A 72,089-nucleotide genomic window follows, 5' to 3' on the forward strand; every position below is an offset into this window, starting at 1 on the left:
GCGAAACATTAGAACTGTTAGTCCGTTTCGGTTTTGATAGTTGTCAAAATATGGCTGTCACCATGGTGAAGTCATTGGGAATCTTTTTGCTTTACTTATTGGGTTCCAACAATTTGATTAAGCTTATATAAAGCTGAAAGGTGTACATTAGTCTTTAGGTACGAAACATTAGAATTGTTAGCCTTTTCCGGTTTGACAGTTGTCAAAATAGGGTTGATATTATGGTCAACTCATTGAGATTTTTTTTTGTTTATTTATTAGATTTTATTATTTTGATTGAGCTTATACAATGGCTTATATTAAGCTAAAAGATGTACGTTAGTCTTTGGGTACGAAACATTAGAAGTGTTAGTCCTTTTCGCTTTTGACAGTTGTCAAAATAGGGTTGTCACCATGGTTAACTCATTGAGATTCTTTTAGCTTTACTTATTGGGTTCCAACAATTTGATTAAGCTTATATAAAGCTGAAAGGTGTATATTGAGGACGAAACATAAGAACTTTTAGCCCTTTTCGGTTTGACAGTTGTCAAAATAGGGTTACCACTGTGGTCTATTCATTCAATTTCTTTTACTTCTAGGGTTTTATCAATTTGGTTAAGTTTATGTAAAGCTGAGAGGTGTACGATCATCATTAAGGGCAAAACATTAATACAGTTGGTCCTTCGACCCGGATCAGCTCAATGTTTAGAGCATTTAAGTCCCTCCAAATATTATAATATACTAACTTACACCAAGAATACCCAGTAAAACCATGTGAAAAAGCTCTACTGATACCCATCTTTCATGCTCTTTCAATTTTCAGAGAAATTTATCTGAGTGCAGCAAAGGAAGCAGACTGAAAGTGAAGATTCAAAGATGGTTATCTTTTCCCATCAACTTTTTTTCTTCTGCTCTCCAAGTCTCTCATCTGATACTCCTGTCGAGTCGAAAAAGGATGAAAATAACAGCATCATTGAACAACTTTCTACTAACAGCTGCCATGTAATGGAAACTCTGAGGGTGCAGAAAAAAATCTCATACACTTTTCATTATGATACCACCCCCTTCGCACAACATTTTCAATACAAACCACCCCCCCCCCCCCGACCCGTCTGTTTTTCCTTGCAAAACCCCTTGGAGGAATTTTCACAGCATCAAATATATATACCATTGAACTCTCTCTTCTGCCATCCCGCATCTTCCCCCCCGTGCCCCTTTTACATCATCCTGCGCCCCATTTGACAGAAAGTTTATGAGACGAAGGGTATAGAAACAACTTCAACAGTTTATATTGCAACTTGAAAACTCTCATCCTTATTTTCATCCTGCCGTGAAAGAGGAAGACTTTACACATATACAACACAATTTCAAACCATCAACTTTCGCCATTCCTTCGGTATTTATATTACATATCAAAAAGAAAACTGCTAACATGAAAAGGAGTTTGATATGGGAGTAGTATGAGGAAGTTTATGTCTGATCAACTTTTCATAATCCTCTGCGAGAGAAGCAACAAATAATATCCTTTCAGTGAATTGAAAAGTAAATACAAGATGAAGCATCTCTCATGGGAATATAAGGAATATTCATACTCAATATACCAAATGCATACTCTTGGGGTATAGAAGATATTATGTATATCACTTAAGTTTGCTATATATGTAACTTTTTGTATGAGGAAGAAGATGGTTATATGAGTTGGAGCAACAAGAAATTGAGGGTGAACGGAGTATAAAACGGATTTTCCTATAAATCAAACAAAATATGAATACACTTTTCCGCACAAATTCAACATTTTCTCATGTGTTGAAAGTACATACAATATTATATGCTTTATACAATTCTTGTTGAATGTATGTGTCTTGCCAGGAAATTCGTTTTATGGTTGAAAAATTGAGATTTTCGGGGGGAGAAAATAAATTTTCCTTTGATCTCAACTCGCGCCAGCATTTCTCCTTTTTTTATTATTATTACTATTTGTACTCTACCAGGAAAACTCTCAAAAGTAAAGCTCTCATTCATATATTCATGTCTTGAAGCACCGTTTGTTGTCAACATTCATCTTTCCACCAATGAACAAGAAATTGCTACAAGAATACAACCTCCTGCAGCAGTGTTAAGATAGTGGCATATTCTTGCTTTCATACACTAATAAAAGTCGATCGACAATCTGTTAGAAAGTCGATCAATTTGACGTTCTGAGTGTCGTCGATTTCGATTCGATTCGGAAATGTTAATTTTACTCTGCATTGTTGATCCGAAATCGGTGTAAATATTACCCTTTTTAGTTGTATTGGGGGTTAAAGTTACCCTTTTTCATGTTAATTTTACTCTTAATAAGGTGTAAAATTAACATTAAAAATGTTGATATATTTTTACACCTAAAAAGTGATAAAGTTATGAGGAAAAAGGTTAATCGCACCCTCTTTTTTTCAGTGTGTACTGACACGCATTGATCGATATTCTGCCAGAAAAGCGATAGATTCCCCTTTGTCATTTTAAAAAAAAGAAAACATTCCGAATACCGAATAACGTTATACGAAAAAAGCCGATATAAACCATGCACAGTAAAAAAAAAATTACAAGGATAATCGTTGGTGTGCGTTTTACCGGGCTAGCTTGTGTCATTCAATCCAAATCGAACAATTTAACGTTAAACAAAATAAATATTGCACATTTTTTGATTACACGTTTTTTATACCTTTTTTAAGTACACATATGTGTAATTAAACAACAATAATCGTGGTAAAAAGACAGACTAACGATTATCCTTTCAATTTTTTTTTACTGTGTAGGGGAAAGTGGTCTGCCCTTGAATGCGGCAGCCTTTGAATGTTTTAATTTTTCTCTTATTTATCAAAGCAAAAATTTTATTTTGTGAACTAAAGTTAATACTATTAACTATTTTCTATTAATTTCGATTAACAAAATGGAATTTTAGTTTTGGGAAATAAGACAAAAATGGAAGCATTCAAAAGCTGCCGCATTCAAAGGCAGGCCATTTTCCCCTATATTTTCGCCCATATCTTTACAGTAAAAAAAAGATTACAAGGATAATCGTTGGGTTGCTTCTTTGCCACGATTATTATTGTAAAGTCACTCAAATATGTATTTTAGCAAAATGCGTAATCTCAAAATGTGTAATTTAAATTTTATGTAATGGTAAAGTGTGTAATCAAATGCGAATAATTACACAATTGTGTACATTCTGTTACATATTTCGTGTAAAATTACACAGTTTTCAGACAAAATGTGTACAAATTACATAAATGTGTATCAGTACACATGACTATATATTTGTGGAAAATTTACAATGAAACTCATGGTAAAGTAGCCAGAATTTTTTGACTGTGTGGATTTCTCTAATGACGCATATTTATCGACATTCTGTCAAAAAAATCGATAAGTTTGACGTTTTGTAATTTTAGGGTGAAAAAACAATACATTCTAAGTATATTAAATATTGTTATTGGAAAAAAGATCGACTTAAGACATGGCTCCTCCAACTGACTCATGTCGATCGAAATTTTGACAGAAGATCGATCGGTTTGACGTTTGTCATTTTAGAGAAAAAAGAAAACATTGAAAGTATTGAAAAACGCTAATAGAAAAAAATCGGTATAATCCATGGCTTTTACTGACGCATGTTGATCGACATTCTGTCAGAAGATTGATCTCTTAGTCGTTCATCCACAAAAGCAAAGTAAATATTTTCTTTATGTGTCAAATAGTGTTGTAGCCTTTTCAATCTACGTAATTCAAATTTAAATTAAGTAAAGTTCATTTGTTAACTAGAAAAAAGTCAATTTCGACATGTCAGAATATAAGTCAAATAAGTCGATTTTTTTGCAAAATTCGTTTTTTTTGCTTATCTGGAACTCATTGATACCCACTACCTTTCCCGTGAACTCTCATTTCGAACTCCAAGTTTCCTACACGAATATGGGCGCTGAATGATTCAGGATGAAGAATTTGCAAAAAACATTTTTCTTGTCAATGTACAATTCATCGATTAGGGTCACGAGAATATCTTATTTGATATTCATAGACTTCAATTTTATCAGAAAATTCTACTTTAATTTAAAATTTGATAGAAAAAAATAAAACTTATTTTTAGGAAAAGCGCAGAAAGCACAATTTAAATCGATTGAATTTCACTAAATCAAAAATAAGAAAAAAAGATCTCGATCGATATTCTGCCAGAAAGTCGGACGAAATGTCGTCAACGTTTATCATATTCAGCGATGTTCAAGACAGATACTTGACATTTGATAAACTAAAAGATCTTCTAAGTGTCACTTAAAATGTAATTTTTAAAATAGTCACTAAAACACTCGTCATTACCGCAGCCACATGAATTCACGATCTAATAATCGTGAATTCTAATCGATCTAATCGATAAAAAAGAATATATGACATTTAAAATTAAACTTACGAATGTTCTGCTAAAAGTTTCTAGAGTGGTTTTGAATTCTGAACAATGACTCACCTAGAAAGAGAAGAAAAGATAAAGTTGTAGTTAGTATCACATAGTTTATTTTTATCAAAAAATGTAATAATTTGTATTGATTTTTAGTGGTATGTGCCTTAATTTTGATATAGACGAATAATCTACAGTAGACTCTTGCTCAATAGGTGCTTTTTCAATAGGGCGAAAAATTTTGTTGACAATTTTCACTTTCGATTTTGAAGCAAATTGAAATCAATTTCGCTGTATTTCCTCTTGTTACATCGTGATTTTTGAAAATTGATTCGAGCTTTTTGTGGAATTAACAATGACTTTGACCAAATCACTCGATAATTCATTGCGTTCTTTTGTCTCCTTAAAAGAAGTATTCTCCTCAAAAAAAGTGCTAGGTTTGCTGAAGATCATAGGGTTGGAAAGGTACCGTTACCAAAGGAATTTTAACAAAAGGCTCAGATTCTTCAGAAACGTTCTGAACTTATTAATCAAAGTTTTGGATATCGGTAAATGTTAGGGCCTTGTGATCTTCAGAAGCTTTAACCCTTTTGTCAAGGGGAATACTTTTGCATAGGAGACATTTCCCTAGAATCATTTTTATGAATTTGAAGAATATTCAAGGATTTAAAAGGTAAATCTGGAAAGTTGTAATGAAAATAAAGAGATAAAGATATGGTTTTTAATAGAAAAGTCTTCCATAAGCCCTTCTTTACAAATTGTTCTCTGAAATGACCAACATAAGATAAACCGTTATTGTATAAAATGAGTTTTGTAAAAAAAAATCGTCATACTTCTTAACAATTTGTTTTATGTTCTAGTGCTTTTCCTACATACTTTTGAGGTAGGACCCGGAACAAAAGTTGTTACCTTTGCTAATACATATTGGATGGTATAGGTCTCATGCGTGGCGAAAGGTTGGACCATTTTGTCCATTGTCCTTTGTCGTCCTTCTTTTTGTTTCTCCTAAAAGTCACAAATTTGTTCCAAAAATATTCAGTGTCCATGGACGATCTAATTTTTGGAACAAATTCGTTACTAATGTTGAGTATCTTCCTCAGTCCCTTAAAAGGAACAAGATTGTGCCAAAAATTTGGGTGTCCTGTCCGTGCACGAGCTAATTTTTGGAACAATTATGTGCCAAAATTTCTTACCGTGTACGACTGGGGAAAATAGTTGAGACAGGCACCAAAACAAAGAAAAGTCGATAATGCAGAAGCACTTGAGAACAGTAAAGTGCTAAAAGAATATGTTAGGGTTTCTTGAAGCGTTTCTCAGGCAATGGACAAGGGTTTCTCAATATGTGTTACCCCAAGATCTTCAATAAAATGGTAAAGCGCTCATTCTATGACGTCTATGACACAAGAGTCCCGGGTTCGAATCTCCTTAAGGTCACCCGAATTAACTGCATCCAGTGAGTTTAAGTGCACTGAATATCTAGAAATTTCGTTTACGAAAAATCTTGATTGTGCCACTTTCTTATAACATCAACGAAGACTCAAGGGACTCGAGCATAACTGAAAGGATGCCACAGTGATCCTGTAGCATGAAAACTTTGAGGTTACAACCTTCCTTATATTTCACAAACCTAATACACATATAAAATTTCCACTCAGAAGATGTATACAACAAAATAAAATTGAGTGGAATTTTTATTGCATCACATGAAATGATGTTCAAATAATATTTTCACAAATATTTCCTTCCTCAGACATTTGCTTCATGGATGGATTTTCCAGCCTATACATCACAAATCCCCAAACAAGTCACATTTTCTTCCGAATCTCACCCTAGGAATCAGTGTTTGGGGAGAGTTAAACCACTTGTAGTAAAATGGATTTATTTGGTCTTTCATCTCATTTTTCTTCTCGACATTTAAGCCCCGCCCCCATCCTCCTTTTCATTTCTTAATCCTACAACCTGTGTATATACTACCAGGAATTTCTTAAGATTTTCATTTTATTTATTGTTATTTAGAATTGAGTTAGAGAGAATGAGAAAACAACATCCTCCATCAAATAAGAAAATGAATGAGTCTATATTGTATCCCGGAAAAGCAATTCCAAATTACCATTTTATTATTGTTCAAATAAACCAATGCTTTTGCCTTATGTTTCATCCGCTTCTGTGTTCCCCAAACACCACTCACACAAATGGGATCCCCTTCCTTCCCCCTTTTCTACAGCCAAGATTAACAAGAAGAGACCATTTGGAGAAAACATAAAGAACATCCAAAGAACAAGACAATACATAAATGTACTTCCATGTACGAAAAATGATATTTCAAATAAGAAACAATGATTTCACACTGTTTTTAACTTTCACTGAGAGAAATCTGAAAAAGTTAAAATAACATTCCGGAAATGTTTATTTCACCCTGCAGAATTAATCCGAAATCGGTGTAAATATTACCCTTTTTAAGTGTATTAGGGGTTAAAGTTACCTTTTTTCATGTTAATTTTACCCTTAAAAAGGTGTAAAATTAACATTAAAAATGTAGATATATTTTTACACCTAAAAATTGTTAAAGTTCTGAAGAAAAAATGTTAATCGCACCCTCTTTTTTTTCTCAGTGATTGGTATCCAAGAAGCATCCTCCGCATCAACAAAAACCTCCACCCATTTGTGATGCCTTTTGTGCCAAGAAAATTTGCGTGAAGAATTTTAACGGGATATTAAATGAATAAAATATTGCGTTAGATTTCTACAGTGAATATACATGAGAAGCGCCCCTCCGTCAAAGTATCTTGGGGATTCACAGTACAAAAGAATCAAGATAAAAAAAAATAAAAATATAAAGAAACTTTCTGGTGAAACACCAATTTATGCTCCACCAAGATGGTATTCGTGCAAGATGTGGAGAAGAAAATCTCCCTCTTTTGCACCAAAATCGTCTTGTGAATTATAAATCAAGTCTCTTTTTCTGCACGCTTCTCTCCCTGACTTATTATTCTTTATGGGTATATCACAAGAATATACATTTTTTTCTCACCTTCCGGGTGATCTTAAACCTCAATCCACGGAGGTGGGCAGAAAAAAAACACAGAGTCAAATTTTATCCCAAAGATCATAAGTCAAGGAAGAGAAATTTAAGAAATAATTTAGGCAATGAAATTAGAGTTACGGAAAATTACACAGCGTGAAATGTAAGAGGGTTTATAATACCATTCGTGAAATATATATAACATATTTTATACAAAAAGTTATAGAGGAGACATATAAAAAAAATTTAGTACACAGCTATACTAAATTTGATATTCTCAGTAACGTGAAATTAGAACAGGACTTTTTAGAAAAACATAACCGGTCTGAGAGATTAATATTTTAGCCTTATTATACTTATTACTTTATTAGAACATTTAGTACTAAATTTTATTTCCAAATCTAAAGAGCTTGAAGGAAACACATAGTGTAATTTTTAGAACAAATTAAAGTATTCTTCATAAGATCTTGTGAAAACATTCAAAGAATAATCGAATTTCAGTCAAGAAGGCTAAATTAAATACTTTTAGTACAATGTACTAAAAATCATAATAGGAAAATGTGATTGTTTCATTCAATATTCATAATACACTGGAAAAAAGGATAAAAAGAGAATAGAAACATTACATCTTGTCCTTTTAGAATTTCCTAATACTCTGGAGTACTAAAAGTAGGACAGAATATCTTTTTTTTTAACAAAATTGTAAAGTAACCTTTCTTAAATTTGTACAAGTGCAAAAACTTTTTTAGAAAAGGGTCAGCAAGTTAAACTCATATGAAATCTACGAGTTTTAGTTGTCTTGCATGCTAGTTGTTGGGAAAAATAAGGAGAAGAGTATTTAAATACAGGAAGGACATCTATGTACTAAATAAATTCGTAACAACAATTTTCATTTTCTAATTGACTGAAAAGCCACGATAAGCGTAAATTCTAGCGTTTACCCCTCGAGCAGGCCTGTGCTAAAATAAAAGCCGAAGTGAATTTGGTGGTGCCAGTTGGGATTCTTCGAAATGTCACGAAAATTCACGTAGAGAAAATGAGAGGTTTCTAATGTGAAAATTGTTTAATTCCTTAGACTTAAGTCATTTTCACAAGAAAATCCTTTTAATAATTTATTTGAATACAGTTATTTGGGTTAATTGTGAATAATTGTCGATATTACAACAAAAACATTGGGATGGAATTTTGAGCTGGAAGATTCGTATTCTTTTGAGCTGTCTCAAAATTCAGGATAGGTTTCAGAAAAATCCTTTCGTACGACACTATTTTGGTTAATAAAGAATGCAAAAGTACATATTACAAGAAGAGACACGACCTGCTAATAAGCATAAAATAGAGAAGAAAATATTTTGTGGCATTTCAGAGATTTCTTGCAACCGCAGCGCCTCCAGACGTTTGTAAAATGAGTTATTTGTGTCTCTATCTCTCTCTCACAGTTGAATTGCGCGCGATTTAAGAACTTTCCCTTTGAAGTAATATTTGCATTTAATTTCTTTGTATTTCCGCAAGATTCAAGTAAAAGGGGTTTTAGTGAACAGCTATCCGTCTTCCGACAAAGATATCAAGAAGACAATTTATTTTTATGAGGGTTTTTCTTTCTATTATGTCTTTATGGCGCAAAAATATTCATCATGGCACCTTGAATAAGTTTGAACTAGTTTGATTAAAGGTGAAGAAGCTATATAAAAATTGATACATATATAGAAATTTCCCATTGAATCACTCTGACAGTATAAAGGGCCTATTCAAACTTTTAGAACATACATGTGCTAAATTCATGACAGAAATTTTCATTAATGATCATTAGATATAATAAGAATGCACCCAAATTGTTATTTCGTAAGTGTAATACGTCTGTATTACATACATGTATTCATACAACATTTCTTTCCGTATGAGATAAAAATTTAGTACATGCATGTACTAAATTAATGCAATATTGATAATTCGTGTCTGAAAATGTAAAATGTATCCCTTTGCTTAAAAGCGATGGAATGGAATAGTTACAAGGTCGAGTACGTAATTTTATTCTGTACTAAATCTCAGTACTAAATCATGTTTGCAAATTTTAGTACAAATTTCAGCAAATTGCTGCAAAAGTAAAAAAAAAATGCTGTCTTATTTCCAAATCCAACCAGTATAATATAACTTTGTATTCCTCAGTGTTTTATTCCTTTATTGTCATACACTAAAACGACATTTTCCTCCCAGCCTCACCACATCCAATAACATTTTCCCCCCATCTCCCAACTTGGAAAAAGCATCTTCCCTGTGCTATGATTTTGCTAATAACATTTTTACGATATCTCGTTAGAAATTTATTTTCGAGCACAAACATTTAACGTTGTTATGTGAACATATTATGCGTTAATACATTTCACCCTTCTCTTCCCCCCGTCCCCCGCTTCCCGTCCCTCATTCACCTAAAATGAAATCTCTCTTTCACTATGGAAGATACTACAGACAAAACACATTTATGGGATTTTATATCGTGAATTTATTTTATGTGAAACAGCCAAACATAAAACATAAAGATTTAATGTACTTCTCTCACACTTTTTTTTATTCTTGCTTTCTTGCTGTTGCTTCCCTGTAACACTTCCCTCCCAACCCCCTGTTTATCGAATGGTGGTTTAGAACATATCCCATAATGTATCGTGCGTAGAAAAGACATATAAGTGTACTAAAATAAATAATAAATTGATATTATCCTTTGTGGAATTATCTATTCTTATTTTTTTTCTTGTTTGTTGAATGGAGATTATGCCTCCCTTGTAAAAGGGAGATATATACAGTGGGACCTCGATACAGTCAACCGATGAACTTTCCGTAAAATCATTCTTTAATTAAAACATAGGGTAAATGTCCTAATTCAACACCATTTCCAGACGCTTTAACTTTTACAGAAGATTCAACACTAAGTTCATAATTTTTCTGAAGAGAACTACATAAAGTTGCTCCTTGACTCTTCTATAATGTTACTGTTTAGTGAAAATTCTTTAGATATAATTTGAAAACTTCTTAAATACAAGAAAAATACACGAGTGTAAAATGCTTCTATTGGAAACATATTAATACAAATGGAGACAAGGGAAAGTTTCTAATTGGAGACAAACAGAGTAACTAAAACCGCGACGAAAGGCTTCCAAAACCTTGTTGAGTTGCTCTTGTGTGCAGGATTTGTTCTTATTCCTGGTCTTTTCTCCTTTCCCATCTAAAACAATAAGAAAATCTCTCCAAAAAATCATATTTCCGGGGTCTCCTATTGAAGCATTTGCAGACACTTCAGAAAAACCCTTTTTGTTCACGAAATAGGTTATTATTTCATTTGAAAACTTCACGTACCGTTAACAATAAAGATTAGCACTTAATTTAACTAAAATTAACCAGGAATATGACATAAATGTTAAACAAAACGAATAAACAACAATCACTTTATTGTGTTTTTCATTGGAAAAGATGGTCGATTAATGAAAAATTCGATGGTGAAAAGCTACACTATTAATTTTTCTAAAAAATTAACAAATTAAAATTTGTGAATATGAATGGATTTTCGCTTTATTTGGAGCAAAATTAACTAAATAATGAAACTATGGTATAGAAAATATATAAATATAATAATTTAGTACTGTATTTATCATGAAAACAATGCCGTTTCCATTTGGAGTAGCGAAAAATTTCCATTTAGAGCAGGTTTTGAATTAGCTTAATTTACCCTAGGGTCAACAGACTTGGAAATAATTAGTTGACTCTATCGAGGTCACACTGTATAGCACAATATCTATCATGTCAGATTCTTCGAAATAAAATATTTCACATTTGACTGATTTTCTCTGCAATAACCATTTCCCATGCACCTCATATCCATCCCCCTTTCACACAAAGCTTTTCATGGATTCTCATTCACAATTCTATTGGATGTGTACATAAAACAACTGATAGAATAATCCATCCAACATGAATTGATATCTCTTCAGTTTTCCTTCTTCTCCTAGCTCCCAAGCCAGGAGCACACAAAACAAGCCATCTCATCCCCATTGTCAGTTTTCGTCCTAATATTCGAGCCCCTGAGGAGTGGATCTGAAAACCAAGAGCAACTGAATCTGAGCACTCACTGATATGGAACAAATCCCCATCCTCCAACCCCTTACAAAAAGAAGCCCCCCCGAAGAATCCGATTCAACCCGGAATTGGAGTTGATATGGGTGGTCGATGCAGGAATGAAGAGAAAATGGATGAGTGAACAAAGAATAGATTTACAATAACACAAATATATATATCTACATATAATACACCCAGGAAAATGGAAGGGAAATAAGGTGGAAACTTATATTGATTTTCTCTCTCCTACCAATTCCCTTTTATACCCAGTATCAAACCCCCTAAAATAAATATTCCTTCTAACATCTCCCCATTTTGATTCCTGTTGTGAGTCAATGGAATACACAAAAAAAAAACCCCGAGAACTTCCTCAAACATCCTCTTCTACACAGAGAAAACATATTGAATATTTTCCACCCACAACCCCTATCTACCAACCCCCAAGCGTGATATCAGGAAAATCCCCATACGCGTTCACTTAAAGTCACCCAGACAAGCGAAAAAATATAATCTTGTACACGCGATTGAAGCAGACAATTCGAGCACAATGTACACAATAATATTCCCTCGACTACAAGTTGAAGATACAATATTGAGATGACTTTTCTTCCTTTTTGTCCACCCCCTCTATCATCCCTTAAACATGGCTGTTGTATAGTCTAATGCAGATCTTTGGGAGCATCTTGAGAGCTCCAGGGGCTAATCATTTACTAAGAAACATCAATATTTGCACAAGTCACGTGTATACAGCACTCTAGAATGAACAACTGTTTGTGTGTACTCCAAAAAGGTCATGCAATCTTTGCTTTAGCACTCGTGATAGTTGATTTCAAGACTTTATGGACAACCAATTCAAATTTAGATAAAATTTAAAACATAAAAAAAAACATTTAGTACACACATGTACTAAAGACATTTAGAACAGAAAATAGGAATTTAATCAATAAAATCGATTAAACAAAGGTACATTGCAAAAAAAGAAATACATTTAAAGAGGTATAGGGATAAGCATTTAGTACAGAGATGTACAAAATATAAATAGAACAGGAAATAAAAATTTAACCAATAAAATCAAGAAAAAATGATACATTGCAACGGCAAGAAATACATTTAAAGAGCAATAGGTTGTAGTATTCACTTTTTAAAGCAGGGATATGCATTTAGTACATAGATGTACTAAATACAAATAGGACAGGAAATATAAATTTAACCAAGAAAATCAATAAAAGAATGATAGATTGCAAAAGGAAGAAATACATTTATAGAGGAATATGCTGTTGTGTTCATTTTTAAACCATTAATATGTGCATCTTGTACTAAATAAATTTAGAACAGAATATAGCAATTTTGTCGAGAAAATCAATAAAAGAATGATAGAATACAAAAGGAAGAAATACATTTCAAGAAGAATAAGCTGTCGTATTCATTTTTAAGATGTTAGTACGTGCATGTAGTACTAAATATATTTAGAACAGAAGATAGAAATTTTGTCGAAAAAATCAATAAAACAATGATATATTGCAAAAGGAAGAAATACATTTATAGAGGAATATACTGTTGTGTTCATTTTTAAGCTGTTAATATGTGCATCCAGATCCAGTACTAAATATATTTAGAACAGAAGATAGAAATTTTGTCGAGAAAATTAATAAAACCACAAAAGCTGAGATTGTAAAGAATCTCTGCTAACAATGATAAATTGCAAAAGGAAGAACTACATTTCAAGAAGAATGGCTGTCGTATTAATTTTTAAGCTGTTGGTACGTGCATGTAGTACTAAATATATTTAGAACAGAAGATAGAAATTTTGTCGAGAAAATCAATAAAACAATGATAGATTGCAAAAGGACGAAATACATTTACAGAGGAATATTCTGTCGTATTCATTTTTAAATAAGGGAAAAGCATTTAGTACGTACATGTAGTACTAAATATATTAAAAACAGGAAATAGAAATTTTATCAAGAAAATCAATAAAACTTTGATAGATTGCACAGTTTGGAAAAATAATTAAAGGGAAATAGGCTATTGTATAAATTTTTAAAGAAAGGACAAGGAATAATAATGTAGTACGTGTACGTACATGTACTAAATATATTTTGGAAAGAAATTTGCAATTTGAGAAAGAAAGTAAAGAAAGTCTTTTTAAGTTTACAAAAGTTTCTCGAGGAAATTTCCACTTGAAAGAAGAATTTCCAATTATTACATTTATTGGTAAAAACTGAGCTAAATTTTTAGTACTGGGGATACTTAGATAACTGGGGTGATAAAAAACCTCAGATAAGAATATTACAATCTTATTGAAGACGGAGATAAAGACATTTAGCACAAATATGTACTAAAACTTTATGGGACAAAAATTGCAATTTCACCAAGAGACATTAACAAAAGAAATGTAGAGATTATAGATTGAGATCTTAGCCTCAGGTGAAATGGCTTTTCCTCATATAAAACCAGACTAAACATTTAGTACAGGTATACTAAGAAAGGTGTACTAAGTTTATATAAGGCAAAAAGGTGTAATTTCAACAAGAAGGATAGAATTACACAGAATTCTATCTAAAAGAATTATTAGATTGACGTAGATAAAGATACACTTTTAGTACGGATATGTACTAAATTTGTTTCTGGGAGAAACGTGCCATTAAAGAAAACTGTAGTTAACAAATGAAATATTATGGTGATTTCGTAAAAATATTGCACCTTTAGAAATAGATTATTATATTCAAGTAAGATTAGGTATAAATATTCCCTAGAAAAATGTACTAAATAAATAAATAAAATGACGCGTAAAATTTATAATTTTATTCAGCAATATAATGTAAGAATCTGATAGATGTTGTTCAGAAATGTTTAATACTAAGATGTTTAGTGCAGAAAAGTATTCTTCTTATTTTTTTTCATTTGAGTTCTATTATTTTTAATAAATTTTTAGTACAGTGTTTAATTTTTAGTTCGATTTTTTTTAGTTTGAGGTACCATATCTTGAACGAGTAATATATTGTGTTCTCAGGTTGTTTTCACTGTATTCCGTCTTTGAGAACAGTTAACATTTGAGCATATTTATTTGCAGATTTTGTACTAAAATAAATAAAAGTTTCTTTTTTCAAAATAATCCAAAATATCACTATCAATGATATCTATTTTCAATTTTATCTGATAGGTTTAAAAGCAAAGTAAAAGTTCTTTGGAAGTAGCAAACTGAGAGAAAAACGGGGGTATGATTTACATTTTTTCCTCATAACTTTAACACTTTTTTGGTGTAAAAATGTATCAACATTTTTTAATGTTAATTTTACATCTTTTTAAGGGTAAAATTAATATGAAAAAGGGTAACTTTAACCCATAATACACTTAAAAAGCATAATATTTACACTAATTCCGGATCGATACTGCAGGGTAAAATAAACATTTCCGCAATGTTCTTTTAACTTCTTTGCATTTCTCTCAGTGTAAGTACACTGAGAAAAATCTGAAGAAGTTAAAATAACATTCCGGAAATGTTAATTTTACCTTGCAGTATTGATCCGAAATCGGTGTAAATATTATGTTTTTCAGGTGTTTTATGGGTTAAAGTTACCCTTTCTCGTATTAATTTTACCCTTAATAAGGTGTAAAATTAACAATAAAAATGTTGATATATTTTTACACCAAAAAAATGTTAAAGTTCTGAGGAAAAAATGTTAATCGCACCCTCTTTTTTTCTTAGTGCAGACATTTGAATTGGATTACATTTCTTTAACATAACCTCAAAGATCGATATCATGAAAAACAGGCTTTGAATGAACCTAATAAATCCTTCCCCAAACTAATCCACCTAATTCAACAAATAAGTGATATTGTTCAGTGATATATCAATCAATTTGAATTAGCGTAATATTGAGTAACAATTTAGGATTATTGTATCATTAGTGTCATAATCATTGCTTCTCTCTACCCCTGAAACGCATTAAGACAACCCCAACCATGTAAAATGACAATACCATAGAGATTTCTATCATAGAAATACTTGCAATTCAAGTAGAAAAATCAATGCAAATGGGTTCTGTTGGAGCGAAACCTTGAAAGATAAGAAGAAAATGTTCTTGTGCAATTTCCAACCCCCTTCATTTCCCTTTGACTTTCCTGGGGGAAAATGCAGAGAAGAGATATGTGAGCATGTTCGGCAAAAGCTCCCTACAACACACAACCCCCGCCCCCCTTTCAGCATTCCAAACGTGGAACAATTTGTGCAATAAAATTGACTATGTATCCCATTACAGCAATGATTATCCCTGGTAGATTTGAAGTTGTTCGTGTCGATCTTACTTTAGCCCATCTTTACCTCTTTCTCTCTCTCTCTGTTTCACATTTCTTCGGTAAATAAAGAAAATATAACCAAGACCCGATCTCTCTTCCATTGAAGAGAGACTAGAAGCAAAAGATAAAGATAGAGAAGAGGACTTATTGTACATAATATAGATTGTATTATACACATTTATGTCGAGATCATGTTAAACCACTCAAGTGGCAAATCTGCTGATGGTATAAATGGGATAATAAAACACTGGTAGCGTGGGAGATTGATGTTGTTATATATCCTCTGTGGGTGTAATATTGAGAAGATATGTGGCTTCCATGGATATAATTCTTAAGTATATAAATATATACATATCGTATAAAGCCAGTCAGTGTGAAAGACACGAACAAAAATATTCATATGGACAAATATTTAGTCGGAAGTAGATTTTCTCGATTATTATTTGAATATCTCATGTTCTCAGCACATCATCGAGATTTATTCAACCATCATCCCTCATCAATTTCTTTCTGGGCTACATTTATACGCCAAAAGCAAATAAACTGGATTATTTTAAAATAACGAACACTTTGAGAAAATCCGATAGAAATTTTTCAATTACGGTTTGACAGTCAAGATTAAAATAGGTGTGATTATGAAGGAATCACACCTAATATTCTCTTAAGGCGTCTACACATTGGGAGCAATTTTCGTCAAAAATTGCGTTTTTGACAGAAATTTGACGTTTCCCCCTTCAACGCTGCAGGGAATTTCCTTCAAAAAAGTAATTTTTGGCAAAAATTGCTCCCAATGTGTAGAGGCCATAAGAGACTTAAACATATTTACTAAATATTAGTTAGCTTGTCATCAATTATTGATAATTATGTGACAATCACGTGGAAATCTCTTAGGAAACGTAACAGAAATTCACATTATTCGAAGACATGAACGTTCGAAGGGAGACTACTTTCCCCTATAGCCTTGCCCTTTCGCCATGACTGTTCTCAATTCGTCGCTAGAGTGGACTAATGTTCCTATCTCTATCGTCTGTCTCCGTTATCAATATGCCACCATTATTTTACAATCATGGACAATTTGAGGGATTTAAGATTAAAGTTTGGTAGCCTATGTCTAAATTTCCCCTTTAGCCATGACTGTTCTCAAATTGTTGCACTAGTAGACTGAAGTTCCACACTGTCACGTCTTTGTTTGCGTTATCAATAAGCCTTATTTATTTCAATAAAATGAACATTTTGTGAAATTCAGATAGATTAAAGTAGTTGAAGATTAAAGTAGGATAGCTTTTAATCTAAATTTCTCCTTTCGTCTTGACTGTTCTCAATTTGTCGCTTTAATGGACTCACGTTTTCATCCACGTTATCAATAAGCAGTATTTATTCTAACATAATGAACAATTTGAAAAAAAAATTAAATTCAAGATTAACATTTGCGTAGCCTGAGCCTAAATTTCTCTTCTCATTATGACTGTTCTGAATTTGTCACTCTATTGAAGAAAAGTTCCTTGTTGTCACTTATTTGTCTATTTGTATATTTAAATTAAAAAAAAACATTTAAATTAAAAATTAAATGCAAAGATTCTCAGAAAGATTTAACGTTTCTATTTTTGTTATGACTGTTCTCAAATTGTCATTCGAATGAACTAGGTTCTTTTCATGAACGTCTTTTTTTATGTTATCAATAAAAGCAGCATTTATTTTAATATGATGAATAATTTGAGAAACTCTAATTTAAACTGGAGACTAATATTGGATAATCTTTTTCTAATGTTTTTGATCTTCACGACTGTTCTTAATTCGTCACTCGAATTAACTGAAGTTCCGTGCTGTAAGACCGTTTTCAGACTAGAGGTTTAGTCTAGTTTAGACCAGTTTCCGAAGGTCTCAAAACTAAATAACGAAAAGTTTAATTTGTTTTTTTCTTGATTGAAATAGATTTATTCCCCTTAATAGTTAATTTCTAAGTCAAAATTTTCCAAAACTTTTGAACTGATAATTATCTAGAGAAGTTAAAAGCCTTATGGCTAAGCATTAAGTCTGAAGCCTGTGTAATAGCTCCCTTTTGTTTGTATTATCACTAAGCCGCATTTATTTTAAAATAATAAAGAATTTAAGAAATACCGAATTAATAAAAAGGTTCAGGAGAGGTATTCTTATTCCAAGTTTCTATTCTTGTAATGACTGTTCTCAATATGTCTTTCGTATGAGTTGAAGTTTCATCAAACTGTCAAAATATCAAACAATTCGAGGAATTATCATCCAAATAAAAAGCTAAAGTTACATATTCAAGTCCACATTTTCTTCTTCCCCATAACTGTTCTTAATTCGCTATTCAAGGAGTTTGCAGCTTAATGCTGTCAAGGGATTGTTTACTTTAAAATAGTTTAAATTTAACTCAAAATAGCAATAAAAATAGGAAACTCCGGCATAAATTAATATAGGAATTCGCTATTCTATATTCAAATTTTACTTTTATTATTTTTGTCTAGATAAATTTAGTACTTCATTTTTATTTGTATATTTTTAATGCTTTAGTTTTATAATTTGGTTCCTTGTGCTTAAAAACAAATTTTGTACTGTATTTATCAAGAAAAAAGCCATGTCCAACTTGTACCGGGGAATTGTCCAACTTGTAACACTAATTCCAAATTATATCACTTTACCCCAACTGTTCTTAATTCAGTACTCGAGTTTGCCACTACTTTATGCTGTCAAGAGTTTCCGATTACGTAAAGAATAGGCTTGATGTATTTCAAAAAATGATTGACTTAAGATATTTCAGGATAAACTCTAATTGATGTTTGATAATATGAGTTTCCAAGTTTTCCTGTCCCGTATAACTGTTCTCAATTTTCCTCTAGAGTTAATAACAGTCATTTACTGTAAAGTGTTTGTTTTTCTTATAGTTTTTTAAAGAGAAAAATGGAAATTGGAGTTTGAATCTCAATTTATGCGAATCATCGTTACTGTTCTCAAAGCACTGTGTGAGATAACTGCAGCGCTATGCTCTACGATGCTCGTTTATTTTATAAATTTTATACTTTAAGCAAATATTTCTCTATCAATTTGTAAACAAAATGATAACGTTATAAATTCAAAATTTTCACAAACAAAAATTCAATTTGAGAACACTTTTGTTCACAGATAATTTATAGTGCATAAACGTAGCATCTGACAGTGTTATATGGATTATATTTTGTATTCTTTCACCATTCTAGTCAAAATGTTCAATTTACTATGCTCATCATCAATTCCTTCCCAGCACCATGCTCCTCTAAGCTCCCAAGTGCCCTACAAGACTTTTCTTTTTGTTCTGTATCTCACTTCTGAATTTGTGGGACTCTACCCCACTTCTCTCTCCTTACACATTATTTCTTCATTGCACTTTGTCACGAGCACCACTTTTCTTCTTTCCCTGCCAAGGAGGACAGAACAATGGTGCATTGTGAAATTCTATCTTATCTCCCTTTGCCTCCTTCTTGCCATATCCTCTCCTCTATCACCCCCTGCCCAACCACCAAGAAGTATCTCTCCTTTAGTGTTAATTCGTGCAGAAAACAGAATGTCTTTTCACACATCACATCCCCAAGAGCTTCTTCACACTTGAACATTTTCTATAATTCACCTAATTGAAAATGAGTTTAAATTTGCACCGATTTCACACACACTGAATAAGACTCTCTCTCTCTCTCTTCCAATTGTCTTGGGTAATTTTCAACTTAATTCACTGGGAATTGTTGGAATATTAAGAGGAAAAAAAACCGAAACAGGCATCCTTTCATCTCTCAGCTACTAAACTCGGAGAAAAGTGTTTCAAGAGGGATTTTTAAGAGTGTAGCACGGAAGTGCAGTTTTCCGTACAAAAAACCCAATTGAGAATATAAGAAACTTCACCTTTGTTAATCATTTCTATTCTATAGGGATTCTATTGGGTAAAAGAGTATACTTAGGAATTTCAGACTCTTGAAAAAAGAAATTAGTTGCAGTTTACGCTTGATAAAAAGGTTAGATTTCAGTACTAAGACGGCAATGGACGTATTTGGAAAGAAATTAAAAACGAGGTTGAACAGGGTAGTTCCACCATTTACAGTCAAGTGTGCTAATTTGGGCGCTTCGCTATCTGGATCGTTTATAACTAATCCACTTAAAATAATATTATTATTTTTATTTCCGTAATATAGTCACTACAGTAACCTAATATACAGTGAGCGAAATTCAAATAGGGACGTACTTATAAGTGTGTGTTGTGGGTGGTCTGTAAGTCGGATCGACTTAATATTTTTTTGTATAATATAGGTCTATCCAACAAGACTTTTTATGGTAGTGACCCACGCGCAATTGCGTTCGTGCGTGAACACCAGCCAAATATCAAATTTTTAGGTGATTTTTGAGCGAAATTCAAATAGGGACGATGCCGATTTTTTAAATAAAAGTGAAAGAAATCAGATCAATGAGAATTATTTTAATATTGTGGACTTTATATCTTATATGTATATTTTAGGAGGCTACCCTAGCAGACATTTTATCCCTAAAACCTAAAGATGTTCTATCCTTTCTTCCGGAAACACTCGACATTAAAAATTTGGCAAATCCTGTGCTTGATTTCTAAGCATCAACCCACATTATTCCTGATAAGGAATAATGTAGAATAATGGAATACCGACACAAATTTTGGACATTGGTTACATCCTGGCCCGACTCCTGGTAATCTGCGTGTAAAGAGAATTAATCTATCTTGAATCAGATTCTTTTCAATTAGGCTACTTAGAAAATTTACATGATTTTTAGACGGTAGCAGCTAAAATCTTGAAAGCCAAAATCCTAAAAGTCAAAATCCCGAAAAACGAAATCCGGAACGTCAAAATCCCGAATGGTAAAAACCGTAAAAACTCTGAAAGGAACAAAATCACACAGAGGATAATTCGTAGCAAAACACGAAAACATCCCTTTGCCTCCATCATGCGCGGATTCAATCGTGGGAGTCGCTATGACACTTTTAGTAAATTCGAAATTCGGGATTTATGCGTTCGGAATTTTGGCTTTCGGAATTGTGACTGGGTCCTTTTTCCGATTCAAAGAAATTTTAAACCCCTTATGGCTACCTTCAAGAAAATAAGAAATAATGATTCAGAAGTAAAATCTCGAAACGGTCAAAGTCAGTTTAGAATTTTAACGTCCATCGCCGTCTTAGTAATGGTAACTAATCCTCTCGCTCAGTAATACCCTTCCCGATTTGAGAACTCTCTCCGGTTGAGGTTTTTCCTTTACTGATTCAAAGGTAAATCAGAGAGAATCGGTAAAATTCCATTAGAAGTTTGAACGTTTAAACCAACGAGTTAAACAAAAGTGATCAAGTTCATGAAATGGACATTTTTCTTAATTAAATTGCAATTCGAAACGGTGAAAGTCTGTTTAGAATTTTAACGTCCATAGCCGTCTTAGCAATGGTAACTAATTCCTTTACTCAGTTTCTAAGAATCTTGAAATCCTAACTAACAAACGATTTTAATAAATTTAAACATATCGAATAGATCGTTTACTCATATACGAGTAATTCAATCCAAATTCAAAAGTTCCCAAACTATTTTTCTCGGTAAAAAATTGAGGAGTTAACCTTGAAGACGAGTGCGGCACCGGTGTCCCAATTGCAAAAGCATTTTTTTTATTATTCTTAATTTTTTTAATATTATTATTATTATTAATAATAATAAAATGCTTTTGCATTTGGGACACCGGTGCCGCACTCGTCCTCAAAGGGTTAACTCCTCAATTTTTTATTGGGAAAAATTGTTTGGGTTGAATTACTCGTATATGAGTAAACGATCTATTTGATATGTTAAAATTTATTAAAATCGTTTGTTAGTTAGGATTTCAAGATCTTTAGGAACTGGACTAACCATTTTTATTTACTATTATAAAGTTATTTTGTTCTTTAAATAGTTTGAAAAATTAGTTTTTATTTTTGGGATGCCGGTGTCTCATTTGTCCTTAAACGCCATATGGCCATATGCCTAAAGTTTGGAAGTGAAGACTGTTGTAGGTTTAAGACGCTAATGTTCTAGACACACCTATGATTTAAACCGAGAGACGGCGAATAGTAATCATAATCAAGATAATGATTAGACTAAATTCCCATCAGTTTTCCACTAAGTCGTCTCCCGGCCTAAGCCGTAAGTGTGTCTAGGGCTTAAAACGGTGCTGGACCGATCTTAAAAAAAAGTTCAAAAAAAGGCAAAATCCATAAAAAAAACTTGTTGATACTATCCTCAGTTCAGGATGAATTCTTAACGATTACATCCAAAAGAGCATTACTTTATAATTTCAAGTGGCCATAAGTGGATACAAAAGTGGCCATAGAAACTTATTTGATTTCTAACCGAAAACAAATATGTACAAAGTTTTTAGTATCAACCTTAGTACATGATTTTCCTCTCAGTATTTTTTTGTGTTACCTAAACTCAAAATAAGTCACACTTCAATCAATTTCATTAGAATTAATTATACCACTTACAGCTCAATGCACCTCTCGAACAGCCATAAAATACTCTGAATAGTAATTTTGAAATTCACACCATAATCGAAGGTATTGATTTGAGGCACACTTTGCAGGTATGAGCTTTTCTTGCTCACCTTCTTAACATCAAAGTGTGAGAAAAAAAAAGTGGTATTCGTATCCATTTCACAACTCAATTTGCACGTCTTTACCCATGTAATCCCCTAATCGATTTTTAGCGTGCAATTATTCGCGGTTTTGTTGTACATGTAATTTTCATAATATTCCTCACCCTAAGCCCTCCCCGTATAAGAAGAGAAAGATGTCTTATGGAGAAAAGTCTTTTAGTGTTGAAGTTTCGAGTTTCCTTTGCTAACATAACATAACACCATACAACCCTCTTGGCACGTTTTTCCTTCTTCCGTATAATATAACATTGAGGAGGGTCTTTCCTGAGGCTTCACCCATGCAAGATTATTCTATTGAAATGATCAACATTATGCACTTAAATTGAGTATGTTTAAGCACATAAAAGTTTTTGAGCTTAACTTTTATGTTTTCGCCTTTTTTTTCTGCCACAATTCCACTTTCAATGTGCAATTTTTTTTCTTTAAATTTCTTCCTCTTTTAGCCTTTGGCATATCTTGCACAACTTCACAATCCTATTTCTTTGCAAAAAAAAAATAACTTTTCAAATAAAAAAGGCATAAGAACCGTTTGACTGAGCCCCTATATAAAAACTCTAAAGAAATTTATAAATGTTTCAATTTTGCCATAAAACTTGCAAAGTATGTGGAAAGAGCAAAAAAAAATAATAATAGTTGTATAAAAACTTTAAACACGAAAAGTATTGAAGGTATTCACCATACTGTATAAATGTTTAATTAAGTAATAAACTCAGCAGTATGTCGTGTTGTTGAGCTTCAGTTAAAAGTCTTAATAAAATTTATAACAAACTACTGAACAGATGTTGTATAAATAACAGATGTAACCAATTCCAGGCAACTTGTGTAATGATATAAATTTTTTACTGCTACAAAATATACTAATAATTATTTTTAAATTGATAAATTGAAATGTTTCATAATACTTTGTATTTTTTTATTGATCTTTATTTTATTTAAGGATCAAAGCTGAAAGACTATTGTGACTGGATTTCTCTCATTGAATAATTCGGACTTTTATGCAGAATCCATTCCCGGTGCCAAGAACCTCCATTAACACTACAATCTTTATGGCCCACAGTATTTTGATTCGAAACTACCTTTTCGAAATAAAAATATCCCTCTGAACCTAAGCTAGATTTAGTTCCCTTCGAAAGCTTTTTGTATTTGTGTTCGAATATTTCGAACATCGAATCCTCTCGTTCAAACCTTCCCGATTTGAGAGCTCTCTCCGGTTAAGGTTTTTCCTTTACCGATTCAAAGGTTAATCAGAGAGAATTTACCTAAAAATCCGTTGGAAGTTGGAACGTTTAAACCGACGAGTTACACAAAAGTGATGAAGTTCATGAAATGGACATTTTTCTTTATTAAATTGCAATTCGAAACGGTGAAAGTCTGTTTAGAATTTTAACGTCCATCGCCGTCTTAGCAATGGTAATTAATCCTCTCGCTCATTTATAACCTTCCCGATTTGAGAGCTCTCTCCGGTTGAGGCTTTTCCTTTACCGATTCGAAGGTATATCAGAGAGAACTTACCTAAAAACCCGTTGGAAGTTCGAACGTTTAAATCGAAGAGTTACACGAAAGTGAGCAAGTTTATGAAAAGGACATTTATCTTAATAAAAATTGCAATACAAAAATTGCTATCTTGAAATTCCATAAAACTACACAAAATTCAATTTTTGCAGCAAAGATTTACACATTGTTGTTGACATCGTTAAGGGTAGAAGTGTGAAGAACACCGAAATTCGAAATGTCAGAACAATCAGCGCTAAAGCGGCGAGTACGTGAACTTGCACTTTAGGGTTCCGGTAGATTTTCGAGTACACATAGAAAAATGGAAAATTCTTAAACAGAAACACCCAGGAATTTAATTTCAAATCCCATTCAATGAATGCTAATGCCCTAATTCTAAATCCTTGATCATTTAGTTTTAGTTGTAATTTGCAAATCTGAAGACATTTTTCATTTTTCAGCTAATGCTGAACTTAAGTTCCCGATCTCTTAACTTGAAAAAGGTAGGGATTCTAGCCCATTTCTTTCGCTCAGAGCTTTTAAACTCAAACGCCTCGAGGATTCACGTCCAATTTAAGTTCCCAGGATCTTATATATTCTTAAATTTAGAGTCAAATTTTTCTGTGTGTAAGTTTAGCTTGGCTTTGGAGTGGCTTTGTCCCTTCTAAAGCTTATTACTGAACGGAACCAATTTGTACTGGACCATAGGGATCTTTTTCTTTTTAACAGATATTTTTAAACCATAACCAATCTTAGTGGTTTTTTGGGGTAAATTATAATTAGGCGGACAGGGAATGGCTATAGCTTGTCCCCGAATCGGCTATAGTTTGTTTCTTAAATACCTACAGGGATATATCGGCATCCTTACGCCTACGTTAAGTCCTCAGTGAACTGCGGACCACTGCAAAACCCGTATTTCCGGGGAAAAGAAGCCTGTGACCCTAGGCTTGCATCCTGTATCACAGTATTCTGCTCGCAAAAAACATAACAAATAACCTTGGATGACGGATGGATTGCACCGAAAACGATTTAGACGAGACAACGGATAAGTTCTTGCATCAACCGTTGGTTCCGGGTTCAGAGGGTATCAGAGTAAGGGCCTTGACAGACCTGAGGATTAGCTGAGAGACGGCTTAGCGTAATTATATTAGAAATAATGTTCAAACTACATTTCCGTCATTTTCCACTAAGTCGTCTCTCGGCTTAAGTTGCTTCTTAACTTGCTTCTTGATATTCTCGAGATTGAAAATCACTTAAATCCTACATTTTCATTCCTCAGCATCAAATCGTATCACTCCTGGGCGCACTTTTATTTGGTTTGTTTGCACTACTATGAGACACGGAAATCTCTACCTACAATCTAGGAATATAGTAATCCGTGTCTGAAGTCATTTCACAAGGAAAAACACTCTGTTAATTTTGCTCAGAGCTTTCGGTCCTGGATATAGACCTTCTTCAGTGGTCGATTAGACTATGTTTTTCGTACTTTATGAGGATCGCTATTTTTTGTGGGATTGGACAATATCATTACTTTCAGATTATTAATTGGGAAGGTTTTTTTTATTGATAATCTGAAAGTGATGATATTGTCCAATCCCACACAACATAACGATTCTCATAAAGTACGAAAAATATAGTTTAGTCGAGTGAGTAGAAGTTTGAATTTTCTAAAGAAAAAACGAACATGTATTTTAAATGTAATTTCTGAAATAAATGTATAAATCCTTGTAGTCACTGAGGAAAGTCCATATCCAGGACCGAAAGCTCTGGGCAAGATTGAAAATGTGTTTTTATTTGTGAAGTGACTTCAGATCCTCTAGCCATCACCGGAGAGTCCTCTATATATCAGGATTTTACTATCTAATCTAATCTAATTAATAACCTTGAATCTTTCCTAATATTGGTTTTTCAAGGTCATAGGTTGATTGGGTTTCTGCGACCGTATTTCTCAAGTGATTGGGACAAGATTGTCCACATTTGAAAGGTCTTGTAACGCCAGATAAGGTAAAGTACCCTGTAGACGGCCGGTTTCTGAACTCAGCCAGTTGAATTATTTAACTAATTTTTTAACGTTTTATAGTCAATTTTTATGAAATTTTCACTGATTTACGTTATATATAATATAATACACCTTATAATGTTAAATCGGTAAGACCATATTATAACAAATCTAAGTAAATTGAATAAATAGTCGCACTGGCCGAGTTGAGAAACCGGCCAACTACAGGGTACTTTACCTTATGTCTTAACTGTTTTAATTGGTTATAAGACAACAATGAACAGGTAATATTCACATGAATTTTCATTTGACTTTCAATTGTATTACTTTTATGAACAAGTTCGAGCATTGACCAGTACGATTGACTGTCTAGTTTCAACTGTGAATTTTACAAATCTACAAAGACCCACAATGAATACGACTATTAAACTGTGAAATTTCTCTGAAGTATGTGCAAAAACTACCACGGCAATCTTGCAATTTTGTGTGTTTTTTTTTCTTCCTTTGTACAATTTCTCTATATAGCATCTCTATAGAGCAATTTAATACAATAACGACACTATCCGGGAGAGTCTTGAGTTGTATGTAATTAAATGACTTGATTTAGGTTTATATTGCACGAAACCACTTATAAAGTTCACTGCTCGGTCATTTAATGCAATTAGCACTATATACGTGGCAATATAGAGTGAAAGAGAGTGAGAAAGAGATATTTAGTGCTATATATATGTGCATTATACATATGTAGTATAGTATAAAGTAAAACTGCAAGCTTAGAGACATTTTACAAACGACTTTTTCTCCGTTCATGCTCAAGTGTTAGTTGAGCTCCAATCTCGTTAAACATTGCAATTAAACCACGAGCAAGAAGTATGGCAAGCAGCAGCTTTAAGAGTATTAACAAGGCACCAAGCAAACACGGTCAATAATAATAATACGAATTGAGTCCCTTTCCATTGCTTTTCAACCATCCCTTGGGAGGTTTTACTTTTTTTTCCCTAGAAAACTTCTTCTTTTTTTCCTAGTTCTTTGGTGACTTCTTAAGAAGTTTTCTTCATACGTTGGATACCCCTTCATTCAATATCAACTTTGGTTTCTTTCACTACTTTTCACATTGGTCATTTTATAAAAAAAGCAAATTCAATATAAAATTCAGCATGAAAAGGAGATGAAGAAGTATAGATTCTTGTTACAAAAAAACAACTTCAACTAAGATAGAGGTATAAGATTGAAAATTTATACAATTGCACATACAACACCGAGAAAAATGGAATTTATTTAAATTGAATATTTTGTATTTAATGTTAAAAATTCTGGGTAAATATTCGAATCAATTGACTTTTCTTTCAATACAAACGAAATAATTTTGATTTTGAAAGTAATCACAATAATTTCAAATATTTGTGCATTCATACGGAGAATAAATAATTTTTCTTTTAGCGTGAATGTTTAAATATTTGAAATAAATACCTCAGCTTTTGAATCAAAGATAATATATGTTAAAAATAACAATTATACATTGAAAATGAAAAACTACACATTTATATTAAATGTGCAACGTTGTGTTGTCAAAAATAAAATTTTACTTTTGATTTAAAAGTACTGTTTTATGAAATCAAATGCAACAAGCATTTATTTAATGGGTAAAATTTAATATTGACATTTTTGTTTACGTCTTAATATTATCTGTATTTATTTCAAATGAAAAAGACTTTTTAAACAATTGTTTCAAAATTTTATTTCAAATGATTTTTTTTTCTATCTAAACATTAAATGACCAGGTATTAAATTGAATTGTGAGAAACTTTTCTGTATAAAATATGCATTTCATTTAAATGTAAAAATGAAATAACTTTGAGTAAATATTTGATACGAATGGTTTTTGTCGTTAAATATAAATAACAGTGGTTTTTACATTTACTGCAGTCGTCATAATTTGAAAAATTATTCATTTAAATTAGGGTGAAAATTAAATTCCTTTCATCATAAATATCAATACGTTTTAAGTGAATAACTACTTATTCTAATCGAATACAATATGTAAAAATAATTACATTTTATTATTTAAACTTAAACTTTAGCCAAATGAAACAACATGTCATTTGCAACTAATGTCACATTTTCGTAAAAACCCTCTTTTTCTCATAAGTTCGTAAAACTACAGCTAGGGGTGCTATAATTAAAAAGAAAACTTTCCAATTTTCTAAGTTAATTAGCTCCGGCTCTATAGCACGGATCGGGCTGAAATTTTGGTAGAGGGAGCGGATTGAGCTAAAAATTCTTCATGAATCTCTCTTAAACATGCCTAAGAAACTTACTTATGTTATAAAGAATAAGGTAAATACCAATTATTAAAGCATTCTTATTGATTAGGTTTTTTAAATTTTCATTTTAAAAAAATTGAATGAATTTCGCTCTAAATCATCCAAAAATTTAATATTTGGCTGGCGTACACGCACGAACGCAAATGCACGAGGGTCAGTGTATTGTGTTCTTCAAATGACGTGATTTGCATAAAATAAATAATATTACTTTCTATATGCATTGATTATAACAATTAATAATTTGAATGAAATTTATATTTATTTAGAATGAAAAACCAATCAAATCTAATACTATTTTTTGAATCAATAGCATAAGTATTTGAAAAAAAGGAAACTACATTCAGATCTATGACTGATTCCATCAGTACGGAAAACATTAAAACGAGTCAGTCTTGAAGAAGCCGCTGAGTTGAAAAGTTGTCACACAAATTATTTCCAATCTATTTGAAAATGAAAAAAAAAACTAAAAAATGGTTACAGTGGATAAGTAAACTTATAAAGTTGCAAAAATCATCAAGTGATCGACAAAGAAATTTGATAAAGTGTTGGAAATCGTTAGATTGAGTAAGTAAAAAAATGTTTGCCAGAAAAGTATTAACCATATTCGGTAAATTAAATTAAATTTATTTCTTCTTTTAAGCTAAAATGGAATGTCAAACTTTTTATTATTTTATTTAAATTTAAAATTCGTCGTAAGAATTTTTTATTATTTAATATTTTACTAACGATTTGTAATTTTCGATATTGTTCAAGTTCAATCGATCATCCTGATTGCAAGTCATTGTTGATTGGAAACGTCCGTGAGCAGAAGCTGGAAAATTATCACCATATCTGTTTTATCGAACTACTTTTCTTCAAAAATTCCATCTAGGAGAGACCTAAATAGTATCAAGGTAAGAAAATTGATTTTTTTTGTAATGCAATAAGAATTACATAATTTGTGAAAGTTAGCATTGATCTTTACAAAGAAATATTGGACCTCGCATAATTTTTTTATTATAAAAATGTTAATTATATCAACTTATTTATGTTGAATATGTATTTTCAATTATCGCTTTGGAAAATATCATACTGGAAAAGTTTTTAATTTCATTTTTATTTTTATTCTTTCTTTTATCAATCGTGGTAACCGTTGAATCCGTTCACTAGGCAAAGGACAATCATTGTCTTTTCCATGGAATTGGAAAAATGATTCGAAGATAGCAGCAGAACTTAGAGCAAACAGTAAAGGCCGTAAATCTGCAAAACACAACTTAGAAAAGTGAGCGCTGTAATAAAACTAGACGAGGAGCACTACCACTGATCAAGTAAGTTACATTGAATTATTAAAAATTATTAACCGCCATTGGTGAAAAATAAATACTGTAGCCCTACAATTATTACCTGGAATTATAATTATCACCAGAATAAAAAACGAAATTCTACTAAAGTTTTGAGAAAACAAGATTCTATAATCAAAATTAATTTTTTATGATTAACATAAAAGGACATCATATTATACGTATAAGTTTTTTCGAGACTTATTGTTGGGTTCTTTTAAAGATTATGGGATAGGACAATAATTATTTCCACCACTCTATTTTCAATAGTTATTTCCGCTATTTCAATAGATACCATATAGATTCAGATTTTTAATTCCATTTAATTTTATTTTCTGTCTTTCAGATTTCATTATGTCATCGTTTATCTTTACGGGGCAAAAGACAATCAGTCTTTTGAAGTATCTTATTTCTTCTGAAACTGGTAAACACTATTAGGAGAAAGCAGAAGAGCATACATCCAAAAGCTGAGAAGAAGACTTCACGAAACTACTAGAAAGTCGTGCAACACCCCATAGAAATTAATGTAATACAATTTTATTGTGAATACACATTATTTATGTCAAATAAATTTATTTTTGAAATCATAGCAAGAGTTTTTTAAATATACCCTGGTACTGTTATATCTACCCGAGGATATTATTTGAATTAATGTGGACGAATATCAAAGCAAACATATTTGCCATTGAATCTATGGTAAAGAACATTTAAATATACCAAGGAAATTTTTAATTTTACCCATTGTGTATTTAAATTAATGGTAACTCGTAGTTAAAACAAATATTTCTACTATTGAAACTATGGTAGTGTTACCCAGAAATTTTTGATTCTACCCATGAAAGTGTTTAAAATCCACTTTAGAAATAAAGTGCAAATGTATTTGATTTAAAAGACATGTTTTCTTTTCAAATACAGTGCCATTCAAAATAAATACAAATATATTTGTTGTGGCTATGATTACTGCCTTTCAGATCAAATGTAAAAATATTTGAAGTAAAAGTCGTCTGTATTCAAATCAAATAAAACATTAGAAACAAATGTATTCTACCATTGGGGCCAAAATACCCATAATTTCATTTGATTTTACCCAGAAAAACATTAATACTACCCATAAAATTTTTCTCGGTGAACCTTTCTTATGGTAGGGAGTCTTTGAGATTTATCGCAGTTGAAGAAGAAATAATAGTAAAGGTATAATAAAAAAAGAACAAAAAATAAAACCATTGGAGAAATAAAGATAAACTCCTTGTATGTATTCTCTCTTATACCTACTGATTCTAGGTACTTATATCGTGCTTTTAATTCTCAGTTCATTACTTGAAATGTGCAATGCAATAAGAAATAGCATTTTACACACATTTACCAAGGAGAAAATCAACTTCATTGCAATATTATCGACTTTTAGAGCAATAAAATTCACTCAAATCCCCCATCCACTTTTCTCTTGTATAAATCCAACGAAAGAGGTGTATAGGGGAAGTGTTTGCAGCTTCGCACACACTCTAGCTTCAAACACTTCATATTTTCCCATATTTCTCGAATGAATCTGATTAATTCCCTGCAAAGTATTTCAATACATAGTCATACATTTCCTGAAAAAAATAGGGCACACAATGTTCGAAGCCAGAGTGTGTGCGAAGCTTCAAACCCTTCCCCTATATTTAATGCTTCAATAGTTAAAAAAAGTCTGTAACATAGTCAAAGCTCTTCTTACTATTCATGGTTGTACACATACCTACAATACATATTTTATGCTTTAATATAATTATTACTATCCCCCCTCCCATATTGAGAGAAGAAGAGGTAAAACTCGCGCGTGAAACGATTAAGTAGAATTAGATGTGAGACACGAAATGGATTTTAATTAACCGTCCCCTTGCTCACTCAAGTAATTACTTGAGTTAGTCATTTAATTGCTAATATTATGGATTAATTCACTACATTATTACACAATGCCTCCCTGGATTCTAGAAGCGCAACATCTCTCTACAAACCCAATGTGAAATTACTATATAGAGAGTATTTCTCTCAACTTCCACCGTCTGTCTTTACCCATCATTAATTCTGTCAATTATCATTAAAAGCTCCAACCGTGGAGTATATATTTATATCCCTTTTTTGTCTTCCCCAGAGACTTTCACTCACTTTGATCCCTCCTAAGTCTGTAAATTGCAAAATTTTCACTCTAAAACACTCTGAATTTACCACTGTATTACAGTACAACATCTCTGAATTAAAAAAAAAAAAGTTAAATAAAATAACTTTGTTTCAAATCGAAGGAAAAATTATTAATGAAACACTCTAAAAAGTTAATTAGAAGTATCTAGTAAATGTCATCGGGCAACCCTAATTCTAGCAGCTTGACTTTCGGCGATTAAATGTCACTAAAGAAGATGAATGTCACAACTGCTAGAATTTTGAAATCTTTATGTATAAGATACTAATTAACACTTCGTAGAACCCTAACTAAAAGTGTCACGGAAGGACCAAGTGGCAGCCGCTGCCATTCATCGGATTTTACAAAATATTTTGATATTTTGAATTATATTTTAACATTCGGAGCTTTAGTCAGTTCTTTTCTTGTGTCTGAATCAGAAATTTCATCTCCTTGGGTACTGTATCTAAAGATTTTTAACCATTCGATGTTTTCATCTTTATCAGAATCATGGCGTCAGGGAAAGTGGTGTGCCTTTGGATGCGGCAGCCTTTGAATGTTTCAATTTTTCTCTTATTTTTCAAAGCAAAAATTCTACTTTATGAACAATAGTTAATACTATTAACTATTTACTATTAACTTCGCTTAACAAAATGGATTTTTAGCTTTGGGAAGTAAGAGAAAAATTGAATAATTCCCAAAATTATTCATATTTCATTCATATTTCCCAATTCAATATTTCCCATAATTCTTCTCAATAATTTGCAAAAACACTTTCAAACTGTTCTTTTAGGGCTTTTAAACATTAATAATCAAGAAAATTACATCTTCAGAACGTAAAACTCCCATATAAAGTGCATATGGCAGCAACTGCCACTTGGTCCTTCCGAGTGCAGTTTTTTGTTTTTGCAATATATTTACATTAATATTTATTTTTTATTAAAAATTTTATAACGAAAAAATAGCCAGATAAATTCTGCACGCATTCAATCAGGCCTCCAGGCGAAATGATATATTCTTGACTATAAAAAATTAAATTGAAAACTAAATTGGCAGCGGCTGCCACTAGGGTCCTTCCAAGTGTTAAAAGAATCAAAGTTTACTGCAAAGAGAAAAATCTCGTTTAACCTAGGTTTCGAATTTAAAGTTTCCGAGACAGTTGATATTCTAGCAAATAATTCTAACGCTTTGACAATTACATGTGATTGGTAACACAGTTGTTCTTTCCACCTTCAGCATCTTGAAAAGCAAATCAATGTGAAAATTAAATGAATTTGAGTCACGTACAACTATTTGTTTTCTAGCACTTCTTGCAAGATCTTATATTTCGATATAAACTGCTAGAATTAAGAGTTGCTCATATTTCGGACATTTTATCTTGGATATCTCACTTCTTAATTTAAAGAATTAAAGTCGATCACATAGAGAACAAATCTCGTTTAACTTAGGTTTCGAATTTAAAGTTACCGAAACATTTAATATTCTAGCAAATAATTCTAACGTTCTGACAATTACATGTGCATGGTAATACAGCTGTTCTTTCCACCTTTAGCATTTTGAATAGCAAATCAATGTGAAAATTAAATGAATTTGAGTCATGTACATCTATTTGTTTTCTAGCACTTCTTGCAAGATCTAATATTTCGATATAAACTGCTAGAAGTAAGAGATGCTGATATTTCGGACATTTTAACTTGGATATCTCACTTTTTAATTTAAAGAATTAAAGTCGACTACATAGAGAACAAATCTCGTTTAACCTACGTTTCGAATTTAAATTTTCCGAGACGGTTGTTATTCTAGCAAATAATTTTAACGCTTTGAAAATTACATGTTAATGGTAACACAGCTGTTCTTTCTACGTCTAAGATTTTGAAAAATAAATCAATGCGAAAATTAAATGAATTTGAGTCACGTACAACTTTTTTTTTCTAGCACTTCTTGCAATATCTAATATTTCGATATAAAATCTTACAAAAAAAGCGACAAACATTTTTTTAAATAATTTCTAGAACTTTTGTATAGAAAAGATAAATTTTATTCATAGTCGTTAGTGAATCAAACTTCAAAACTGCAATAATTATGACAGATTTTTGAAACTGTAATATTCTATTCTTCAACTCTGGCTCTGGAACTCTGACAGATCCAGGCGATTTAAATTTATTTAAATTTTAAAAAATTTATTTTTTTAGAATTGTAATAAATGGAAGTGAATTGAATTGAATATAATAGTTTCAGAAATCTGTCATAATTATTGCAGTTTTGAAGTTTATGTTTAGAGGTTTATTTATTGTTATATTGAATTTTCTAATTTCGACTACTAATAACAACAACACCACATAGATCATTATCTGTAGAACTTATTAAAAAGATTTATTAAACTTAATGAATATAAAGAATATTTATGAAGAAGTAAACAAAATTGTCCCAAGGAGATACTAGTAATTTTGCTATTTTCTAGCAAACCGTTTTAGTAAAAGTTTGCTTTTCTCTCTTTAGATTAGCCCTAATAGCCAATTGTACCAGAAATTATCGTTAAAATATTTATTTATTTTTTTTAAATTTCCTTTAATAGTATAAAACAAATTTTACAGCAAATGGTTACAAATTTGCTATTCTAGCATGTTTACGAAAAATCAGGCATTTTTGTTCATAATATTCTATTAATGCTTCTATTCGTAATGCCGGAAATAAATAGCAGATATGAAATTATATAAATTATTGCAACTGCTAGAAATTGCATTGCGCGGTGAAGCTCATATTGCATTTTTCAACATGCTTCTAGCTCTTTGGCATTGGATATTTCCAAAAGGGGATGCTATTTTCCCAATAATTTCTCAAAATAGGTAAGTATCAAAAGTGCTAGAATTATGGTTGACATATAAGAAAATTAGTTTCCTCATTTTAATTTGAGACATTTCTTTTATGAATTTGATATCTTTCGTACCGAAAATAGAGAACTCAAAATTAATTAGGGAGATGAACTCTTCAAAGATGAATTCTGTAACTCTGTGAGGAGATCTTCTGTCAAAATTTATGAAAGGATCACTTTGAGGTTATGTGCTTCACTTGTCAATTTTTCGGTGTTATTTATTTAAAATAGTGATGAACATCTTAAATTCAATGAAATTTTCAACACATCTCCCGTCTCGCTTCACGCTAAGTTACAGAAAACCTTTTCTAGCAGTCGTGAAGGGAAAGTCGTGAACCTTTTATTAGTGAATCTTTAACTAGTGAAGCGTTCACAGAATTAGAGAATTCTAGGCAGTTCATCTCCTAAATTTTGTGCTATTAAAATCATAGTGCTTTATTTTTTGTCAGACGTAAGATTCTAGAATTGTGTAAACCAATATTCATCTAATTTAAATTTTATATTTGACATTTAGACGTCAAAACTGCTAGAATTATGGCTTCTACACATTGGGAGCAATTTTCGTCAAAAATTTCTTTTTTGAAGGAAATTCTCTGCAGTATTGTAGGTGGAAACGTCAAATTTCTGTCAAAAATGCAATTTTTGACGAAAACTGCTCCCAATGCGTGAAGACCTTTAGGGTTGTCATATGCACAAAACACAATTTTCCGCACTATATATAATTTAATGCATTTTTAACTCGACTTTTGTGCAAATTAACACAAATATAAAACCAAGAGATTAAATAATAAAATTTGGTCAACCAGAAGCAATTTCAAGAGGTATTTTATATTATTTCAGTGTTCCCAATTACAACTTCAAAGACCTGCCACAAATGTACCTATCAAGATTTTGATGCAATTCTCTTCCTTGACACAAATTTAATTTAAGACTTGTAGCAAATCAGCTTTTCACATCATTCTCCTCTATTTTATTATTGCTATAAAGTGCATTTTATCTTTTAGTAACAACAACAAAACCGTTTGAAATAAAAACTGCTCGTCAAAATTCCAAATTGATTCATTAAACAAAGACCTCAAACATTAACTCTTGGACTTTCACTGTCTTGTCATGAATTATCTTGGCTAAATTACTTGAAATAACCTCTGAAATGGTGCGACGGTTATTGACAAATTAGACAGTGCAATGCATTAATTAAAAATTAAACTTTCAGAATGAATTTTCCGTTCTTGAGAGTTTGATGTAGTACATTTTCTCCGCAATATTTCTTTCTCAAGTATTCATTTATTTTCTTTTTACTTCTTGGCCAACAAGAGGACTCCCTCTAACTCTTCCCTTGAAATCCCGGACTATACCCACTTTTCCTGGAGCCAGAAAATCAAGAAAGGGTTGATGTTGCTGGTGAAAGACCTGCACACCCCCTTCCCACAATCTTCCGCCCATCCTGGACAATTCCATTTGAGTTTGTCGTCTGTCAGAAGTTTCACTCCGGCCACCGTATGCCAGAAACGGTAATCGTATTTACGGTAATAATTTAATTTGAAAAACTTTTAATGGCTTTTTCTTTCGCCATCTTCCCAGCATCTTTGTACCCTCCGTCCATACCTCTTCATCATATCTTGGTACAGAAGACAACCGGGTGGAAAAACTTGGGTGGAAATGTTTTTGGGGAGAGAGAGAGAGACTTTGCTCCGGAGAAAAAGCTCTGAATACTTTGTACACCCCAGCGCAAAAACGCGAAATGCTCTCGACTCACTGACAAACTAAAGTTTATTTTAGCAAAAGAAGGAAAATATACTTCACAACCATACTCTCTCATCTTATACTCGTCTTCACGAATTTTAACCCCTTTTTTCACATTTTCGAAAATGTGAAAATGGGGCGAAGAAAGCAGGAAGTTGTTGAGCATGAAAAAAGGGCAAAGAAAAAGTGATATAAGTATCGTTATTTAGTTGTAAAACCAAACAGAAGGTTCTTTCAACCCTTACACTATATATATACACGTTGAACCTTTTTAGTTTTGAGACAATGTATGTATCTTGTTAAAGTTATTGAATTTCTCTTGAAAATACTTTGGAAAGCACAAACCTGAATTTAAAACTCAATAAAATGTTGAGAAGGTAAAGTTTTCGTGAACCGAAATCAGGGGTAGAATGATAACTTTTCGATACTATCGAATCGAATCACTGAGAGAAATCCGAAAAAGTTAAAATAACATTCCGAAAATGTTAATTTTACCCTGCAGTATTGATCCGAAATCGGTGTAAATATTACCCTTTTTAGGTGTATTGGGGGTTAAAGTTACCCTTTTCATGTTGATTTCACCCTTAAAAGGGTGTAAAATTAACATTAAAAAATATTGATATATTTTTACACCTAAAAAGTGTTAAAGTTACGAGGAAAAAAGTTAATCGTACCCTCTTTTTTTTCTCAGTGATCGATAAATCTGTATCTCTTAAATTTAGTGAATGGCGGTTTTTCAAAACTAATAAAACATTTATTGTACCATTCTTTAAAAGAATGTGACTGTTGATAAATTTTTGTATGCGTTACAAAAAGAGCAACTCAGAGTCTTGAATAGGTTAAAATCCTGAAAATCCAAAATTCCAAATGGATTAAAATTCCGAAAAATAAACAGAATTCCGAGTAGGCAAAGTCCCAAATACGTCAAAGTCACAAAAAGCCGAAATGCCAAATGAGTCAATATCCAGAAAAGCCAAAATATCGATAAGCTAAAATCATGAAAAACCAGAATCCTGAATATCAAAATATATTGAATTGAATCAAAATATATGGATCGGAATTCTGAAAACCCAAAGTCTCGAATTGGTCAAAATAAAAAAAAACAACAAAATCCTTAATAGTTAAAATAGCCAAAGTCTTAAATGAGTCTAATCTAAATATTAAATGGGTTGAAATTCCGAAAAACTAAAATCCTGAATGGGTTAAAGTCCCAAAAATTCATATTCCTGAGTGGTAAAAATTCTGAATAAGCCAAATTTCCAAAAAACCAGAATCCCGAAAGGGCAAAATCCTGAACAGCTAAAGTCCCGAATGGGTCTAAATCTTAAAATGCGTTGGAATTCCGAATGGGTTGAGATCCCAAAATTTTGAATGGGTCAAATTCCCGAAAAACCAGTATTCCTAATGGGTCAAAATTCTGGAAAACTAGAATAACCAACTAGAAAGTTCCGAATGAATCATGAATGGGTTAAAATCCTGAAAATTCAAAATCCCGAATAGATCAAAACTCCGAAAAAAAAAAGAATTCCGAGAAGGCAAAGTCCCAAATAAGTCAAAGTCACGAAAAGCCGAAATGCCAAATGAGTCAATATCCCGAAAAGCCAAAATATCGATAAGATAACATCCTGAAAAACCAGAATCCTGAATATCCAAATATCTTGAATGGATCGGAATTCTGAAAACCCAAAGTTCAGAATTGGTCAAAATAAAAAAAAAAAACAATAAAATCCTTAATAGTAAAAATTTCGAATGGGTCGAATTTCCCAAAAAAACCCAGAATCCCGAAAAGGCAAAATCCCAAATAGCCAAAGTCCCGAATGGGTCTAAATCTTAAATGCATTGGAATTCCGAAAAGCCAATATACCAAATGGGTCAAAATCTAGAAACACGATAAACTTGAAGAGTTAAAATTTTGAGTGGGTCAAATTTTCAAAAAGAAACAGAATCCCGGAAAGGCAAAATCCTGAATAGGCAAAGTTCCGAATGGGTTTAGATCTTAAATGTGTTGAAATTACGAAAATCACAATCCCGAATAGGTCAGTCCCAACCTGAATAGTCAAAATTTTGAATCGGTCAAATTCCCGAAAAACCAGAAACTGAATAGTCAAAATTTTGAATCGGTCAAATTCCCGAAAAACCAGAAACCTGAATAGTCAAAATCTTGAATCGGTCAAATTCCCGAAAAACCAGAAACCTGAATAGTCAAAATCTTGAATCGGTCAAATTCCCGAAAAACCAGAAACCTGAATAGTCAAAATCTTGAATCGGTCAAATTCCCGAAAAACCAGAAACCAGAATAGTCAATATTTTGAATTGGTCAAAGTACCGAAAAACCAGAAACCTGAATAGTCAAAATTTTGAATCGGTCAAATTCCCGAAAAACCAGAAACCAGAATAGTCAATATTTTGAATTGGTCAAAGTACCGAAAAACCAGAAACCTGAATAGTCAAAATCTTGAATCGGTCAAATTCCCGAAAAACCAGAAACCTGAATAGTCAAAATCTTGAATCGGTCAAATTCCCGAAAAACCAGAAACCAGAATAGTCAATATTTTGAATTGGTCAAAGTACCGAAAAACCAGAAACCTGAATAGTCAAAATTTTGAATCGGTCAAATTCCCGAAAAACCAGAAACCAGAATAGTCAATATTTTGAATTGGTCAAAGTACCGAAAAACCAGAAACCTGAATAGTCAAAATTTTGAATCGGTCAAATTCCCGAAAAACCAGAAACCAGAATAGTCAATATTTTGAATTGGTCAAAGTACCGAAAAACCAGAAACCTGAATAGTCAAAATTTTGAATCGGTCAAATTCCCGAAAAACCAGAAACCAGAATAGTCAATATTTTGAATTGGTCAAAGTACCGAAAAACCAGAAACCTGAATAGTCAAAATCTTGAATCGGTCAAATTCCCGAAAAACCAGAAACCTGAATAGTCAAAATCTTGAATCGGTCAAATTCCCGAAAAACCAGAAACCAGAATAGTCAAAATTTTGAATCGGTCAAATTCCCGAAAAACCAGAAACCAGAATAGTCAATATTTTGAATTGGTCAAAGTACCGAAAAACCAGAAACCTGAATAGTCAAAATTTTGAATCGGTCAAATTCCCGAAAAACCAGAAACCAGAATAGTCAATATTTTGAATTGGTCAAAGTACCGAAAAACCAGAAACCTGAATAGTCAAAATCTTGAATCGGTCAAATTCCCGAAAAACCAGAAACCTGAATAGTCAAAATCTTGAATCGGTCAAATTCCCGAAAAACCAGAAACCAGAATAGTCAAAATTTTGAATCGGTCAAATTCCCGAAAAACCAGAAACCAGAATAGTCAATATTTTGAATTGGTCAAAGTACCGAAAAACCAGAAACCTGAATAGTCAAAATCTTGAATCGGTCAAATTCCCGAAAAACCAGAAACCAGAATAGTCAATATTTTGAATTGGTCAAAGTACCGAAAAACCAGAAACCTGAATAGTCAAAATCTTGAATCGGTCAAATTCCCGAAAAACCAGAAACCTGAATAGTCAAAATCTTGAATCGGTCAAATTCCCGAAAAACCAGAAACCAGAATAGTCAAAATTTTGAATCGGTCAAATTCCCGAAAAACCAGAAACCAGAATAGTCAATATTTTGAATTGGTCAAAGTACCGAAAAACCAGAAACCTGAATAGTCAAAATTTTGAATCGGTCAAATTCCCGAAAAACCAGAAACCAGAATAGTCAATATTTTGAATTGGTCAAAGTACCGAAAAACCAGAAACCAGAATAGTCAATATTTTGAATTGGTCAAAGTACCGAAAAACCAGAAACCTGAATAGTCAAAATCTTGAATCGGTCAAATTCCCGAAAAACCAGAAACCAGAATAGTCAAAATTTTGAATCGGTCAAATTCCCGAAAAACCAGAAACCAGAATAGTCAATATTTTGAATTGGTCAAAGTACCGAAAAACCAGAAACCTGAATAGTCAAAATTTTGAATCGGTCAAATTCCCGAAAAACCAGAAACCAGAATAGTCAATATTTTGAATTGGTCAAAGTACCGAAAAACCAGAAACCTGAATAGTCAAAATCTTGAATCGGTCAAATTCCCGAAAAACCAGAAACCTGAATAGTCAAAATCTTGAATCGGTCAAATTCCCGAAAAACCAGAAACCAGAATAGTCAAAATTTTGAATCGGTCAAATTCCCGAAAAACCAGAAACCAGAATAGTCAATATTTTGAATTGGTCAAAGTACCGAAAAACCAGAAACCTGAATAGTCAAAATTTTGAATCGGTCAAATTCCCGAAAAACCAGAAACCAGAATAGTCAATATTTTGAATTGGTCAAAGTACCGAAAAACCAGAAACCTGAATAGTCAAAATCTTGAATCGGTCAAATTCCCGAAAAACCAGAAACCTGAATAGTCAAAATCTTGAATCGGTCAAATTCCCGAAAAACCAGAAACCAGAATAGTCAAAATTTTGAATCGGTCAAATTCCCGAAAAACCAGAAACCAGAATAGTCAATATTTTGAATTGGTCAAAGTACCGAAAAACCAGAAACCTGAATAGTCAAAATCTTGAATCGGTCAAATTCCCGAAAAACCAGAAACCTGAATAGTCAAAATCTTGAATCGGTCAAATTCCCGAAAAACCAGAAACCAGAATAGTCAATATTTTGAATTGGTCAAAGTACCGAAAAACCAGAAACCTGAATAGTCAAAATTTTGAATCGGTCAAAGTACCGAAAAATCTGAAATCTGAATAGTCAAAATTTTGAATCGGTCAAATTCCCGAAAAACCAGTGTCCCGAACAACCAAAGTCCTGAATGGTTCAAAACCTTGAAGAGCCAAAATCGCGAATGGGCTAAAATCCTGAATCGGTTGAAATTCCGAAGAGCCGAAATTTGGGAAATTATAAGTTTCGCTTTTTGGAGCAAAGGAATTTTAGGCCATTTAGGATCATCTGACTGACAATGGTTTCCTGGTTATTATGGTTTCGTAATGCCGTTCCAGGTTTTTCGAGTTTGACAAATCTTTTTCCTCAGAAAATTTCCGGAACTAATGTAAAAAATTAACACAAAGCTTTCAGTTATAAGAAAATGAGACTAAATTTTTGTATAAGTTGCAAGCCTTTTCTTTAAAATAGCTTCCTAAAATCCTGAAGAATTTATTCCATAAAAATCAACTTCAGCCCGAACCATGTCTTCGAGAGAGAATTCAAATAAGAAAAGTTAGTTTGTGAAAAAGATGCATTCTTTGCATGTAGATGGCATTTGAGAATTTTCACCCGGCCAAAAATCTCATTCACAAACATTGCTTTTCCCCACTATGGTAGTGCTTTGTGAAAACTTGGGAGTTTTCAGTTCTTTTCTTAGCTACCAGCCACCTCCGCAGAATTTTGCTGATGGCGACCAAAGTGATTCTAAAACTTTCACTGAAGAACTTTAGAGAGACTTTTTTTTCTCTTGTTTTGGTGCTACATTCTCGCCTTTCCCTCGCGCTATTTCTTGGCGCATACACAAATTTTCACCCTCATTTCGCCCAAGGGATACCCCTCAAGTTCACTACCCTATGCGATATCTTTTTGCATATCATGTGCCTTTAGATGGAGGAAAATGAGAGAAAAATCACCAGAGAATTGTTGTCTGTTTTTGGGTGTGTATAATAAACAAGGAGGAAAATTATTAATTAAAATTTGATGTAGAAACATAAGAAACATTTGCATTACATCATATAAATTCATCTCTTAGCATCTCATTTTAATTCCACTTCTCATATTTTCGCAATATAATGTGGGGAGAAAAGTTGGCAAGAATAAGAAGAAAGTACAGTCTCTTAAGAACTTCAACCGTGTGTTGCCTTCTTTTTGTTAAGGGTTCCCTGTGCAAAAAGTCTGGGGTGGTTGGTTGTTGTATAAAACTTTGACAATATTAATTCTATGCTCGTTGAATGTTTCTTCCCTGGGTTATAAACTGCTCGAAAAACCCCATACCTCAACTTTTCTTGCCAAGGAGTAAGTTAAACATAAGATTTCCATGAAGAAAATTACTTCCTCTCCGCGAAACGACAAGCAAAAGAAGTGTTTTAGGGTGGAGGAGGGAAGTTGTTGTTGGCATAGAAGTTTGTGAAGAAAAAACATCTAAGAGGAAATAGAGGCATTTATAACTTGTTCTTCTTGGAACTAAAAAAAAAAGAGAGAGACCTTTTTTTTGCACCATTTTCCACTTTTGTTAATGGGACGACATACAAAGTCGTTGTCCTCATCTTCACAATCTTCAAACACGGAACAGCTTTAACAGAAAAAAAAGAAGTTAAAAGGACTTCGTGAGACGCTCATAATTGCTAATTAGACGGTCTTCTTAGATAGGAATGATGTTCAATTGTTTCGTTAGGTTAAGTGGCCACAGTAGATAAATGAAGCAAGTATCGATTTATGAAAAGTTTCCCCAGAAAGCTTTGTAAGCCATTGTGAGGAGGCGTCGACCTCGAGGTAGACCTAGGACAGGATAGAATCCGAACATCTTCCTGAAATGACGAAGGATCGACAAGCGTAGGCTGCTAATTTGGGTGTCATGGGCCTGCGACCCCAATAGAAAAAAGCGATTGAAAACGATTATGATTATGATGATCGATTTATGACGTAAAGGTCATCTAAATAAAGGGGGTTGATAAGTTCTATTTCAAGATTGGTAATAAGTCGAATTGGTGACAAATTTGGTAGAGAAGAATCAAAGAAAACACCCTTGCAGTGTGACAACGGCTTACTAGACTAATAAAAGAAAGTTTAATTCGATTGAGGTAGTCAGTAGGGGAGAATGGGGCAAAAAGTAACAAAACGGATATTTAATTTTTTTACAAGCTACTCGAGCGCTTCAAAAATTTCTAATTAGCGCAGTTTTATAGGAAATTTACCGCTCTACAACTTTGTGAAAGTAATATTCCTCTATTTTGTAAGGAAATACGTTTATCGGGTCGTTTTATAAAAGGTAATTTTGTGACCATTCTAAAAAATGCTGGGGCAAATAGTACCAGGCTTGGCGTGTTATCACATTTTGATTCGTTTCATTACGGGCTTTCGTAAATTTGAAAAAATACCTAGAGGACATATTTTCATAGAAAATTCGTTCATCTACACCTTTGTAAAACACCGTTTTCTTTATCTGCACGAGAAAAGCGTTTTTCAAGCTATTTTAGAAAAAAAAAACACACACACAAGAGACTGCTAATCGTTTGACCAATGAAAACAACAAGCGGCGAGACATCGTAATGACGTTTCTTTTCGCCGTGAGACATCAGAAATTGCCTCGGTTTTTGTTACTTTTTGCTTCATACCTTTTGTTACTTTTTACCCCAAATGGGCGTTTTTGATAAAAGAATATCTGGAGAAAAGAATCTTTGTAAAATTCTAAAATAGACAGCGGATTCCTATTCAAAAAATCCAAATCATTTAGGGAATATTCACTAGTGCATAAATTTTGGAAAATAAGTAGGTAAAAATTGTTATCTTTTGCAAGGAAAATATTTCAAAAATAGGGCTAAAAATTTCGATATTATTTATTTTCTAAATTCCTTGTTGGAATTCCAAGAAACTTACAACATTCAAGAAGGTCTATGGAGGCTATCTATGGAAAAAATTTTAATCCGCTGTCTTTTACTGCTCGAACTCAAAGAGAGAGCAGTTATATAATCGACTTTTTTTCAACTTCTCACTGTTCTGGAACTTAAACGGTAAGAGATATCGACTTCCGGTATTCGATGACCCCTCCTCAAATGACATTATCTCGTACCCAACCTCTTTACTTTTCCCCCCTCCCCTTTCGTACGTTCCCTATCCCTTTAAAATTGGTCAAAAATGAGGTTTTTCCAATTTTGCAAAAAATTGGCCCAAGCTTTTTCAATGATTTTTGGATATGTCTTAGAGCTAGTCCTGGCGAACATTTCGTCCAAACATATCTATGACCGGAAAATTCGCCATTTTGAATTATTGAAGGTCAAAGATCAAATACTTTGGAAGGCTCATTTTTCTTTTTGGTTAAATTTGGATTTTTCAGAAAAGTATTGCAAAATTAGAACCCGGCTGCATCGGTCTTCATCGGTAATGAATCGGTTAAATACCGATTTTTTGATTTTGAAATGCTTTTGTGATTTATGAATCAATTTGATCTCTAGTAGATCAGTTATTCGTGAGTTATCTCGTGAGTTCGAGTATTCCGCAAAGCTGGGACGCTTTGCCATCTCTTTTTACCTTGGAATATATTGAATTTTGAATTTTTCGATTTGTGACTTCTTGCCCCAGTCTCCCCTATTTATGTAACTAAACCAGAACATTTTCAATTCTAATCTGTATGTCTGTGTCTTTCAATTCAATTTTAATTGCCTGAAAATTTAGATAACAAAATCTTGTTCAAAATAGATAAAATCGGTTAATAATTGGTTTGCAACGTTATTAAGTAGCCTACAAAACCTATTTGATAATGAGCTATGAATGTCCAGAAAAAGACATTTTCACTTTGATAAAGGTAATAAAAATGCACCGCCTCTGCCCAAAAACTCCGGGAACATGGAAGAAGCATCCACACTGCGAGGAAGGCGTTCATGGGCGATCTACGATCAGCAGATTCTTCAGATAATAAACAAAATTACGAAGTTCCAGTTGCGTTTTAGAGGAGAATCCTTCGACGAAGTCTTGGTCCTGTAGGGAGTAAAAATTCTATCGAGAGGTAAAGACCGTCAAGCTAGAAACTCCGGTGGACTGATCTTCTAGTTCGCAACGATAAGAACGGTTCAAGCTGGAAAGTTTTTAGACGTTGACCGTATGCTAAAACGATTGACGGCGTAGAACCTGAACGCTAGTCCATTAAAAATGTGCAGTAAGTTCGAACAGGCTAAGGACAGCAACTGGCTGTAACTGTGTTATCACACTTGCACATTAAAATTTTAATATGATTCACATTAATTGTCGCTGATGAGAGTCCAAATGTGTAATTTGTGTGTTTGAATCATTTTATATTAAAAATTTGATCTATTTGTTGATAAAAAGGTAGACTTGGCCCGCAAAATTTGATATAAATTGGTTTATAGTGTATAGAATTTCCATTGATTGGAGATCTCTTAAAAATAAGAGACAAAAGACGGTTGGATTTTGAACATGTATGGAGGGAGAGAGAAGAAGGAAAAAGTGGTGAAAAAGATCAGCTGGAAAGAAAGTAGGGGAATGAGCGGGAACCAGTCTGGGCATTACGTAAGAGACTTGAAAATCAAAGAGACGTGAGGAGAAGTGTATTAGATTTATTTGTTTAATTATTATAAAAATATTAACTTTAAAATACAGAAAAACGACAGTGACGTAGAGTTAAACTGTGTTCAGTCTAGTAGTGGAGAAATTGGTGTAAATAAATAATTGGTGAAGGTGATAATTGTGTTTCACTGCCTCAGTGGATTTGGTGAAGGGCATTAGGCGGTCATCGAGGAAACGTCTTCTGGAAAATCCAGCCGCCTACGTTCCGGATCACTGTTGAAGACATTTACTAAAGGAATATATATTTCCAGGTACGTGAATATCACAAACGGTAGAAGGAAGCCCAAGAAACACACAGTCCCTGACAGATTTATAACACCACAATATATTTATAGGTAAACTGGGCAGGAAGAAGAGGGTATTAGATATCACAGAATCCTATCACAGAGAAATTATTGTTTACCACAGGTAATTCTCCACATATAGCATTAATACGAAAAATTAATGCGATTTTCTCTTTAATTTTTTAATGTGAAAAATATTTATGCTTTAGGTAAATTTAAACTTATTTTTGCAGGCCAAGTCGACTTCTTTTTCAATAAATAGAAAAACCCCAAATATTAAGTGACTCAAAGACACAAATAGCATATTTGGACGCTCACAAGCGACAATTAATGTGAATCACATTAAAATTTTAATGTGCAAGTGTGATAACGCCGTAAGTCCTAAGTAGGTTTGAAGGTTTAAGAGTCTACTGAATCGCAATCATCGAAAGCTTCAAGTCTGTATCTCTCACCGTTTAGCCTTTATGAATACCATATCAAATTTATTTCAATGAGTTGAACAACGCCTTCTCTTGAGACTTCGAGCAATAAAGAAGTAAATCCCAGAAGTTGCTCTGAAGACTTTGAAGCCAAGTTCTATCGTGTTGTATAATTAGAAAGACTCGGGTGCAAGTGAATAAGAGGGTTGAAGAAGAAAAAAAAGTCATCTCTTCTCTGTACAAGGCAGAAGGGTGAATATAAAAAAGGTCTCTCATCTCTAGCACCTAACACAGTCCTCTCCTTCAATTTAAAGTATACCTAAAGGACGAAGAATGACTCCTGCCTCCCGCCCAGCCCCTCATAGTATCCCAAAAGAAAGATGGTATGAAGAGTTGGCGCATGAGTAGAAATATTTTTAATTACCATGAGCTTTTATTTAATTAGGGTGTGACTTAATTGGAAAGCGTTTATGTAAATACAGACAAAATGACGACAATAAGTGAACAAGCACCCAAGTGAATTGAAAAAGAAGCTTTCTGTACTGGCATTTTTTTTCACTTCATCCTTGCCTGTACGTTTCTCCCCTATTTTTTTTTAATTGAAAATTGTCTCACACTCACGAAACATCAAATTGCATGAGTAAATACAAGATATATGTACAAGACAGATTCCGAAGTGGATTAACATGGGGAGGACAAATTGAATAAAGACACCAAGAGCGATTGAGATGATGATAAAATTGAATACAATCTTCTCACCCAAAGTCCCGACTAACTTTGGGGCATGAATTGTGGTCTTGGAGGCACAATGGTCCGCCGAAAGACATCAAACAATTTAGAGGAAGATCCATTTGGATTACTCAATGAAATGTAGCGCAATGTTTTTGGTAAAGGCTTTAAGCAAATGTTTGACAACGAATAAGGTTCATTAAACTCCGTATAGTTTAGTCGTTCCACTGAATTTGTAGTGAAATCGGAAAGTATATTGTACAACATTCGGATTCTCTGACTAATTAATTAATCAAAGTCGTTTTTCAATTCAGTTGCTTCAATTAATTTAATTTGAAGTTATGAGACAGAGAATTTTCTAACGAACTTGAACTACTTCTTCAAATTGTTCACATTCAATCGGGTAATTATCATAATAAAATCAAGCCGTAGAAATATTTGTTTTCTCATTTAGAAATTAAAAGTTCGTTTGAGAGATAACGTTGAAAATGTTGTATTATTCTTCTATTGAGAATTTATTACTCAATTTAATAAATGAACGAAGCTAGTGATAACTGTAATTTTTATTCCGGCTCAATTTTTTCAGATATCGGATTCGTCTATGTAATTGAAATGTTTCGAATCCAATTTGAATTTTGTTTAGAATCTAAACTCAATAGTTTAGAATCCAATTGCAAAACAGTTTGGTATCCGTTACCACGTTCGCTTAACTTAAACAATTCGCTGGATGGAAGTGAAGTACTAGGGGAAAGTACTCTCCCTTCGAACGTTCATGCCTTCGAATAATGAGAATTTTCTTTTAGTTTTCTTAAGAGACTTACACAGTTCTATTAAATATTAGTTGGTTTATCATTAATTGTTAATAATTCCGTGATAATTAAGTGTAAATCTTTTACGAAAAACAAAAGAAAATCACATTATTCGAAGGCATGAATGTCCGAAGGGAGAGCACTTTCCCCTACACAGTTTAGAATTGGCATTGTTTAGAATCCGATTGTAACTTTGGCTTGAATACAAACTTTGTCAATTTTTTATCCTATTGTTTAGGTATTTACTTAATAAATGTTTACATGCCATGTTACGTGATAAAGACTTACTGCGAAGAGCTTGGAATTCTAACGAACTTAATAGTTTAGAATCTTGATCTAATAGTTTAGAATTAAGAGTCAAACGTCTAAGATCTGAATTTATTTCAGACTTACTGAAAAAGGGGTCCCGGCCAAAATTCCGAATGGGCCAAAATCACGAATGAACCAAAATCCCGAAAGCCAAAATCCCGAATTTTTGAAAGTGTCATAGCTATTCCCACGATTGGACCCGCGCTTTGCACCTTGCTGGAGGCAAAGGAAAATCTTCTGTGTCTTGAGGAATTATTCTAAACATTTTCCTCCATAAAATTTCATTCCTTTCAGGATTTTAAACATTCGGTATTTTGGCTTTCGGAATTTTGGGTGCCACCGCTGAAAAAGATACTATAAGCTCTACTAATCCTTGTTCTGGTTTGATGAACTCCAACTTTAATACGGGCTTCAGACCTAAAGCTTAGCCACATGGCTTAACATCTGTAATTTCTTATCAGTCAAGACTTTTTTTTTTAGAAAATCTTGACTAAGGATTGGATTATTAAGGGCAAATAATTTACTAGATTCTGATAATGCAATAAAATCGGTTGCTATTTAGCATTTTGAGATCTTCAGGAACTGGGATAAACCTCTAGTCTGGAAATCGCTTAAAGCTCACCGCTAAGATTTTTTCCGATTTAAACTTAAAAAAATATAATCAAAATCGGTCACAAACAATCGATCAAAGGACAATTAAGATTTTTTTTAGAATTGTTTATTACAGATTCAACAACGAATTATCAAAGAACAGAATTCCGCAATTTGGAATCTATTTTGAACTCTTCCGAATCCAATGCAACTTAAAGAGTTTAGAATCTACGTTGGTAGATTGTAACCTGCATTTTGCATGGCTTACAATCTATATGCAACAATTAAAGACATGAACAGGACAAAATTCAAAATAGAAGTTAAGTAAATTAAAATTTGAATTGAATTAATCTGTTTGGAATGAAAATTGCGTAATGTTTCGATTACGAACTAGGCAGATCAGAGCTTCAATTGAGAACAGTATAAAATTCAAGTTATAACAGATAAGAATACGGATTTCAACTAGTTTAGAATCTGATTTAGGCACCTTGAAATTGAAATGAAAAGGGAAAGCGTGCTACCTTCGGACAATTTATTTTTTTCCCTATGTTCCTATGAATTTCACCCATTGCTCTTTTCTGAAATTTTAAGACATTTGACTAGCTATTAAAATATAATATAATAATGGGTCAAACTCATTTATGACAGTAAAAAAAAAGATCTGTGCGAAGCATAAATCGTCCAAAGGTACAGCGCTTTCCCCTATTTCAATTTAGAATTCGGATTAAATATAGTTTAGAATACGTTTTTAGAATTCACATTACTTGGTTCAGAATTATAAGTTATAGTAGTTTAGAATTCGAATAAGACTATTTAGAAACTCAATTAGGTTAGGTTTATAATTCCGATTTAAAAGTTTATTATTCATATTCAAATTATTTTAGAAACCTAGTGCAGTATTCAAACTTGAACGTTTAGAATCCAAAGTAAGCAGTTTAGAATTCGTATTTAAAGTCGTTTAGAATAAATCAGAAAGAACCATACTTCATGCCAATTTATTAGAATTAGAAGATTAAATCGGGTCTTAGGAAGGGTCCGGGTCAAAATCCCGAATTCATAAGTGTCATAGAGGCCATTTACACTGCCGCATTGGATTGAGATTGAATTGACCCAAAATCGGTTTTTTTTGGGACAGGTCAGTCTGAATCTAATGCTATAGTCTAATTAACCTGAATGACACCGTTTAGATTGCGGCCTTAGATTGAAACTTAATGATCCGAAATCCGATTTTAGAACAGTTCAAATCCAATCTAATGCGGCGGTGTAAATAGCCTAATAGTTACACCCACGATTAAGGATTTTGAACATTCGAGATTTTCGCTTTCGGAATTTTGGTCCTTTCAGGATTTTGGTTTTCGGAATTATGGCTTTCGGGATTTTTGCTACCTCCATTTAGGAAATATATTTGTTAATCATTAAAGATAAATGACCATTAAACTAAATCAAATAACTGAGATACTAATTTCAACTCTATATTATCATAACACGATATCGGTAATTGAGAAACAATCACGTAAATTGGGGAGTTCAATTGAGGGCGTACGGCACAATCAAGATTATAGACAAGACATTGAAGATAAATCGATTTGGATTGAATGTTATCGGTGAACCATCTTCAATCACCTAATTCTCAACTTTCACCGCCCCAAGTGACATTGAGTGTCAGGAAGCAAAAACGAAAAAAATAAAACAGAATATAATCCAACATCGTGTGAGGGAGATTTCAAAGTTCTGATAAAAAAAACACCAAGTGAAAGGGAGTTCAATGATGTGATCAATTGCAATTGAATTGTATACCGAAATCACTGATAATCCCCTGGTGTCAATTTGTTGTAACACGTAGTTGAAACAGGGGATCAGCTACATATAGAGAGCTAAAGTTCTTCTCTCTTCCACCATAGCACACAATTTAACCTCTCACCACCTTGTCGAGTAAATTTTATGGTTGTCGCCCGGAGGACGAAACTAAATGTGATACCATTAACACCCCATATCTGACGACATCGCTACATCCAAAGCCTTCAAGTGAATATGGAGTATCATTGCGGATTAAAAGCGTTGTGTGTTTGTTACTCACATCTTGTATCTCTTATCCATATGGATGGGAGCATTTTGGTTGGGTAATGTGGTTAAGTCTCTTTCAGCCAAATACACATAATTTCCACTGATTCACTTTCACTCCTCCCCCCAAATGTGCTCAGTTCATCAAACCCTCTCAACATCCAAACACCCCATACCCCCCCCCCCCCCCCCTCCTGGAACTCCCCAAATACCTTCCACTTGGGTGGATAATATCGAAATTAACACCCCGAATGGTTTCTCTTCAGCACCGTATGCGACACACGCCAAAGTGTATAGCAATGCAAGTTGGATTTTCAAGAGGGGGAGAGATTTTAGCCTTCAATGGATTCGATGGGGGAATGGATTTTCAGGATGATGGGTGATATGTGCAGAGGAAACTAAATTACCTGCTCAATTCCCAATTTCGACAGCGCTCCTATGCTGTGTCTTATAAATTACACTCGGCGAAAATTAATTTACTTCAAGTAATCTCATTATGTTGTTCGTGCTACAGAGATACTAACATCATATTAGTTTTTCGAAGGCATAATGTTTTAGACAAATTACCCCCCTGTTCAGCCTCAATGCTAAATTAAAGAACTTGATGGCAAAATTTAGGAAAAAGCCAGGATATCTACGGATTTTCACTAGTAGTGAGTCAAAAACGAACTGAAGTGCTCATGTTAATTGGTTGAGATCAATGGCAAAGACAGTCAGAGCCAGTGCCCCCATATCTCAATTGGTAGAGCATTCGTATAGGCAACGAAAGGTCCCCAGTTCAAGCCTGGGTGGAGCCAGGAATTTTTTCCTGTCTATTTGGGTTAAATTTAGGAGTGAACTACTAGTTCGACTAGTCCAATCACTTTTACTACGGATTTTCAATTAGAAATTAGCTTTTACCGATTATCAATTCTGATACACCGCATTCCTGAAACTAAGTGAAGTAGGAAATGCGTAACGGTTAGTGGTGTTAAATTTAGTAGTAACGTGGTAGATTCAAGCACTGCCTTTTTTCACTGAAAAAACGGAAAAAACGTTGTAAAGAGCCAACAGAAACATTTGAATTTGTAGAAGAAATTAAAAACAAAATTAAACGCCTGTGTGTTAAACTAAGTACTGTGGTGGTAGATTCAAGCATTGCCATGTTCCAGTAAAATTGCAGTTAATAATTTTAAAATTTTCTTCATCATTCTGAGACAAATCTTTTAGATGTATATCTTTAATTCAGCGTACAGAGTCGAGACTCTATCCAATAATTAGGAAGGTACTTTTTGGTTCACTACTAAAATGGTAGATTTCAGCATTACCTTGTTAGTGTTTGACGGAATTTAACTTTTTTGCTTTCTGAGAGCCTTACAAGGCAACGTTTTCTAACGAATTAAATTACTTAAACCACCAGCATACGTTTTTTGGCTTATCCTATAATTCGCTCTGTCGATTTCCGGCTTTTCGTACAAAGCTCAATCACTTTCGGAGTCTATTTTTCAACGGATTTGGCAAAATTTCGATTTAGAGTATTCGTAAATACTATTTCTACACTGAGAAAAAACAAACTCTTTTTCCTCAGAATTTTAACACTTTTTAGGTGTAAAAATATATCAACATTTTTTAATGTTAATTTTACACCTTATTAAGGATAAAATTAACATGAAAAAGTGTACCTTTAACCCCTAATATAAAGGGTAATATTTACACCGATTTCCGATCAATAATGCAGGGTAAAATTAACATTTCCGGAATGTTATTTTAACTTTTTGTATTGCTCTCAGTGTAGCGGTTTCTTTTGATCTTCGAACCCGTATAAAATTCAAACGGTATGAGATATCAACTTGCGTTCTTCGATAAACCCTCATAAAATTACTTTATCTCTAAAATGATCTCTTTCTTTTCTTCGTCTCTCTTTTAGTTCGTTGTCTGTCCTCCTCAAATGAATCGAAAATGAGTTTTTTCAAAATTGGATTAGGCTGCTTCTTTCATTTTTTTTGGATATGTTTAAATCGGATCAGCTGAATATTTCGTCCTTAGATACATCTTCAAATATTTGATATAAAATGATATTTCCTCAACTATTTTACACTTAATTACATTAAAATATCGAAACAGTATTATTTTAATTTTTAAAAAGCTTATAATACATTTTCTCTAATGTTTTAGGTTTAATTGTAATCCAAGATTCAAAATTTGTAGAATAGTTTCTTTGAAGACCTTCTCTAGAACTTCAATTAAATATTTGCTAAGTGTATCATTGACATAAAATGTCAAAACAAGTGTAAAATTTACCAGTATCCTGTCGAGTATGCATTAAAATTAGCTTTTCACTAAATTTTATGAATTATAATTTTCTGTATAATTATATTGACAAACAAGAAAAAAAACAAGATGAAATTAACCAATTCAAAGTAGTAAAATTAACCCAGGTTTCATTTTCTCAATAAATCTAATCTTCTCAAGTGTTATAAAATCGTTAAAAGTCCGCTTTTATCCAGCTTGGACTCACCTACGACAACTGCAATAAATTGAATATCTAAGTAGCTTTGGCTAGCAAATAAATTAATTTCTTAAAAAGTTTGATGTTCGTCGTATTCTACAAAATTCTCCGAATGTCAAAACGAGTGTAAAATCTAATATACAAAAGGCTTAGTTGGATACTCACAAATACTTGTGCTTTACCCTCTTTTTTTTTTTTTTTTTTTAAAAATGGAACTTTTCAAACTTTCATTTTGAATCTTCAATTACAAAAAAATTTAAATAAAAAATAGGTGTTAAATCAACCCTCAAAACAATTTTCCGAGTATAGTCTTTCGCTTCTGCACAACAAAATCCACCCATTACATATAAGCCTTCCCAAAATATGCTTTAACACCCTCAATATGGCAAGAAATTGAGTAAAACCCTCCGCTTTTGGCAAATGACATTATAAAGGGCGGATGTTTATGTGTTCCATGATCAATTTTAGGAGTATAACACAATTGATGCCAGAGGCCACAAATCTACCATAAAAAGTCCCCTGAAACCGTCATTTTAGCTGAAAAATTTTCCGGGATAAAGAGAGAAAGAAAGTCAAATGGAAAATGGCAGAATATTTGAGATTGTTTCAGGAACCACCAAAATCATTTCCACATTCTCTGTCAATTTAAATCACATTTTCCCCTCTCGACAGAGAGAAAGGAGATAGAGAACGAGAGATATAGAAGCCCCAAAGGATTATTGGCACTAATTTCATTAATCAGATATTTCTCACCATTTTATCGTCAATATCAGTAAAAGGATGTTTGAACATCCACTTTATCTCTTTAGGCACATCCACATCATTTATCATCATCCAACATACCTGCAATGAAACAAGAAAAAGGGGAGAAAATTTAGTATATAAATAAATTGGAAACATCTTTCACAGTAATTTTCACGATGGGAAAATATGTCAAAATGAAAAATTTAATAAAAATTGAATAATTATTTAGACACATTTCATCATGCTGACATTTTATTATCATAGATTAATATTTAATATGAACATGAGGCAAAATATATAAATTCGCTTTGATCTTATGCCAAAAGCACTAACTATTTGCCATAAATTATTCACAGGAGTAAATTAGTTGGAGCTTGAGAGCAATTTTCTACTAATTTTCTTAATTTCAACCCACGGATTTATCATCGCTTGCCTTCAAGTCACTCCACTTGTGACTTATTGCAGAGAAATATCATTTCTCACATTTTCTCTCTGTCTTCCATTCTAACCTCTTTGGGGGGTTTATGCCTGATGACAAAAGAGAGAGAATTTGCCGCTTGCATCAGCTAATGTCGTACCTGATTTCTTTTGGTTTCAAGTATTTCAGTAATAAGAATAAAAATGAAAAATAATTAATCATTTTATTTTCTGGGGATTTGAGTGGCGCAATAGGCAAGACCGTTGGTTCTTGACCTTTGGCGGTGAGATCTCTGACTCGATTTTAACAGCTCTGAGTACGAATCCCACCAGATGCAAGAAACAGAATGTCGAGAAAAAGACATTTTCACTTTCATTCGGAAAAGTTGATGAGTTTTCCATGAGACATCCCATTTCCCGACGATTTCCAGTTTCCCCATCAATAGAATTCACAAACATTTATGAACAACTTCACAAAGTAGTTCTTTTCTTTGTATATTATATAGGTATAAAATTTACCATTTTATTTGTTAATTTAAGCCAAAAAAAAGAAATAATTGGGTTAGCATATACTTATAATTTCTACACGTTTAGCATAATTATTGGTAAATTGGTAAGAGGGTAGGAAAGTCATTAAAATATTTTTAATTGTAAAAAATGTGTAAAACATTGCGGTTAAATTCAAATTTAGTCTAGCATGAAAATTTAAAATTAATTTGATATTTAGACTTTTGACGGAGATTCTTCAACTTCTCTTAAGTTTTAAGTGAAATTCAAACAAATTTGGTCTTACACGAATAATAACAAAATATTCCACCATTTTTAGTACACAATTGAACTAAGAATTATTAATTTGTAGAAGTTAAAGACAATTAGTAAAAATTCACTAATAAAAATGTTGAATAATACTAAAAAAAAGTTCCGCTTCAATTTATTATATTATTATATTTATTATATTATTATCAATTAGCATTCATTCATTCATTCATTCATTTTCAACCGCTTATCCCTATTGGGGTCGCGGGCCCATGACATCCAATCTAGCAGCCCACGCCTGTCGGTCCTCCGCCACTTCAGGAAGATGTTCGGGTTCGATCCCGAGGCGTTCCAAGGCAAGATTCTGAATTTGATTCAGCCACCTTGTCCTAGGTCTGCCTCGAGGCCGAGGTCTCCTCACAATGGCTTGCATAGCTTTTCTGGGGAATCTTTATCAATTAGCATTTTCATTCATATTGTAAAAGCTTTGTACTAAAATTTGTTTCACTTGTAGTAAAAAATTAAAAGCAAAATGTAAGTAGAGTGGCGGCATTGCTTCTGGTCTCTGTCTTTACTTATTGCCTCCTCGCAAAAAAACTTTACAATGTCGTAAAATGATTTCAAAAAACCTCAAAATTGAAAATGTTTGATGTGATATAACGGATATAACACATGCTTTTTTTTTTGATTTTTGGAATCATTTTCTGACAAAAATTGTGACAAGGCCATAAGTAAAGCCAGGCCACAAGTAATGCCACCACACCATCCTACATCTCTACAAAATTATCAAAGATTCCTAATATCGTGTAAAATTAATAATTGTGGTACTCCACAAAAGAAAAAAAACGAAAAGGGTAAATATTTTTCCTGAACGTTTTTTAGTACATGATTGTTCTCATGTGCTTCTTTTTAATCGATTGTTCCTTGCGTTGGGTCCTGTTTCAATTGTGAACTCTGTCATGTGTTTAAGTGATTTTGGTACATGAAGAAAACTGCAAAAAAACAGTCGAGACAAGAACCAATATAAAGAAAAGTCGATAACACAGGAGCACATGAGAACAGCCATGTACTAAAAATATGTTCAGAAAGGGAATTCTGCAGTAGTATGACAATGTCGACAAGTTTTCCTGATAAAATTCGGTAGCAAGGCATCACACAACTGCTACAGAATTCCCCTTCTAAACGTGTTTTTAGTACATGACTGTTCTCATGTGCTTCTGCGTTATCGACTTTTCTTTGTGTTGGTTTCAGTCATGACTGTTTAAGTGGTTTTGGTACATGATGAATACTACAAAAAAGAACAGTCGAGGCAGGAAGCAACAAAAAAAGACGATAACGCAAGAGCACATGAGAACAGCCATGTACTAAAAATATGTTCAGAAGGGGAATTCTGTAGCAGTATATCATATGATAAATTTTCATGGTAAAATTCAATACCAGAGTAACATTAAAGCCCAGTGAGCATCGAATGGCAATTCCTAAGAGCTCTAGGAAGCCTTTAGGAACTTATATGAACTGAATTTACGATTAATTCTTCCGAATTTATCAGATAAAAAATTTAAATTGTTATATGGTATTGTCATACTGTTACAGATGATTTCCCGTACAGGAGGGAGATTTCTCCTTTTCATTTGTCAATGGAAATGGAATAGGAACATTAACTTTAATATTCTTTAAGAAAGATTCCCCACTTCCCGCCACTCTTCACCACTTATGGCCACTACAAAAATATTACACTTATTAAGGTAAAGTGCCCTCGAGTCGACCGATGATCAATATTTAAATATTTTAATGGTGAATTTCTATAAAATTGTCACTGATTCGTATTTATTTATGGAATATTGACCTATTAATATTAGATCCTACGCCAAATATTAGGGCAAATATAAATAAATTGAATAAATAACTCTACCGGTCGACTTGAGGGCACTTTACCTTAAATACTTTCAGGAAGGACATAATTTAAATGCGTTTATCCATTTCCTCAGTATCCTTTGCTCAATATTTCTAATTTGTAAATAAATTTATTACTTGATTTCTTCGAAATCTTTATGGGCTCCAGTAGGGGAATTCTATAACGATATGACAATGTCATATGACAAATTTTCGTAGTAAAGTTCGGAAGCAGGATAACCTAAAAGCCCAATGATCATCGAATGACCATTGCAAGGAGCTTTATGAAGCTCTCAGTAATTGATATGAATCTGATTTTTAATTAATTTAATTTTAAAATGTCTCATATGACATTATTATTCATTATTTTTCTCAAACATTATCATACCGTTATAGAATTCTCCTACAGAATAAGAGATCTTTTCAGGGGGGTGACATTAGCTCTGAAAAATGCAACCAATTTTAGTGTACATTTTTTCCTGTTTTCTTACACATTTCATGAGATATCTCCAAAACTACGTAGGTTGACAATTTGAGGTTTTCTGTTGCCTATTCTATATTAAATTGGCTTTTATTTTGTATTTGTATTATTTGCTAATTCATTCTACAATGACAGAAAACAGCTAATAAACTCAAAAGTTTTTTCGGCACGCTACAAACATATGGAAAACATAGGAAACGTCATGCCCCTGGATCTTTTAATATTTCTCTACTGAAGAATTCTTCCACTGAAGATACTCCAATGGCTGATGTAAATGACAAAAATTGTCTCTTTCGTGTTTTGTGATATTTATGAAAATTCTCCTTTATTGCGGTAAACATTTTGAATGTTTGTCGCATGTTTGGGGTATATTTATTATCATTTCAATGACCTTTCCCACTTTTACCACGATCACATTTTTCTCTGAGTGTTCATTGAGCTCTTTTGTTACTCCTTGCTGAGTAATTTGCAAAATGCTCCATAAATTAACGTGGTGAGAAACTAATGGAATGCGAATGAGCCATCAAAGTAATGTTAATTTACACTTCACACTCTTTCTTCGTGACAAATGTCTCCATCACAAATTCTACCCAAGGTTAATTCTTTATTCTTTTCTTTCATTTTTTTCTTTTAATTTTTTGATGTTTTTCTGTGTCAATGTAAATATGTAACATCTAAAAAAAAAATCCACCCACATCGTATCATTGAATGCATCCAACATGAGTTTTGGTGATCATTGAAAAACATCAAGACAATGTGTTGAGATGTTCTTCTTTTCGGAATAAGCTATTTGTATGCCTAAATTGCCTCCCGCAGTTTAACCAAAAAAAAAACCAAATAAAAATGACTCAAAATTCAAACAATCATCTCAAAGCACTAAAAAAAATCCAACCACACACTGAGTCCATTTCTTCCGAGAGAATCACCATTCAAAATGACCATCATCATCATACATAAATGCGACAACATCAGCGGCATTTATAATAAAAGGCAATGCCATGGTGTCAAAGATAAATTGCTACTCTATGAGCCTGTTGACAAATATTGATGTCACATTCACAAAATTCACTCTTTTCACAGCTTTTTTTCTGCCCCCTGCTCCCCCAGAAAAAAAAAGCATTTTAGCTCATTCCTCTTCTCTTTGGCGGAATTCCCTCCCACGCCCACGCAATTCGCATTTTTCATTCGTGTCGCGGACAAAATAGTCCATCTGTGCCTCTATTTCAATGAAATATTCAACAATAAAGTGGAATTAGCCTTTAGATTGGGGCTTCACGAGGAACTTGGCTACAAAAAAAATCTACCACAAAGATCACGAGAGTCGTTAACACTCCTCAAAGATATAGATTTACAGCAGTGACTATCAAAAAAACGAACACTCAAAATCAAAATTAAATGATATTTCTGCACAAATTGGAAAATCCGCATTGAATTTGCTCAATTTTTTCTAAAAACACTTTCAGAAGTAAAAATTGAGAAAAGTTGCTAGCGCCTCTAGCGGAAAAATACAGCGCCCTCATGCGGAAGAAATATTTGTCCATATGAAGGTTTTTTCACTCATCATTAATGAATTATGATTAACAAAAAAGATATTTGTACTTAATTCAAAAGGGAGCTTTTTACAAGCTTTTAGATTATGCGGAATACAAATTGTGCTATTTGTTGAAATCATAGTGCAAATAATAACTAATGGCTTCGGCACACCTTTTTGACCAGGAAAATTTCATGAAATCGAAATTCGAATCCCTTTCTTTCTCACATGTTTTCCATATGACTATCTCATTCTTTCGCACAGCAAATTCGATTGAGCTAAATTGAATTTTGAGTGATGTTTAAGAGAAGAAGAAGAGTATAATAGAATGAGATAGACATATTCAAAGCATGTGAGAAAGAAAGGAATTCGAATTTCGACTTCATGAAATTTTCCTGATCTAAAAGGTGTGCAGAAGCCATTTATATTTTATAATTAAATTTAGTTCAGTCTAATTTGGAGCCCGAAAGAGTGGGACAGACTTATCCAAATCTTTTAAGAAAGGGACGCAAATCTTGATTTCATGAAATTTGACCGATCTAAAAGGGGTGCCGGAGCCATTATGTTTCCGGTACAAATTTCAGATCAAATATCACAAAATTTAAATTTATATCCCATTCTTCCTCACAGGTTTTGAATTTATCTATCCTAAATTTTAACACTCAAATTGAACTAAACTAAACTGAATTTATAGTGACGTTTAAAAGAAGAAGAAGAGTGCAAAAACATGAGACAGACATATGCAAAATATTTGACAAAGAAAAGGATGTGAAATGTGAATTCAAATTTCATGAAATTTTCCTGATCTAAAAGCTACACCGAGGTATAAACTTTCCGAGGGACACCTCGAAATGCACTAAGCCTCCTCAATATGTTTTCCCCTCTCCTGTAGCGCCATCTATCCAGTCACCGTATTCACCGAGTCAAAGTAACAACCATTCTGCATTCAGGCATTCTGCATGAGAGTTTTTGATTTTACATGCTGCCCTTTTAGATGTTATTTATATAAGTCAAACCAACTTTTGTAAAAATTTAACTTTCTTATGGCTCCGGCACACCTTTTAGATCAGGAAAATTTCATGAAATCAAAATTCACACTCCCTTCTTTCTTAAAAGTTTTGCATATGTCTATTTTACTCTTTCGCACATCACACTAAATTAAATTTAGTTCAGTCGAAATTCGACACTGAAAGAATGGGGTAGATTTAGACAATTTTTTTTTTAAGAAAGAAAGGGACGCGAATTTTGTCTTCATGGAATTATACCGATCTAAAAGATGTGCCGAAGGCATTACAAACCAAAACTAAATATTTTAATAACCAAAATTATTAATGGTTTCGGCACATCTTTTATCAGGAAAAATTTTTGATATTTAAATTCACATAAATTTCTTTTTCAAAGGTTTTGCATATGGTTATCCTACCCTTTCGCACTCTTCTTCTTATTTTGAACATCAAACCAAATTGAATTTTGATCAATTCAATTTTGAGTATCAAAGAGAAGGATATACAATGTGCAAAATGTTTGACAAAGAAAGGACTAAGAATTTTGATTTCATGAAATTTTCCTGATCTAAAAGGTATGACAGATGCATAATTATTTAAATTAAACCCTTTTCTCGTACAGATCTAAATTCCATACAGACTATATTAATTATTTGACTGGGAAAATTCAATTCTAAATTATTCATTTAATTTTTTTTGATTCATTGGATTGCGAAATCCAATGAGACAGAATTAATAAACACAGCTAAATAGATTTGTACAATGATTAATTAAAATTGATGTTAAAACGTGTAATAAATTTATTAGTTAAGGGACTGTAGGGCACCTTTGAAATTGGGATTTTTTACCTATTTTTTTTAAAGTAAAATTGAGCCTTATCGTGGTATAATTTGGGTTCATAAACATATTGAGAAGCTAAATTACATTACGACATGGCTAAGTTCCACTTAAACAAAGGAGAAAAATCCTAATTTCAAAGGTGCCCCACTTTCTTCAAATATCATTGAATCTACAATATATTAACAAGTTTTATCTTGTATCTTATTTTTTCGCTGTTTTTTTATTTTCTCGCTGTTTTTTTTTTTATTTTCTCGCTGTTTTTATTTGTTTTTAAAAAGACTAAGTATATTTGTATATTTTACGTTACTTTCAAAATAGTTTTTATATTCTACCACCTTTATAGTTTTTATAATGAAGTTTAAATGCTACAGAATAAACCACCACAGAGAATGTTTGACATGTTGTGGTTTATGTCTAAGCTAAAAGTCTATATGAGACTACAGCTCCTCCTAGTGGCACGAGTACAAAGCTGCAATGATTCACAAAGTTAATTTCTCACCAAGACTTTCTAATAAACCACAAAATTATCTAATTTTTCAAAATAGATCCGTCACAGTCCATTAGCATAATTATTTATACCAAATTCAATTATACCTTTAGTCACCGTCAAATATCACGCTTTTTTTGTGCAAATTTTTATTAATGTGTCCCCAAATAGATATTTATAAATTATTTATAGACACGTCTTTTTGTTCAATTCACTGCTTGTGTGAAAATACCCACTAAATTGCTAATTTTAACCAGCTTTTTTTTCTCTCTCTACACCACCATCTCGTTTGAATGTTTCAAATGATTTGGTTGTGTCTTTTTTTTTGCATGTTAAGCATTTCAAAAGAACAACATTGGCAATGATGACCAAAAAAAAGTGACGTGCTTTTGGAGAAAATCGTTTCATTTGATGGGTGTTTGGCAATTTAGAAATACAATTTTTCACAAAAAGTCTCTGATGAAAGCCACACAGAAGCATTAACAAAAAAAAAAGTTAAAAAAAATACTGTGAGAGGTGGCGAAAGAAATTTCCAATCTAACACATTCCAATTAAATTTTGATGTTTCTGCCTTGTTCAATTGACCGACCAGAGCAATTCAATATATCAAATAATTGGTGTCTGTAAATGATTCTTGCCAAAATAATCACATGCTACGCTTCACCAAGGCATCATCCATCATTTGGCGTGAATGAAAAATGAGTGAAAGATTTTTATTACAGAGAGTAGCTTTTTTCTTTACTGAGAGGTATATAAAAACACCATTTCTTTTCTCTTCTATGTTACTTCTATTCTGGTGAAAATTCTCTCAAAGACGAAAAATCACTTTTTCATCCATCCTTTAGGGGACGGTGGGGCAATTTCGGAAAGGAAAATTTCATGTGCCTAATATCTAAGTGTTTTTGTTGAAAACAACACAAACGATCCTTAAAAAATTGAAGAAACTGTATTAAAAAAGAATAATATTTCCGGAAAATATCAAAATATGAATTGTTCTAATTAAAATTTCAAAGTTTCAACGTAAAAAAATGAAAGTCCTTTTTAATACATAAATCCTGTTTTTTTTTCAAAATCATCTTGAGTCATAAGTACTTATAGAAAAATTTTAGAGGCTTAGCATTATTATTACAAAATTAAAAATTATCAAAAAATAAATTTTAAATAAAAATAGAAATATGAGACAAAAACAAAAATATTTTACAAATTCTCGTTTGAATGTACAAATTAGAAAAAGTATTTGAAACGGTTCATTCAGATAAAGAATAATAGTTAATAAAATTGAGAACAGTTACCAGCGACACTTGCGGCAGAAAACAGAGCCCTCATGCGGAAGAAAGTTTCTTTCTGATTTCTGCGTAAATTCGCCATTTCCATTAAGAAATTCCTTGACAAATTTATTCGAAAATTTATAACTCCTAAAAACAGTGTTTTTATGAGAAAAAAAAGTTGAAGCACCAAATTGCAAAAGAGTCTCTGTGTACAGGAAAAAGAGTCTCTGTATCAAAAATTAGAAATTAGAGCACACAGTGTACACAGTAAAAAATGTTTGGCTGCTTTACCATGATTTTCGTTGTAAATTTTACATTAAACGTGTAATTGTGTGTACTGGTAAACATTCATGTAATTTCTACACATTTTGCCTGAAAACTGTGTAATGTTACACGAAATCTGTAACAAAATGTACAACAGCTGTGTAATTATTCGCTAATAATTCATGAAATTCGATACCGTGAGACGTAAAAAAACACTTCTGTTACAGTATTCTCTCTATTTTCACACTAGCAACAGAACATTACTTAAAAAGTACAATATTTCATCATTTAATTGATTACACAGTTTACGATTACATGAAATTTAAATTACGCATTTTCAGATTCACGATTATCATTGTAAAATTTTTTTTACTGTGTAGAGAAAATATTAAAAAAAAACGGCTCAATTGATAAGTTTCAGATAGTGACGATTTATGTTATTGTAAATAAGACAAATAATCCTCAAGAAATCAAGAAGCATAGTTTAGTCGACCACAGAAGAAGGTCCATATCCGGACATGAAGCTGTCTTCAGACTAGAGGTTAAGCCTAGTTCCCGTAGGTCTTAAAATCCTAAATAGCGTGCAATTTAATTGCTTTTTGGGAGCCTAATAGGTTATTTATCTTTAATAATCCAATCCTAAGTTAAATTTTCCCAAAAAATCATTTTTGACAAAAAATCAGAGCAGTTAAGCCATTTGGCTAAGCCTTAGGTCTGAAGCCCGTATAAGGCTCTGGGGAAGATTAAAAAAGTATTTTAATCTTGAAGTAACTTCATATTCATTGACGATCACCGGAAAATCTTCAATAATGAAAAAAAAATCAATTTGAATGAACTTTTTTTGCATGCCAGTGTGTTATTAAGGTGATTTTGGATAGAATTCACTTAGTTGAAGACTTTTAAGCTTCGAACATATCCTGGCTTCTAACATTTTATATTTTTCCCATGATCCTTTAATAAATTTGACTTATTTTTTTTCAGAAAATATGTAACCAATTATTAAAATATGTTGTCATAGATATAAAAGATTCATTTAAGGAATATGTGGGAAAAATGTGAAATTTTTGGATCCAGAGTAAATATGTGCGAAGCCTGAAAACCTTCCTCTAATTGAAGATACTCCTTGGAGCTGACAAATAGTGCGAGCAGTAAGAGGAAGTTCCTGTCTGTGATATACAGTTTGCTCAGACCTCTGAATTACTGCAAAGCCAGACAAAGTGTAAAAAGTCCTTCGGAAAACATTATAATTGCTATTTTAAAGTGGTAATTGATTACAGTTCAATCTCATTATCTCTTGTACTTCTTTGCGTGTCAAATGATTAACGATAATTTTCAGCAGTGATTTCACGAAAGTTGCGATTATTTCTAATAATTTTTACTACGAAAATAAATTAAAACAAAAGAGATATTGGGATTAAAAAGTGGGAAGTTTTATTAGCTTTTAGAAATGGTCCACAATCAGCCCGATATTTGGTCCTTCGGCCCCGTACAATGGACTTAACAATCAATTGAGGGACATTGAAGCACTCTGTCCCGGAGGTTGAAAGAAATACTAAGACGGCGATGGACGTTCTAGAAGATGTAGGGGAAAGCGCTCAACTTTCGGACAACTCAAGCATCGGACAACTCATTTTGGGTCAAATAAAAAAAAAAACATTGAAAAAAATGAGTTGTTCTAAGCAGGGGCATGACGTTTCCTATGTTTCCTATATGTTTCTAGCGTGCTGAAAAAACTTTGGAGTTTATTAGCTGTTTTCTGTCATTGTGGAATGAATTATCAAAAAATACAAATACAAAATAAAAGCCAAATTAATATAGAATAGGCAACCGAAAACCCCAAATTGGCAACTTACGTAGTTTTGGAGATATCTCGTGAAATGTGTAAGAAAACAGGGAAAAATATACACTAAAACTGGTCGCATTTACTGAGGTAATGTCACCCCCTTGATCTAGGCTTTCTTAGGGATATTTGGTCCTTCGACCCCGTACAATAGATCTAACAATCAATCGAGGGCCGTTGAAGACCTCTGTCCCGAAGGTTGAAAGAAATACTAAGACGGCGATGGACATTCTAGAAGATGTAGGGGAAATCGCTCAACTTTCGAATGACTCAAGCTTCGGACAACTCATTTTAGGTCAAATAAAAACAAACATTGAAAAAAAAAGAGTTATTCTAAGCTTGCTTTGTCCGAGAACGTAGCATGTTTTTTCTCTACAATTAACCATCAAAAAATCAATCAAAAATCCTGACGTGGATTCCCATCTTCCCCTAAAAGCTATAATATTTTGCAGAGGGGGGAGAGGGAGAAGAATGATGTGAGAAAAGATGAAGATGCCGACAACATAAGAGGGCACATACCAATTAAAATTCGAAACGACACAACACATGTTCTCATTATACTCATCATCGACTTTTCGTTTTGAAAACTTTGAAAATTGTTTACAAATATAATTAGCATTTTAAGCATAAGGCTCTGCGCTTGAGATGATGTAGGATGATGAGCCACACCACAAGAATACTGCCATGCTATGTATAAAATATTTATTATACATGTGTCGTGAAGAAGAAGAAGGCAAGAGCAAGAGTATAAAAGAGTTAAAGGAGTGTGTGACACACATAAATTATGCGAAAATTGTTATAATTTAATATCCTCTTTTCCTCAACTCGTCGCACATTTACGATCGTTTTAATGTTAATTATTCATTTGCTGATTATCTCTCTCTTCCCCACATTTCTTCACACCCCACCACTTGCCACCGTCAATTTTCCTTCACACACCAATTTTCTTCGTTGCCAAGAAAACCTCTCCCCTGGTACCCCAATGCTCCCTGTCCCTCCACTACTTGGGCACTTTTGAGAATGAGAACCGTCTTCTTCTCATGAAAGGTGGAGAATTTTAATGCACTATGCCTTCGGAGTTTTTGGCACTCAGCCTTTTTGGCATCTCTCAACTCAGGACAAAAAAAGGTCCCCTTCTGTATTTTTGGGCCATCATCTTCTTCTTCTCCCCATACCCCATTCATCCTCCTCAATATGAGACCTCACAGACTTTGTTTATTCCCTCAAGAGAGACACCGCAACATTATTATAAAATCCATAATGAAGACTTGAGACTTCACACACAATTTTATTTTTGGCACGTGAAATGCGCATCAAATGCGAGACATGCCAGAAAACATCCCACAGAATGTATCAACATCTTCAATTCATATATCCTCTCCCTCTTGAAAAGCTTCAAATGTGAACACAGGGAAGATGAGAAAGAATTTTATGAATTTCTTCTAAATCTCACAGGAATACACTCAGGGGAAATATCGCATGAGCAGCAGGTGTAAGAACTACACGTGATTTGATTCATGAGCGATGTTGAGAATGTGATTTGAATTTGAAAGCCAAAAACAAGAGCGGTGACACGAATAGCAAGATGAGAAGATCTAACATGAAACACGATTTAGTAGTTTTGTAGGGTAAGTGTGTTAAATTTCGGCATAGTTGCATGCAATAGCCAAAGTTTCAAGTTTGAAATGTAATACTTTTAGTACAAATTGATTTTTTTATTCCTTCTTGTGTTGCTTCAACCTTGTAGATAGTTTATCGTCTTCATTTTCTCTAAAAATAATTTTTAATACATCTTAAAATGAATAAAAATTCAAACATAGCTTTTGTGGCCTATTTCGGTCATCTTCGGGAATTCTTCCAATGTCTTTTTCACATCTTCTCGTTTATCGAAGCCAGGGTAAGTGTGGAAAATTCCGGCCAGCTTACAATTTCGGCCACCTTTTTTGTTCCTCGAATTTCCATGAACTTTTAGATTTTACGTACTCTAGATATTATACAATGCAAAAGAATAACAAAAAATGTAGCTTTGACAAACAAGATGTCGTGAAAAAGACATTTGAAGAATTCCCAATGGGCAAAGAACTATGAGAATGAAGGTGGCCGAAATAGGGCACCAAAGGTATGTAAACTCTTTACAAGGTACCAAGCAACACTCTTTCAGAAGAATAAAAAAAAATCAATTTGTATTTAAAATATTACATTTCAAATTCGAGACTTTGACGCTTGCATGCAACTATGCCGAAATTTGGCACACTTACCTTACATTTTTTGTTATTTTCTGCATTGCATGTTCTCTAGTGTATGCAAAAATTAAAAATTCATAGAAATTTGTGAATATACAAAGTGGCCGGAATTGCAAGCCGACCGGAATTTGGTACAATTTGGTACAACGTTTAGAAATGTAGGGTAACATTTCTAAACGTTGAATACTTAGCATAGTTTAGCAAAAATTAGCAAAAATAGGGAGTTTTAGCTTTTGGTATGCGTCGGGAGTATAGGGAGTATATGAAGCTACACTGAGCGAGAAAACAAGAAGTTAAACAGAAGTATCTAATAGAACATGGCATAGTGGTTCTATTTGGTTTATATACTGACTTAATGATGAATATCTCAGCTAAGTACCACACAACTAGTAAGGCTACTAGAGACTGTTGTAGCTGTGTTCGTGTAAACGGATCCCGATTAGATTACAGTGTGGGCGGTTCCTTGTTCAATTAAATTAGTCCTTGTTAAGGGCAAGATGGTTCAAGCCAGACCGTTTTTCGGATAAACCGGAATCTTCGGATCTTTATCAGACAGCACTCGTCTGATGTTACATAAGCTGGGGCAGTTGTACACATAGTGAATGACCGTCTCATTATTTTACATTGGACATCGATGCTATTCAGATATTTATTTAGACCGTTTAGACAGTGACCGGTTAGGACATTAGCAATCTTCCGGGCTCTCCAGCGACTGTCTCCCACCGGGTACGCTGTCCTTTACTTATCCAAGTTGGTTAAACACATCCAAGTGTGTTCTATCATCATTATTGTTCATACTATACATGGACAAGGTGATCGAGCGCGGTCGGGGGCGGAATGCGATGCGTATTGGGAATTTACGGGTGAGACATCTCCTCTTTGCAGATGATTTGGTTCTTTTTGGATCTTCCTCTCCAAAAAGGATCTTCTCTCTTCCTCTTCCTCTTCTTGTGGACATCGCTCTTAATGATACGCGCATCATCACAGGGTGTCTAAAAAGCACCCCGGTAAACAAATTATATCCGCTAGCGGGAATTGCTCCGCCACAGGTCAGAAGACAAGTGATTTCCAAGAAGGAAATGTCGAAGGCTTCTACAGAGCCAAGACATTTACTCTATGATCACGTTAGAGTACGACAGCGACTAAAATCTCGCAAGAGTTTTGGTCAAACTGTTACGTGTCTCGAAACAACACCGGAGGAAGCAAAACTTAATCTATGGAAGAGTACCTTCCCTCCAGATTTTGTTGAGCCCAAGGAAAATCTCCCTCCTGGTGGAGACCAAGACTGGAAAACTTGGAGAGCGCTAAATCGTTCGAGAAGCGGAGTTGCGCGGTCAAGGGATAACAGACGGCGATGGGTTTTCTTGGAAGGAAACGTTCTGTGTGACTGTGGGGTGGTTCAAATTACTCCCCAATTATATGTTTGTCCACTAGCTCCTGTATCATAAGACAGGAGATTTGATGACGGCTAATTCAGCCGCTATTGACGTGGCCCGTTTCTGGGCAAGACATGTATAAATATTTTTATGCCTCGACTCGATTAATAATAATTTTGGATCTTCCGAAGAAGAGCTGGCGCACACATTTGACCGATTTGTAAACGTTTGTGCCGAAACAGGTATAAAGGTGAACGAGCGTAAGCCGGAGGTTATGGTAATTTCTCGACGGCCTGTGCAATACACTCTACATGTTAGTGGAGTTTCATTGACACAGGTGGAGAAGTTCAAGTGTCTCGGGGTGTTATTCACGAGTGACGGTAGGTTTCATACCGAAATATCGTCGCGAATTGGTCAAGCTTCTGCAGGAATGAGGGAGCTTGGCGAAAGCGTGGTCAGAGAAGCCTAGCTTAGCCGTTCCGAAAGTATAACATCGTGAGTACAAGTTGCCGAGGTAAGGTACCTCCAGGCGGTTAAGGGAATCACTCGTCGAGATCGAGTGAGGAATATAGACGTTCGTGAAGAACTAAGAACTGCAAGTCATAGTAAGAAACCGTCGACCTCGAGGCAGACCCAGGACAAGGTGTGTGAATCAAATTCAGAATCTTGTCTTGGGACGCCATGGGATCGAACCCGAACATCTTCCTAAAATGGCGGAGGATCGACAAGCGTGGGCTGTTAATTTGGATGTCATAGGCAAGAGCTTTAAAGTGTCTGCGTGAACACTACAGCTTCAAAGGGGCACTGATAACACAAAAATTTATTGAACGAGGATGCCTTGGTCAAGCTACGAAGAAAGGAGCATCGATCTCCGTATTCTGGGGCTCGGATAGTGTATAATTAGTCACTCTACACGCTAAAGCTATACAATAAAGTCGACTTTTCCGAACGTTCTAAGGCGTAAACGTTTTAAACGTTTTAAACATTTAGCCAAGACACACTTCTAAAGAAAAGTATAAATTTTAAAATTTTTGTTTGAAAAAAATATGAAAAGCTGCTGTTTTATATTATTATAATTTCCATTATTGGATTTAAAAATTTTTTAATGCATTTCTTTTTGATAAGGTCTTACAAAATTTCCTTTCTTATTAAGCCGAGACGTAATCCTTTGATGATGAATTTCTGAAAAGGATCTATCAAGAAATTTCTACTTCTTAATGGAAAATCTAGATTTTCTAATCGATTTTGAGACAGATGTAATTCTGTCAAATTTAAGCGTACTTTTTACACATTTCAAGGCTTATTTTAATAAATTAGTCTAACATTTTCACCCATTTAATTTACAACCTAACACATTGCCATTAATTTGCCATAATCTCTGTGAATTTACTATTTGGCAAATTGTAATAAACTGCTGCAAAATATTCTCAAGTCTTTTATATTTCAAATAACAGATTATACCATAAGATAGTCTCGTTAATTATATAAAGTATCTCATTTGGATAAATGAATAGTTTAATGACATGTGTGGGTAAATAAATTGTCAAAAGCAAGTTTTTTAAGAGAAAACAATCCCCCCTGATTTATTCCCATGTTGACACACTTTGGTGGAAAAATTTTCCAATTTCCCTCACGACTAATGTGAAATTTTACGCTTCAAATAGTTGGATTTAAATTGTTGTTGCAAAAAGAAAAAAAAACGTCCCAAGATTTCAAATGCAAAGAAGAAATCTGTGAGAAGAAAATGAGCAAGAAAAAAAAACTGTTGAGAAGATATACGAGGGAAAGAACTTGAGATAGTCAAATTGATTGTAGTTATCTTGTCATGAGCAAAAGATGTGGAAGAAAATACATAAAACATTAAATACGACAAAATTGTTACATGGTCGAATGAATAAAGATCGTGGACTTTTTTGTGTTGACTTGGGGAGTTTGGTGTCACTTCTTGGACTGTATCCAACTTGTGCAAAATTCGAGACAGTCTATTCAATTTCTCCCAAGAAGTGTGTTTAAGTCATTTATATATAGGGTTGATTAACCCATTTTTGTCCTTTTAATTAGAAAATTAGCTTCTTTTGATAATAATTTTTGTTATTTTGGTTAAAATGAGCTTAAAATTTGGAGGAAGATGCTCAGTAAACAAGACGTTAGTAGTAGGTTTTCATGAACCTGTTAAAAATTTGGGTAATTTTCTAAAATCGGACAGCTGTTAAAGTCGGAAAGCTTTCAAAGTCGGGAGTTGAGTTGTTTCTTAAGCGTCTGCCATTCCAAATTTTACATAGTATTCTCCTGGGGAAAGAAAATCTCGAAAATCTCTTCCACTTAGGGTAAAGGCTCATAATTTTGTCCACTCTGCTTATAAGTTTTGATATTCCAAGTTTGGAGTGCGATATTTTCAATACTAATTGTCTTTTTTTGTTACTCTCTTTTCAGAAGAGTTGTATAGAAACTTGGCAAAGGTTTATTGTCTTTGTTTTTACTAAAATTAGTTTTAATACGTTTAAAAATGAATTGATATGTAGAGGTGAATTTGACTCTTATTTTGGACAAATTGGTTATTAATTTGGACAACTTGGCTGTAAATTTGGACAGTTAAACCGCCTCAACAGGATGTCCATTGTTCTTCATTTCATGAACCAATCTTACGAAATCCTCTTCCTGTTTATGTAAGTAAGTGAATTTTGACATCATGAATTCATCCTATTCATGATGTCCAATTTTATTTTCTAAATGTCCAAAATAAGAAACTGGATAAAATAATGAGCCTTTCCCCTATACCAATTTTATCCACTTTTCGGCCACCTTTGTAACCACTATTCGTCACAGTTTTAATCGCGGATTTTTTGAATCGAAAAGTTGGCTGTACATTTTTCACATCAAGTTAGACTTCGGACATCTGTTTTAAAAAACTTGATCAAAAATTAAGTTTTAAATGCAAATATCGGACAAAAATTTTAATTTCGGACAACCGTAAACTCCGGATACATCGATTTACACTTCGGATAACTCTTAAAAAAAACTGATTGAACATCAATCGCATAATCTTGAAAATTCATATTGAAGGATTCGATTCAAGAAGTACAAAATATGGAATTCCGGACAATGAGAAATTCCGGACAACTCAATCTAAAGTTTGAACAACTATTTTATAAGGCTTCATAAAAATAAATAAAATAATCTTTAATGTTTATAATAAAATATTCTTTAAAAAATTTAAAATACAAATATGGGGGAAAATTTTTAATTTAGAATAATGAAGATTTCCGGACACACAGATTTAGACTTCGGACAAATCTTTTAAAAACTTGATCAAAAATCAAGTTTTAAATGCAAATATCGGACAAAAATTTTAATTTCGGACAACCGTGAACTCCGGATACATCGACTTATACTTCGGATAACACTTAAAAAAACTGATTAAACATTAATTGCATAATCTTGAAAATTCATATTGAAGTATTCAATTCAAGGATCTTTAAAATGCAAATATAGTACAAAATTAGGAATTCCGGACAATGAGAAATTCCGGACAACTCAATCTAAAGTTCGGGCAACTCTTTTAAAAGAATT

The sequence above is a fragment of the Phlebotomus papatasi genome, chromosome 3, assembly GCF_024763615.1.
Source record: "Phlebotomus papatasi isolate M1 chromosome 3, Ppap_2.1, whole genome shotgun sequence".
Lineage (NCBI taxonomy): Eukaryota > Metazoa > Arthropoda > Insecta > Diptera > Psychodidae > Phlebotomus > Phlebotomus papatasi.